Source organism: Lampris incognitus, chromosome 10 (genome assembly GCF_029633865.1).
Source record: "Lampris incognitus isolate fLamInc1 chromosome 10, fLamInc1.hap2, whole genome shotgun sequence".
Taxonomy (NCBI): domain Eukaryota; kingdom Metazoa; phylum Chordata; class Actinopteri; order Lampriformes; family Lampridae; genus Lampris; species Lampris incognitus.
The window spans coordinates 31,050,992-31,123,080 of NC_079220.1; the positions used below are offsets into that span (position 1 = coordinate 31,050,992).

Consider the following 72,089-nt stretch of genomic DNA (forward strand, 5'->3'; position numbering starts at 1 on the left):
AACATTAACATCCCTGCTTTTTTTTTGCATTCTTGGAATAACCTTTCTCTTTTTATGTCTCATGTTGAACAAAGCTATGGAGAAGTTGCTTAGTGGATAATCATTTGTTCGTGCTTTTTCAAGAATGATCAAAGCTACAATGGAAAACTAATTATAACCATAAATGATTTTTGGAGTAATGTGTACATCTCCGAAGGACTTACGGAGTAGACAACCATAGTCACCACTAAAACATAAATAGTTTTCCTCAATGTCCTCTGCAATAAATATTCATCTCCTTGCTCATCTATGTCTTCGCCTTCATCCATTTATGATGCTTCTTCTTCATCCCTTTCCTTCCAAATTAACTGAGGTTGCAAGTTACATAGCTCCGCACAAATACTTAGTCATCAACATTTTTTATCCCACCAAGGATTACAATTTTAAAACCTTTCAGCATTCTAATTGCACACTCAACATGAATCCTGACATTTGCCAAGCAAAATGTTTCTGTAACTTCATACTCAGAGAGGTCTTCACAGCTGTGAATAAATACTGGAAGAACCAGTCACCCCTGGAGGCAATACATCTGTGATGGTGAAATTCACGATCCGCTAAAATTTGATCACCAGGAATCAGGTGGTTGACAAGACCACTGGTTTTGTGATAGAAGTATCACTGGCTCTTCCACCAAACAATTTTGATACAACCATTGGGGGCTATACAACATAGGACTTTGTAGGCATTATGATGTTTGTTGTAGCTGTATGTTTGTGATCATTTCTTTAGGTCCTTTGGCATTTGTACAAATATTTCAGTACAGTCAATGTTGCTTGGGGGTCATTTTCACTGAAACTCTGAGGCCTTATTCTTTTCAGAGTATCTCTAGGCAACCAAGCAATCACCTTTTCCCTCATAAACTTTGCAAGTATGGCTCTCCAGAGTGTGAAGATCTCACAAGCTGTGCTCCTGCTTATTGCAAACTGTTTACCTAAGTCTGTGAACATCAAACCAAGACGGAGCCTCATTAGAACAAGTAACAGTTGTTTGTGGACTGCCAACTTGATGATCCTTGGCTGCTGGGGAAAAGCCATGATGGTGCCCAAAGTTGCCAAAAACTGTCAATACCTGTGAAAAATTTTACTCTTTGTCATCCACATCCTTGGCTGACACTGATGGTGCAGGATCAGTTTGTGTTGCACTGTCTTGAGTTGACTTGTTAGAGCAGTAGTTGTAGTCTGTAGTATCTTACCACTGGATGCCAACATCACACTTCTGCAGAGGCATGGTATTTCCCATATCATTGACATTCACCTCTATGTTGGATTCCATAACTTCAGGTTCAACACGTGTTAACTATTAAGAGCTCAAGACATCTCAAGTCAGTTTTATTTGTATATCCTAATATCACAAATTACAAATTTGCCTCAAGGGGCTTTACAGCAACACAACATCCTGTTCTTAGACCCTCGCATCGGATAAGGAACAACTCCCTAAGAAAAGTGATGTCCAGATGCCACCGGAACAGTCCAGGACCCAAGCCACATGACCAGTATCACCATGTAGACCACAAAAAAAAAAATGAGTCACACATCTTAGTGAGAGGACATAACATTAAAACAGGTTTAAAACATTAAATACCAGGTGACATTATCCCCTAAGGAAAGACATAAAAACAGAGAGAGAGAGAGAAAAAATACACGTTTTTCAAACGGGATAATACTACATATTTAAACTAACAATAATCATATGAAACTGACAATTTGGAAAGCATTTTCATTGGAATCTCTTGCTAAATTGTAAATGTCATGGAGGTGAATAAAACCTGCGGTAACTCCTGGAAAAATTGAATCAAAACTTACATGATGTTCATATCACATGTGCAATACTGGGTATGGGTGTTCTTTCGTTGGTTTACCACCCTGGAAGTGTATTCCACACACCTTGAGAGTGGTAAAGAATAACATGGATGAGTAGCAAATACCACATAACCCACAATACTACCTAAAAGATTGCCCATTACATTACTGTAAATTGAGTTTCATATCATAGTAATTGTTTTGCACAAATCAATTTAAAACTCATACTTGAGTGTGCTACCCAACTCTTCTTGATATCACATAGCAATATGAAATGGAAACATAACCCTTAATTCCAAATGAGTAAACAAAATATTACGCTTTTGTAAAGGTTGTTGGTTTTCTAAATTAGCTCAGCTAACTGATCAATTTTGGCATAAAATGTAGACATTATCGACTGCCTGCCAAATAACAGTTTTTCCATGGTTAAAAAAAATCACTCCTAACTAAACGCAGGGTCGCCGGACACCATCGTATGTGTTGTGTTTGTGATGCCGACCAAGTGATGTGTAATATGTGGTCATTATGTTGCCCTGGTCACAGCAACTAAAAATATATTTCACAGTGTTGCCATAGTTGGTAGATTGAGTTAATGTATTCTGTGCGGCCACCGCAGCCCATAGACGTCTCATTGGCCCACTTGCGTAGTAAGCTAGCTAAGCAGTGTGAACTTAGCTGACATTGTTTCACCACGTTAGGCTAGGCAACTTGCATGTTAGTCATTGTGAGATAATAGAGATTGACTACTGTTAGCCAAAACCTACTGTGCTGTTATTTGGAGCAAAGTACTTTCTGTCAGTATTGTAACGTCCACGGATGAGTAGACTCGCTAGCCGCTGGTTAGCGGGTCGGACCCTTTGGTCGACTGGTTAGCGCAGTTGCCCGTGGTGCAGGCGACTACCCGTGTTTGCCTCCCGGCTGGCCCCTGAATCCGCTACAGTAGTCTTTATCCACTTCTGGCGAGTCCCTTGGTCCTCTGCACGCCCAGGGAATCTATGTAAAGAGTATGTATGGTCTGGGACAGGGGTACTCTTCATGAAGTAACGGCTTGTGTGTTTCGCATTCAGTTTTTTTTTCTTCCAAAGTTGAAGTTTACCACTACTGTTCGAGCAGCTGAGAATTGCATAGGTTCTTCCCGAACTCCTAGACATCGTTGTCAAAAGAATTAGGTTTTTTTTTCTAACTTTATTTCTGATTTCTCCCAATTTAGTGGCCAGTCGCTCCCTATTTTACTTTAAACGCCACCCTCGTACTGCGTGCGTTTGCCAACTGCATCTCTCCGGCCGGCAGTGTGGAAGGAGACGCCTCCCCACTTTCGTGAGAAGGCGACTCCAGGCCGAACCACTGCTTTTTCCGACACACACAGACGCATTCATGTGACGAACACAAGCCGACTCCGCCGCCCTCCCGAAGACAGCGTTGCCAATTATTACTGCTTCATCGAGTCCGGCCATAGTCGGATCTGACGAGACCGGGGCGCGAACCCCGGCCCCCAGTGGGCAACTGCATCGACACAAAGCCGATGCTTAGACCGCTACACCACCGTGGACCCTCTTACCGGCAAAATTAATGTTACGTAAAAAGTAAATATAAAAGTAGAAAATTTTACACTTCTTATGACAGCTTGCATTAAAATGCGCGAATATTGTAGGGAGATCCCACCGCAGTAAGGGCAACTTGTTTACTTCTGGTACTTCGCCAGATTTGTGTATAGGTTTATTTGTTATGTAGATTTTCCTCTTGCATGGAGCGCCTCCATAGCTGAATGGTTACAGCGCGTGCCCCATCGCCACATGGTTGTAACTGTTGCCGGTTTAATTCCAGCCAGTGATCTTTGTTGCATGTGATAGCCTCCTCTCTCACACATTTCCTGTCTGCGTCTTCACTATCGCTATCGAATAAAGGTGAAAAAAAAATCTTAGAAGAATTGCGTCGTGCAGTACTGTATTAAATGCAAAATATTTAACAAATTTCCCCTGGTTTATAAACTCAGGTTTTGTGGACGTGGTGCGTGCGTGCCTGTGCGCATATGTCAGTATATTTCTTTCATGAAACATGATAATGTTAATTATACACTTAATAAAAGCTATGTGAGGCGAACAAAGTCCCCCATCAAAGTTGATTTTCTGTCCGTTCCTTATGCTCAAGCACCAACCCTGCGAATTCTTTTTAGGGACCGACTCCTCAGTGTTGTCATCCATGCTGCTACGTTGCCAAATAAAGAGGGGAGGGGAAGACATGCAATGCACTTCCTACTGTTTGCTTTTGGTTTATTGGTGTATCTCTAGGGAAGGCACGATACAGACTAACCAATAGTGTGATTTAAGGTTTGGCTGAGATAATTACCATGGATGTAACTCCACTTTTAGGAGTACATGCATAGCCCTCTAACGGGCTTTGCTATTGGTTTGCCCTTTGAGGCTTCACCTCGGCACCTGAGACAGTGCTTTTCCCTCACCAACCAGTCAAGTGGTAGGAGCCACACAGCACCCCACCACCTATAAAACCCCAGCATCCTCGCAGTTCGTCTTCCTTTGAACTCAGCAACAAAGACTAGGGCCAGCTGGGCTAGAGGTTGCAGGGGTGGGCAATCTTATCCGGAAAGGGTCGGTGTGGGTGCAGGTCTTTGTTCCAACCAAGCAGTTACACACCTGTGTCTCCTAATCAAGATCCTCAGTAAAGACTATCCTGGTTGATTAGTGGGATCAGGTGTGTAACTGCTTGGTTGGAACAAAAACCTGCACGCACACCGGCCCTTTCTGGATAAGATTGCCCACCCCTGGTAGAGGAATATGCACATATTCATAGAACTGGAGTTACATCCAGGGTAACTACTATTTCTATGTCGTACGTGCTCCGCCCTCTGACGGGGTTTGCTATTGGTTTACACCTAAGGCAAAAGGCATTAGGGAAGAATGTACCCCCTGCTGAGCCCGACTGACACTAGTCAGACAACAGTCAACATAACACCCTACACAGCAGCAGTCCAACAGTCGAGTACTACCCCCTCTGAGGGTGTCGTACTGTACTGCATCACAACAGCGGTCGAATGGTCAAGCACTGCCCCACCTGAGGGTCTCGCACTGTACTGCAACAACCTGCCAAGGGCTTGACATATTCGACTTTTCAGTCGACTGATGATGAGGCCCCTTGAGCTTGCACTGAGCACTACATGAGGTACCGAGTCAGCAGTCATATCCCTGTGATATAACTGCATTAAGGTCGAAGTGGATTACCAGGAAGCCACCAAGCAGATTTCTTCCGCTGGCACTCCCCTGAAAAGTGCCATCGAGGATGCAGTGTGCTCAGTAGAGTGTGCCCTGAGGCCCATAGGGGCAGGACAGCCCATGGCATCGCAACTCTTATGGATTGCATCACAAATCTAGTGGGTGAGCTGTTGTGCTGACAAAGGAGCCCCCTGAGCCTGACCACCATGGGAGATGAACAGTCGGTCAGATTTCCTGATCATCGCCATACACTCCAAATAGCAACAATGTGCCCTAACTGGACACAGGGTGTGGAGGAGCTCCTCCTCCTTGTCAGTGTGAGGAGGAGCAAAGAACGATCTCAGATCTCAGACGGTGACCCTCAACCTGAATGAGGAGGTGATGACCTTCAGCAGGAAGGACGGGTTGGAGTGTAATTCCACCGATCCTGTTTCTTCACTGACAGACATGCAGGAGAATGTACTGACAAGGTACACAAATCCTTTGCCCTCTTGGCCAAATAATCAAGAGAATAGCCATCTTGATTGATTACAACTCCAAGTCCACCTGGCTAAGCAGCTCAAACAGCGGACAAGCCAACCTGTCCAGAACCATCTGCAGGTCCCACTGAGGAACAAGGCATCGAGTAAGGGGCCTCAGCCTATGGACCCCCATCAGGAAGCGTGTGACCAAAGGGTGGCTACTGAGTGTGAAATGACCAAACCCTGCTCTCATTGCTGCTACAAACACCCCCAAGGTGGAAGCAGCATTGCCACCGTCAAACAGGTCCTGTAAGAAATATAGAACATCCTACAAAGGGCAGGAACTTGGATTGAGGTCCCTGGCCTTGCACCAGACCGCAAAATGCCCCCAGTGTGTAGAATATGCTCTGGAGGTGGAAGTGGTATGTGCATTCTGAACAGTTGTGACCGCTGCCTCAGGGAGACAGACCCATATTACTCAACATCATCCTCTCAACTTCCAAACTCTGAAGCACTATCCCAGAACTGGACATGAGAGACTCGCACCCCTCTACCTGTTGAAGGGCCATGGGCAGTTCTGGGATCGGCTACAGACCCACCACCATAACAGGTCCAGAAACCACCTGGTGCCCGGGCTGTCTGGCACCACAACTATCACTGATAGATGTTGCATCCGAATCCTGTGAAGCAACCGTATCATCAGCTGCAGGGGCGGAAATGCATACAGCACTCCGGGAGGCCATGCTTGGTAAGCTAATGAATCAATCCTCAATGGGGGGGGGGGGCATCGGATTGCTCTCAGAGAAAACCACAGGAGGCACTTGGCGTTCTCCCAGCTTGCAAACAGGTCAGCCACTGGTTGCCCAAACTGGTGCCAGATATAGTTGGCTATGCCCAGAGAGAGGCTCAATTCCTCCTGGAGTGGGCCCCCTCCGGACATCCTGTCTGCCCCCACATTGAGATACCCCAGAACATGGCAGGCTTTCAAGGACCAGAAATGGCAATCTGCCCACATCAAGATGGAGACTGTCATCCTCTGCAGGGCCCGGGGATCTGACGCCCCCTTCTCTGTTTAAGTAAGCCACCGCCGTGGTGGAGTCTGAACTCACCATGATGTGCTTTCCTCTCAGGTGAGCAGCGAAGTGGTGAAGCATCTTCTGAACTGCTGTGAGCTCCAGAAGGTTTATGTGGCAAAGAGTGCCAGGCCACATTCCCACCACGCTGGTCTGGCCAAAGGTCCCTCCCCAGCTGACCAAGGAGGCATCTGAGAAGACTTAAACATAGTGTGGGATGCACCCCAGTCAAACTCCCTCGTGAAGGGAATCAAAATCTCACATATCTCATGCTACTGAGGGGACATGGAACTCGCACTGTTGGTCTCGGATTGGGTTCAGCCATATCCACGCGAACCAATGTCGCAGCGTCCTCATGTGTAGCAGCCCCAGGCACACCACTGGGTGAGCTGCTGACATCATCCTGAGGAGAGACATGACACTCCTTGCCGGCACCGAGACCGATGGTAAAACATGTCGAGTCAGCCACAACAATGCTATCATATGCACCTCTGAAAGGCGCGCCATCGTAGCGTGGGAGTCCAAAAGCAGACTGACGTAGAGCCTCTGGTGGCTAAGCTCAAGGGCACTCTTGGTGGGATTGATAATGAAGCCCAGCTGCATGACTTGATGGATGACCAGGGCTATGTAGACTTCCGCTTCTTGCCGTGACGTGGCAAGAATCAGCCAGTCATCGATACAAGTCAACATTCTCACCCCTTTGGCCCTGAGTGGCTCCAGCACCATCTCCACACATTTGGAGAACGAGCACAGGGAGTAACCAAACAGGAGAGAGACAGGTGTATTGATAGATCTGTCCTCCCACTGCGAAATGTATGAACTTGCTGAGATACGGCAGAATGGGGATGTGGAAATATGCATTGGTCAGATCTATGGATGTCATCCAGTCGCCTGTCCAGATGCACTCCAATAGCAGCTTGACTGTCAGCCCACGAAAGGGGCTCCGAGTAATGTAACTGTTCAGGACGGGTAGATCGTAAATCGGTCTCATGCCCCCGATTTCTTGGAAACCAGGAAATAAGGGGAAAAGAAAACCTTCTGCACCTCTGACTGGGGAACAGTCGTTATGGCTGCCTTGCGAAGAAGTGTGGTTATTTCTTCCAATGCTGTGCACTCGGCAAGAGTGGAGAGGGAGGTCTGCAGAATGCCACTTAAAGAAGGAGGTTGCTGGACGAGTACCGCATAGCCCTTCCTCAGAGTTCTGTCTAGCCAAGGGGGGAGAGGGCCACACAGCTTCACCCATGTGGCGTGGTGAATTGTAAGCAGCAGCATAATCAGTTCAGCAGGGAGAGTTAGAACGGGCCCACCCACACTAATGACGCCAACAAGCCGCAGTTAGCCACATTAGCGCCTCCAATAGCTAATGGCGCAGACAGACCACAGTTAGCCATGTTAGCTTCAAGAGAAAGAGGAGTGGAAGCTGGGGAAGAGCGGGCAACGTGCGCTGCCTGTCCCTCATTCACCTTACCTGGGGAGGAAGGGGAACCACAGGGAACCACCCCCTCCCCCCAAGAGGTGCACCTCTCAAGGCTAACAATGCTAGCTTTAGGGACAATCAGGGTGTGGTTAGCCACGTGATCATCATTAGCTAACGGTGCGAACTGGCCAGAATAAACCACCTTTCCTTCTGGAGAATGGGGAGGAGAGGCCAGGGAAGAACGGGCGATGAGCACTGTCTGCCCCTTAATAGCGTCAATCATGCAAGGAGGGGAAACATCCCCTCTTGCCCGGGTAGGGTGCCTCAGAAAGCTGTTAGCGCTAACACGTGAAACTACCTAAGTGACAATGTGATTAGTGCAGGAAACAGCTCTTTTAAGGAGGGTGTAAGGGTTTGGGCAACACCCTTTATTGAAACTGTGAAAAACATTCTGCCTTCAGCCAGAAAAGGCATAGTGAATGGTGCCAGCGTCCCCGCCACCAGGCAGAGCTGGACGGGGGACCGGGGGAGGCTTGAGAGGCCGCAGGTAGATGCGCTGGCAGTGGAAGAGTCACAGGGCCTGTCCTCAGAGAAGCGACAATGGTGGGGCCTTGGTGGAGAACAAAGCTTCTGCTGCTGCCGTGGAGGGGGGTGCTGGGGATGAAGATGGGAAGCCCAGCTGCTCTGATGCCTTCCAGGCTGTTTCAAGCCCGTGGACAAAGGCCTGGATGTCTGGACCAAAAAGGCAGTCACGAGAGAGGGGTGCATGGAGAAGGAGGTGCTGCTCACGCTAATTCAGTGAAGACAGGCCCAGTGATGACAGTCAAAGATGTCTGTACCCCACATGCGTAGCACACACCATACAGCCACCATTGATACAGAAGGTCTGGGACATCTGGAGAATGGTGGCGGCAGTCACCTGGACATCGGCAATCTCTGTAACAGACAGCTCGGACCGCTCGTGGGTGAGCTTGTCAAGAGATCCAGCCAGAAAAGCTAAGTTGCTAGCCAGTGCCACCACCTGGGAGACACTGACATAGCCACGGTCAAGAAAGGTGGCTGTCAAGTCAAGTCAATTTTATTTGTATAGCCCAGTATTAGAAATTACAAATTTGCCTCAGTGGGCTTTACAGCAACACAACATCCTGTCCTTAGACTCTCTCATCAGATAAATAACAACTCCCTAAAAAAAAACCTTTAACAAGGAGAAAAATAGGAAGAAACCTCAGGGAGAGCAACAGAGGAGAGAGCTCTTCTCCCAAGACAGACAACGTGCAGTGGATGTTGTGTTTACACAATTTGCAAATTACAACATTGAAAGAGGATAACAGAATTATAATGGAATTATAAAATTTTTGAAGAATATGATGCGCAGGATACCAAGCAGTGTCCAGATGCCACTGGAACAGCCCAGGACCCAAACCAGTCATGCTTGTTCGGGAGTGACGGCTTACCACCTGGCCAGAGGGAGGCTGAAAGGAGGAGGCAAATCCTGACTGCATCCTCGACAACAGGCACTCCCTTGTCCTACTCCCAGCCCTACATGGAGCAGTAGGGACCATAAGTCACAGCTGGGGTCTTGGCACCAAGAGGGGATGCCAACTTAAGCTGTGTATAGTGGAACATGGGCACCATCTTTGGACATAGCACACGAGGGCAAGGGCTACCGTGTGGCTGGGCACAAAGGCCAATTGTTAAGTCATCCCAGGGAGCAGCAGAGGGAGGAGATGGCGGAAGCGGGATACCCATCCTCTGAGCGGCCAAAGAAAACAGGCTGGGCAGATCATCGAAAGGGTACCGGTGAACAGCCGGCGGCTCCACGTCAAAGAAGTGAAAGGCTGGGTCCTCTTCCTCGAACACACAATGGTCATCCTCCTCATCATACTCCTTCCTCTAAGGGTTTAGGGCGAGTCGCTGCCTTCTCACTTGCCGGCGCCTGGCTGCCGTGGGAGAGGTGGAAGAAGTCTGTGTTCTTTGGCCTGTTCCCATGCTCTACCCGGGGAGAGTGAGGCAGGCAGGTCAGGTCTCGGCTTCCTCCTGGTGATGCCAACTGAGGCAAAAGAATCAGGCCTGGTGGCTGTCCAGAGAAGACATTTCAGAGGAGGAGGAGCGAGTCCTGGTAGGAGAAGACATAACTGTGATACCGGAAGGTGACAGAGAAAAAAATCACAGATCCATACTCAAGGTGGCTGAGTGAAAACGGGGGACAAGCTGCGGAGATGCTGGGGTTTTATAGGTGGGGAGGCGCTGTGTGGCTCCTACAACTTGTTTGGTTGGTGAGGGAAAAGATCTGTCTGAGGTGCTGAGGTGGAGTCTTGAAGGGTGCACCAATAGTGAAGCCCGTTAGAGGGCAAAGCATGTACGACATAGAAACAACTGGATGTGTGTATGAGCCATACAATTGCAAGTGACAGAATGTGCACTGTGGCATGATACTAACAGTCTCTGTAGAGGCAGATCATAGAGATGTTATCGTTCATGATCTGATATCGTCATATTGCACTGCCCCACTTTAGGACCTTTTTATTTTCAACAGTCTGCACCTGTTTTAATTTTCATGTTTCAAAATTTAGACTTCTGTCCATTCTAGTTGGTATTAAATGTCAAATTGTAGAGAAAGGCATTTGCAACTATGATTTGAATAACAGTTTTTTGGTTCATCTATCAACATCAATAGTTCATGGGTTTGTGGTAATTGTGGACTTTTTTTGAGTTCAATTATTTAATGGGTTTAGATAAGTAGCTTTAAAGCACTTTTCTAAAGTTCACTAAGTGCTTCACAATCTCGACAAGACAGAGAAACAAGTTTACACTGTAAAAGGATACTGGCAAGATATGATCACACGAATGATTTTAGGAATAAAAAGATGAAAATAAAATGGTGTGAGTATTTGAAACGTGAATTTGAATGATGCATTTAGCGCTTAATGGTCAATAAAGCACCTCCGCATTAGAGTAGATGAAAATGTGGTGATCCCAGCTGAAGTATTTCAATAGCAAATAATATGATAACAGTCAAAATGGGAAATTTTGTATAAATTCAAACATGCAACCTGTCTGAAATCGAATCCCCTTAACAATGATTTTTATTACTCTAGTGCCACCACAGCAACGAAAAGTCTTTAAGATGATTAGCCAGGTTCACAATATCTTAATTTAGTAACCAATATTTTCTGTGGTGCCGTATTACATTTAGTGTTATATATATAATTTAGTACGTTTGATTCTTATTCCACTCATATTCATTTGTGAAGCCTAAGGTTTCGATGCAAACAGTGCTGACACGTTTGCGGTGTGGTGTAGTGCAAAGTTTTGGTTTACAACACCGGTTGTAGTTTCAGTTTAGAAATACTCTGATACAGAGAAAAACCACCTTTTCAAATCTGTTTTTTTCATCTTCCTTTTCTTTTTCTGCTTGCCTTCACAGGTGGCAGATTCTAAATGGCTCTTCAGACAAGATGGCCAAGTTTTTACTTCAGTTCCATGTTTGGCATTAAATTGGCCTTTACCTGCTCTTTGGTTTAAAGAGACCAGCGTCCTACAGGGAAGTAGCCTGGAGAGACACCAAATCTTGGTGCATTCAACATAGACAGTAATAGAAGTCAAGATCTAGCTGTAAATGTGAGACCCCAAAACTTTGATCTTGTTGTCTACTTATTAAGCACATGGAACACAACTCGGAGCAGATTTTATGTATCTGTGACTGTCTTTCCTACCTTGGAAAAAATGGATGCCCTCTTTGAATCAGGCTGAATATTTCTCATCTCATCCTCTCCTCTCTATCTCTTCAGTTACAGGAGGGGTGGGGGATTGCGGTTGTTCCCCCTACCCCTCCTTGTAGAAAAGGATAGTCTTACTTAGGCAATTAAGCACCAAGTCTTTGCCATTGCCCAGTACTTCCACCCCCTGGTGCCCCTCCTTCTTCATGAAATCCTGCCAGAGCCTCAAAGAAGAGGTGTCCGTCCCTAGCCTAGGCGGGATGTCCCAGGAAGAAGGACGCAGGGTACAGGTATCCCAGTCCTATTTTCACTCTCCTAACCCAGATCTGGACCTGACGGGCAAGTTGTATAAGCGGGAGTTCAGTGGCAAGCCTTACTCTGTGCTGGTTGACAACAAGATGGGGGCCAAGACAACTGTGGGAGACCAGACCCTTGGTCAGCTACCCACACAGCATGTGACTCCTCAGCAGCAACAGCAGCAGCAGTACTACAGAGAGGGAAGAACAGGGCAGGAGGTGGGGGTGCAGGGGACCCAGGCTGGCAATGGAGGTACCTCAGAGGACACTGATGATGATGAGGAAGAAGAGGGTGAGGATGAGGATGATGAAGAGGAGGAGGGTTTTAAGCGTGAGCAGATCATCGTTGAGGTCAACTTAAACAATCAAACACTTCATGTGTCTAAGGGTGACAACAAGACTGGACCACCAGCTGATAGCTCTGAGCGACCTGGAAGTGATGAGGAGGAGGAGGAGGAAGATGGGGATGAAGAGGATGACGAGGATGACGAAAGTCAAGAGGAAGATGAGGATGATGACGATGAAGAGGAAGAAGAGGAGATTGAAAGTCGGAGAACAAGATCTAAGAGGGCCCGAAGGGGGACCAGCAGTACAGCGATTCCCAGTCAGCCACGGAGGAAGAGCATGCGAACAGCCTTGACCACTGCCACAGCAGGCATGACCACCAGGGGGAGGCGGAAGCGCATGGAGCCCCCCAAAAGGAAGCACAGGTCAACTAGAGCTTCTCCCTCCTCTGCTGGCTCCACCACAGCTGTAGGAGGGAAAGGAGAGGGAGAGGAGAAGGAGATGCTTGCATGCGAGAAGTGCCCTCGTGTGTTTAATACACGCTGGTACTTAGAAAAACACATGAATGTGACACACAGACGCATGCAGATCTGTGACAAGTGTGGCAAAAAGTTTGTGCTGGAGAGTGAGCTGGCCTTACACCAGCAGACCGACTGTGAGAAGAACATCCAGGTAAGCACACCATACAATGGGACAGTTGTGTCTGTAAATACGGGTGGATTGGTTACAGCTGTTGATCTACACCAATTGCAAAACAATGTCTGTGCCAGGTGCTAAGAATTATGGCTTTCGAAACCTGAATTCTGACCCTGAATCTTTATTTTTGTAAACGCACCACTAGAGGGCTCTCCGCCTTCAGAATCCAATGTCCTTCCACAAAACTACAGGTCACCACACATTCATCCCACTGCCTGTTTCAACATTCCAACAAGCTTCATCATCTGGCAAAAAAAAAAAAAATTGCATGATAAATGCCATTCCAAAAGTAGAATAAATATAGGTATTGTTTTTGAGAGGGGGCAAAAATGTCACTACTATAAAACAAAAACTGATGCTGAGCTGGCCATGCTGCTTTAGTACAGGAAAGCAGCATCGCCATACATACCCATGTCTGATGAGGTATAAATGTTGTACAGTATTTGACATAATTTTTCTCTTAACATTTCTGTGGGATGTCAGCATTAGGTGCAGCTTGTGAAGTTGTGAGAGGTTATTAGCGATGTTTAATTTGCGGGCCACTGCCATAAGGGGACAGGACAGAAACTTGTTGATGTTGCTGTTGGTGGTCACTAGAGGAAAAAAAATACTTTTTCTTTTTTAATTCTCCCCCCCCCCTTTCTCCCCAATTGTATCCGGCCAATTACCCCACTCTTTCGACCTGTCCCAGTCACTGCTCCACCCCCTCTGCCGATCTGGGGAGGGCTGCAGACTACCACATGTCTCCTCCGATACATGTGGAGTCACCAGCCGCTTCTTTTCACCTGACAGTAAAACGTTTCAATAGGGGGACGTAGCGCATGGGAGGATCACGCTATACCCCCCAGTTCCCTCTCCCCCCCCCCCAAACAGGTGCCCCGACCGACCAGAGGAGGCTCCATTGCAGCGACCAGGACATGTACCCACATCCGGCTTCCCACCCCAAAGACACGGCCAACTGCGTCTGCAGGGACGCCCGACCAAGAGAAAAAAAAATACTGAATGTACCCTTTTAATGTAGCTTTCCAGTTAAACTTTTACATTTGCTTGTCAAATGGCTGTTTTGATCAGCAACTGGCCTCAACTTGCTTTGATGGGCTTGAATCGCATCACAAATTCCATTGTGTAGGTTGGGATGTAGCCTGCCTACCAGTTACATCATTATTGAGCCCATTCTCACTCCCAGCTCGTCACATGTGGACGGACGCTTGTTGAGGACGACCTCTTCATCACTGTTCAACGCTCTAGGTACCCCTTTAACCTCAACGTTCAATGTGGAGGGACTGACATCACTCATAGGCACAAAAACAAAACAAACAACCCTAACCTCATTACATCAAAATGAGTGATATCACACACAAATCAGTGTTTTTAGAGAACAAAAAAAATCGTCCCTGGTGCCGGCACGTAATTTTAACACAACACATTACGTGCTACAACTACATAATGCGAGTGTTAAGAGGTCGTGGTCATTTCACGTATTTCTGTGAAATGATGTTGATGAAGGCACACAGATAAAAGATAGATTTAGACTCTGTACTTCTATAAAAAACTAGTTGGGATAATCTCGAATTTGTGTGTGTGTGTGTGTGTGTGTGTGTGTGCGCCTACAACTACCCTCCACGTTGAAAGCTGCCGTTAAAGGGGTATCTAGAGCGTTGAACGGTGACGAAGAGGTCGTCCTCAACAAGCGTCCATATGTGACGAGTTGGGAGTGAGAATGTGTAGCATTATCAGAACAGAACGGAAGCTTGGAAAAAGAAAGAAAGAAAAAGGGATGAACATTGTTAAATTACATACCTATTAAAGAAATATTCCTGTGCACGAAGCAACTAAAACAAAATGGAACACATCTTTCAGCATGGCTTATGTGAGATGCAGGATCCAAGTCTCAACAACATGAAGATTATACGGAAAAGGAGTTTTATTGGCTGCTTTTCAACTAAAAGCAAAAGTTGTACAAAGACAGTTTTACTCAGTGTGTGTAGCTCACAGCTCTTAAAAGATTACTGATTCAGAATACTACACTTATTCTTTATATGTCTGATGTAATGAGAACTGTATAGTCTGTGTTTTTATCTCAGTAAGTCGATGCAGAGATCATTATCTTCCCTTCACTGTTTGTGTTACGAAAATGATGAGAATAGTTAGTAATACCCAAAAAGCAATTATGCCACAAACACTTTTTCGTCAGAACTGTATAATTCATTTCAATTTCAAGCCAAGCTGTTTTTATCGGTCAAAATTTCATTTTATTTCAATTTTACTGAATGCAAAACAGAGGCATCTCGGGGGGCCCGGGTAGTGTAGCGGTCTATTCCGCAGCCACCAACACAGGGATCATCGGTTCGAATCCCCGTGTTACCTCCAGCTTGGTCGGGCGTCCCTACAGACACAACTGGCCGAGTGGGAGACCGGATGTGGGTATGTGTCCTGGTCGCTGCACTAGCGCCTCCTCTGGTCGGTCTGGGCGCCTGTTCGGGGGGGATAGCGTGATCCTTCCACTGGCGAAACTCCGCACTGTCAGGTGAAAAGAAGCGGCTGTTGACTCCACATGTATCAGAGGAGACGTGGTAGTCTGCAGCCCTCCCCGGCTCGGCAGAGGGGGTGGAGCAGTGACTGGGACGGCTCGGAAGAGTGGGGCAATTGGCCGGATACCATTGGGGAAAATTTTCAAAAACAAAAAACAAAAACAAAACAGGCATCTCAGCCGTGAGATCGATTAGATATTGAGATTGAGCTTGTTGGCCAGCAGAGGGAGCTGGAGCACTAGACAGCTGTGGTGAATCTGAATTGTCCAATGGCCAAAAATCAAAACCTTTTGACCTGTCATAATGGCAGTTTTCCTGGAATGAATGCATCATTGCTAGTCAGAATGCTAATAAACTAAGATGACCTGTTTTTTAATACATGGTGTGTTGTTTTCCAGTGTGTCTCCTGCAACAAGTCTTTCAAAAAGCTGTGGTCACTGCATGAGCACATTAAGATTGTGCACGGCTACGCCGAGAAGAAGTTCTCTTGTGAGATCTGTGAAAAGAAGTTCTATACCATGGCTCACGTGCGTAAGCACATGGTTGGTAAGTGAAGGCCACTTTTACGCTGCACTTCCCAAACTGTATTACCCTCAACTGCTATACTACTATTGGGCGTTTATATTTTATACTATTATACTACTATTACTATACTACTATTGCTACACTATACTATTGGGTGGCACGGTGTCTAGTTAGTCTAAAATATTTTGTGCACAGCTATATGACTGTATGATGAAGAACCTCTCATAGCTTTGGTGATTAAAAACTTTTTGAAAAAGGTTTGTTCTCACTATCGCCACTCCCTCTTTATTCACTCGACCAATGCTGCTCTGTCGCTGCCCGATCTAAGTCAACGGTTCGCATGCGTGCTCACACGCAACTCATTTCCAGTTGACTCGGATCAGGCAGTGACATAATTAAAAGCATGGTGGCCCAGTGGTTAGTGCTGTTGCCTCACAGCAAGAAGGTCCTGGGTTCGAACACCAGGCCGTCCTTTCTGTGTGGAGTTTGAATGTTCTCCATGTGTCTGTGTGGGGGGTTTCCTCCCACCATCAAAAAGACAAGCCTGTGCCCCTGAGCAAGGCAGTGGAAAGAAGAACTGGAGTTGGTCCCCGAGTGCTGCAGCTGCCCACTGCTTCTATACAATAGGATGGGTTTAAACGCAGAGAACAAATTTCATTGTCAATTAAAGTGGCTTTCATTCATTCATTCATTTCACTTTGATAAGCCAAAAGAAAAGGGAAGGTTATAAAGGATCAACTTCATCTAGGTTGCAGTCAAAACATACAGGGGTGCAAATACTCATTGCTGCCTGATGTGAGTCACGCACACGCAACCATAAACAGTTTACCCAGTTTATCTATCCGCTGCTAATCTCGCATACCACTGGGCCTTTCGGCGTAATAATTTTTTTTTTCTCCCCTCTTTTTCTCCCCAATTGTACTTGGCCAATTACCCCACTCTTCCAAGCCATCCCGGTTTCTCCTCCACCCCCTCCGCCAATCCAGGGAGGGTTGCAGACTACCACATGTCTCCTCCGATACATGTGGAGTCGCCAGCCGCTTCTTTTCACCTGACAGTGAGGAGTTTTGCCAGGGGGTGTAGCGTGTGGGAGGATAACGCTATTCCCCCCAGTTCTCCCTCCCCCCAAACAGGCGCCCCGACCGACCAGAGGAGGTGCTAGTGCAGTGACCAGGACACATACCTACATCTAGCTTCCTACCCACAGACACGGCCAATTGTGTCTGTAGGGGTGCCCAACCAAGCCAGAGGTAACAGGGATTCGGACCGCAGATCCCCGTGTTGGTAGGCAACGGAATAGACTGCTACGCTACCCGGATGCACAGCCTAATAATTTTTGTGCAAAGTTGACTATGATCATGGATCTCTTGTAGTTTTGGTGATTCGAAACCTTAATGAAATAGACGGCTGACTCCTCAGCTGGTTTTTCGCCCAAGTCTGAGCACCGGAGAAGGGGAGATATGCAGGCAGTGCCTCCGTATTTTCTTCTCACGTTAGGCGAAAAAAAAGGGTGGTTTGTTGCCACGTCCGAACATCGAGGAAAGGGCGATACGCCTTGCAGGGATCTGCATTTACTGAATGCACTTTTAGTTACAGTATTTAAATGCTGGTTTAGATTTTCCCCCCATCTTACATGTCACTTTAACCCAAACCTGCACAGTTGTCTCAGTATTTTTGTTACCTTTTCTCTGCCATCCCCGCAACCCACCTTTTTTTGCAGCTCACACCAAGGACATGCCATTTACCTGTGAGACATGTGGGAAGTCATTTAAACGCAGCATGTCTTTAAAGGTCCACTCACTCCAGCACTCTGGAGAAAAGCCCTTCCGTTGTGAGGTGAGACATGATGTTTTATGCTTTGTCTCTCTCTTACACTCTCTCTTTACACTCTCTATCATACTCAGCCGCTATCAAAATATCTCAGCTAATAAATAAACATATTACAAGCAGCCTACATTCCGATGTTGGATGTTCATGCTTTGTTTAGTATCCCATTAGTGAATTTTTATTGCTGGTATACACACGAAAACCCCATTCACATATACCGCCTAACCCGTAAATCTCCCCACAGTTGTACATGTTGAGCTCGTGTCAGCGTAAGCCAGAGACAATAAAAGTTGTATCAGCAATTTGTGGAATCTTGGCCTTGTAACGTTTATGGAAAATTACCAAAGACAATAGTGTGAACAAAAGTCATCATATTGCCGTATTATGACACTTTCGCAGGCGTGAGTGAACCAATCACAAGGAACGAATCTGTGACTTGTTAACAGCAGTCGTTTATCTGAAGTAAGAGATTTATTTATAAACCAGAGAAAGTGGGAGGATATTTGAAAATGTCTGGAAAATGGACCAACAGAAATGAAGTGACTTCATCAGTCTCAGCTGACTGCAGGTATCCTCAACCTTGTAAACAATACAATATAACGACCAAAACCAATGACCAGTTTCATATGCAAATTACCGTGACCCTTAACTAGAGTTACAATGGCCATGTGTACTATTCAAAGGATTTCGGAATAGTTGCAATCACAGCATTGTAAGATAGTGACAAATGTACTCTTAGCCCCCCCCCCCGTCGGTTCAGGGATGGTCATTCCCTCTTCAGATAGATGGCCTCTTTCACACCCCATTCAAACCAGCATTCCTCCCTAACAAGGATGTGCACATCCTCATCCTTGAAAGAGTGGCTACTGGCCTATAGATGGGTGTAGACTGCAGAGTCCTGGCCTGACGTGTTAGCTCTTATGTGTTGTGTCATCCTCATGGCCAGCGTCTGTTTGGTTTCCCCAATGTACAAGTCACGGCAATCCTTCTGGCACTATTAACGACGTACACTATGTTGCTCTGTTAGTGCCGGGGGACCCGATCCTTTGAGTGGACCATTTTCTGGTGCAGTGTGTTTTGGGGTTTAACAGCAACTGAGATGCAGTGTATGGAATATACGCATCTCAACTGTTCCGACACTCCCACCACATACAGAATCACCCTGGTTTATGCTTAGGCAACTGTTGTCCTTCTCTCTTCAATTGGCTGGTGCACTGTTTGGGTGTCTTCCTGGCTTTGACAAATGCCCAGTTAGGATAACCACACTTAACCAGGACCTGTTTAATGTGGGATTTCTCCCCTCCCCCGGCCACTGTGTCAGTGGGGACATTGTCAGCTCGGTGGTACAGCATCCTGATGACTCCTAGTTTGTGCTCCAGCGGAGGATGAGAGTCAAACCTTAAGTACTGATCAGTATGTGTTAGTGGCGCCCCCAGAAATTTTTCATAGGGGTGGCCAAATGGGGCCACTGAAAATCTTGGGGGTGGCACACCAAAACCAAAAGCCATGGCTGAATTTCAAGAATTCTATTATGCTGTTGCAGTATACTGTATAGGCTAGTTGAAAACTGTCAATATGAGAATTAAGGAATCGTATACTGAAATACTTTGGTTTCTTATTTTTTTTTACAGTTAATGTTACTTAATATCTGATGTGCATAGACTAATACCGGTACAGTAAACATTTTGAGTTCCACAACAATTCTGTTTTAAAGTGTTACGTATCTGTATTTATTGTAACGTGTTAGGCGATTCATTGTTATATTGTATATGTGTGACGCAGTGACGGACGATCAAAAGCAGCTGGCTGCCTGGCTATGCATTTGTTATTTTCTTTGACATGAATTATTATGAAAAAATATACATTATTGATTTAAATGAACAGCACCTAATGTAAAATATCAGATAGAAGCATATTATGCATAATCAGAAGCATATTCTGCATATGCGACTCGTGGCTGGGGGGGCCAGCGGGGGGGCCAGGGATAGCATGATCAGGGTGGCCGTGGCCACCCCTTGGGGATGCCACTGGTATGTGTTGGTTTACAGTAAACATCAACAATCAAAGGTCCCCCATCATGGCAATTTGCATATGAAACCAATCGTTGGTTTCAGTTGTTATGCATCTGGGCTGTTTATAAGGGTAGGGATACCTGCAGTCAGCTGAGCGTGATGAAGTCACTTCTATGAGCAATTAAATGTTTCTCCCAATAAACATTGTGTCCAGATGAACTGATTCAACTTTCTGGGCTATCCTACCTGGATTATTGAGCATGCATCAAGACATGCCATAGTTTACAAAAAGGCATCCTACATGAGCAGGGAATGAGACAGTAGACTCAGACTGTCACGTCATGTGTTGAAAAAAAAGCTATCCATGTATCTTAAAAAGTAACTGTAAACCCTAGACCATTTTAGTGAGTTTGCTGAAATCTACAGGTCAAAAACCATGTAAAAGTTAAAACATGGCAGGCTGGTCTTGGGACTGTGTGATGTTAGCATAGCAGGATAAACACAGCTGCAGACGATAAGATTAGTAATGGCTCTGTTGGATGTAGGTCTGCCAAAGAACCACAATAGTGATTATTGACAATTATTAGTGCTGGCTCTGTCTGTCCATCTATCACTGCTGATAAATCCAACAGAGCCATTATTAATGTTATTATCTGCTGCTTTGTTTATCCTGCTATGCTAACATCACATAGTACCAAGACCAGTCTGCCATGTTTTAACCTTTACATTGTTTTAACCTGTAGATGTCAGCACACACACACTATACAATGGTCTAGGATTTAGTTACTCCTTAAGGATAAAAGCTGTATGTGTGAATGGGGAAAAACACCAATCATTCTGACAGTGTTACAGAATATATTGTAACGAACATGAATAAGTAGACTCTCTAGCCCTTGGCTAACGGGTCGGACCCTTTAGTCGACTGGTTAACGTAGTCGCCCGTGGTGTGGGAGACTTGTGTTTGCGTCCTGGCTGCGGCGGTTCCTGGGCTGCCTCCCGAATTCGCTACGTTGGTGTCAGAAGTAGGATGGTGAATTTGCTACAATATGTTTGAAAGCAGCTTTGTAGAGGTGCTGTCATAGCCTAACACCAACAAATAGGTCAGATTCTTACTAAAAGTGATGGTATGTACTAAATACTCTGTCATGCTCTTGTGTGTGGAATCCCACCTAGATGATTTTGCAGGCCTTTATACAGTATTTAAGTAGTGACAAAAAATGGTTGTATTTTCAAATGAATTTACTTAATTTATGGTTTAATGTCGCAAAATGAGATTCTGACTAAAATCAGTCACTGCTTGTATGAGTACTGGAACACTTGCACCATGTGGTTTGTAACTGCCCCAAAAGTCAGCTATTTAAAACCAGCAACTTTCGTGAGTTCACTGCTCCCATAGTTTTGTGAACATTCATTTGACTGTTGTGTAGTCAGACCGAGTCTGCTGCTAAGATATTTTCCTTGTCAAATATTAGTGGAGTGTGAATACACATGGTTTACAGGTTGACTGTAATTTGGTCTGAATGTTAAAATAAAGTCTGGCGTTGTCTGGACTTTAACCAGGCCAGCCCATTGATTCGTTTTACCATGTTCTGATCTAGATTTTCAAGCTTATATCTGTCCCAGCATTGGTTTCAATTACTGATTAGGAAAAACTCTCTCAGACTCAAATTTAGAAAAAGCCCTTAACCAGTTAAGGCTCCCACCCAAGCCTTTCTTGTGGTCAACTACAAGTAAGAGGGGACAGTGAGCAAGTTGTGTGGGTGGTTGGGTGGGGCTGCTCCCTCATAATTCAAGAGTGCCTGTACTGTAATATATGTTTTACATGCTTAACTAAGGAGTACCCAAATAGGTCTCTCATCTAAAGTAGTGTAAGCTGTTTCTCCTTTTCAGTGCTTTATAGCAACTGTATTTTTCTTTCTTACCTGGGTTGTTTGTATCTAATATTTATCTCTTCTGGTGGTTCCCTGGAAATACCTGGCCAAGAAAACAGTGCTATTGTTGATTAATTTGCAGACATGCAAACAACAGTAAAATGTGTACAATATGTAGCTGATACAAAGAAAAAAAGAAGTACACTCAAAGAGAAACTACACTCTACGATTGCTTCAAAGGTTGGAGTCCATGGACAATATAATATAATGAAGAGCTAAAAAGTAGATTCAGTACCCCAGTTTCAGATTATTCACCATCGCTTCAGATGCGACAAGGGAGATAGTTTCAGTTTTTAATTTTGCAATGATTCCATGTATAGAAAGCAGAATTGATATAAGACCATGCCTAAATGTTGGTTTGTGTGTGTGTGTTTGTGTGTAGTTTATGCGTCTAGGTGTGCAGGCGTGCACACTTGAATGCCTGCCTTAATAAATCTGTTGCCTCTGCTGCAGAACTGTGACGAGCGATTCCAATACAAATATCAGCTGCGTTCCCACATGAGCATTCACATTGGACACAAGCAGTTCATGTGCCAGTGGTGTGGCAAAGACTTCAACATGAAACAGTACTTCGATGAACACATGAAAACACACACAGGTAAGAAACGAGAGCCTGTTTTCCCCCCTAGCCCTTGTGTTGTCCATACATTCTGCATACTGCCCTTGTCTTAAGGGTCATTTATGACCCACCTCCATTAAACCTCTAAATTAAAGCAACTTAATTCAATTTTAAACCTCAAATCTATTTTGCACGAAGAAACAACCTGTCATTCATCATACACTTTGTGACTATCCGGGTTTTCCCTCTTCACAGTGCAGAAAGACTGCATTTAATCAATGGACACCACTCGTTTTTATTACAACACACTTGTCACACTTGTTTTCTTTACTAAAGTAGCGGTTTCTTAATTATTATTATTATTATTATTGCGTAAGGTACTGCATAGGTGTAAAAATTAATTTCTTAGCAAGAGATAGCACTTGTATAGCCTAAGAAAGTAGCAGAAATGTGCAGGAAGTAGTTTTTGTCTTAGGGTCAAACATGACCCTAAGACAATCTTAGTACCCTAGTGATATACAGCTTTCGTGGAAATATGACCAAAAACAATGTTTCTCTTTTTCTAATGTTGGGTTCACTCTAGGAAAAGTCATAAAATTTCAGGTTGAAAAAAATTTTTTTTAGTCTTTTCTCTGCTGTTAAACACTGTTATGGGTCACTTTTTGACCCATACAACAGAAGGGCTAGCTCACCCTCTCTTGAAACTCACATTACGCTTCACAGTATGGTGATTTCAGGTTGGGAAAAAAAACCAATTCAATGTCAGATAAAATGTGTGGAATATTTCACTCACAAACCAAAATTCAACAAATGTATGTACTCAAAATATTTGAGTATTTTGGGGCTAAAGCTTTGCCGGAAAAAAAAAATCATGTTCCCTCAGTCAGACAATCCGTTGATCCTAAAAAAGGGAAGAAACAAGGCGTCTCCAAGATAAACAGCAGCAGGAGCAAATAGACTTCGCCCAGTCTATATAATAAGAGGGATGTAGAGCATCAAAGAGAAGCCTCACATATATTGTGGCTTGTAATGACTACCCAGACACATGCTATATTAAATCCCTCTGATTTTTCTTCCCCCACTGCTTTGTTATTTCCAAGACTAAACTGAGCAGTGCAGTCTGCAACATCCTTCAGTGCATTTCCCCAGCCATGCCTGCTGTGGGTGGACTCTCCATCGGCCCTGACTGTTCTATTTGTGTGGTGTAATTACTGTACCCTTTCCTTTCTGCCGCTACCAAGCAATTTGCCTTCCAACAGTGGGTGACACACCCAGTAGTGCCCTGTAATAGACAGCTTGGCTACCTCCCCCTCATACGCACACTTCCAAGTGCTAGCACTTGGAAGCATTTTGAATTCCACGGCACTTGTAATATGCACAAGCCTCTTTGGCTCTGTTCATACCTGGCATAAACTGATTCTAGGGTGATTGGGTCACAACTGGACAGCTAAATTTACAAGCGTGAACACAGTCAAAATGGAATGAAAATCTTGATCACCAAAACTATATACAGAGTTGGTCAGGTGCACATGACCACATTAATAATGTAGTGTGAACACATATCCCTTTTCAAACTGCTTAGGACTGCATTTTTCATGTGCATAAGCAGCATTACATGTACTTAAATAAGGCACAATATGGAGAAATTGATGTTAAAAAAATGTCTATATTCCATGAAGTCATTAGTGTTCAGTAAAGAGCAAACAACCATCTACCAACTACAACAAGGTGTTCAAATAACTGATGTAGCACCTCTGTTCCCAACTGACTAGAGATACTACACTTCAAACCCAGGTTCGGAAGTAGTAAGGTTAGAAAGGCTCACGAGAAGACTTTGTATGAGACTGAACACTTGGCAACTTTATTATACAATTGCTGTATGATTACCACTGTGATGCATTAATAGTATGAAATAATGACATTTCTTTCACAAACACTAAGCTCACCTAATAAAGAAAGGGCAAAGTATCAAACAAAAGTGTAAAGTGTCCCTCTGCTTAAAGTAGCAAAATAAACAAATGCACATATATCCTTTTGTCCCTTGGTTCTGTACTTTAATGGTCCTGCTTCCTCAGTGTTTAAAGAGTATTAGTTCTTTTGCTGGAAAAAAAATAGTTTCAACGTTCCTTTTACTGATATTGTGATCACTTATCTACCCAGGTAGAAAACTAAAGTGTACATGTGTTATCTTATCTGAAATCCTGACAAGGATCAGATCAGTCGCTCTGAAGAAAGGAATCTAAACCAGTTGGCCACACTGGTTCCAATTGTTCCCTGCTTGGAGTTGCTCACTGGTCAGGCTCGCCATCAAGCTGAGGCATGGCATGAAACCACATAATTCCAGGTTCAACAAAAAAAACAATCTGCACATATAGTACTGAAAATATTAGTTAAGATGTTCACTTTCTTATATCTTAAGATGAGACCTCATTGTCTGTGAATGTTCTCATTCATCCAGGTCATAGTTATCCAAAGGAATTGAATCAAGTGCAACTGGACTTGGTTATATATCCGTGAAGACGTTTCGCCTCTCATCCAAGAGGCTTCATCAGTTCATGCCTTTCTGACTAGACCAAGCTAGTCTGACTGGCTGGTGATGAAACTCAGATATTTAGCCTCTTTGGAGTCGTTATCAGAGCTATTGATGTCTATGGCTCTTTTGTGTTCCGATGTTTAGCAACGACAGTCTTTATCAGAGCTGTTGATGTCAATGGCTCTTTTGTGTTCCGATGTTTAGCAACGACAGTCATTGGAGGTGTTAGTCTCGACTTCGTTAGTGCTCCATTCAGTGGTCATGAGTCGTTGGAGCCGTTAGTGACCGACTGTTGTTCTTGGAGGCTAAGCTTTTGAGTCTCCTGGGTAGAGAGAAAAGGACGGCATTGTAAGTGAGAGATAGGTGGTGTCGCAGACCTCCTCCTCTGTTGAGGGATGGTTTTTCCAGTTTCACATAGATGGCTTCCTTCACCCCTCTTTCAAACCATCTATCTTCCCTGTCCAAAATGTGTACGTTGCTGTCCTCGAAGGAGTGTGTCTTCTCCCTTAGGTGTAGATAGACTGCTGAGTCTTGTCCTGAGGAGTTTGGCCTTCTGTGTTGGGCCATCCGTTTGTGCAGGGGTTGTTTGGTTTCTCCTATGTATAGGTCAGTGCAATCCTCATTGCATTGTACAGCATACACCAGATTGCTTTTCTGGGTGTGTGGTACACGGTCTTTGGGATGAACCAGTTTTTGTCGGAGTGTGTTGCTGGGTTTGAAGTATACAGGGATGCGATGTTTGTTAAAAATTCTCCTGAGTTTCTCGGAGACCCCAGAAACATACGGGATGACTATGTTATTCCTTCTGTTCCTCTTCTCCTTATCGCTCACCCTGTTGGTCTTTCTGGAACGTGGACCTTTGTGAAAACTGCAACACGTTCCAGTCAGATTAGCTTGGTCTAGTTAGAAAGGCACACACTGATGAAGCCTCTTGGATGAGAGGCGAAACGTCTTCACGGATATATTCCTTTGGATGAGACCTCATTAATTTCTATTTCTTATTTAACACAGTAGCATAAAACCACGAATTATGGAAATAACGATATTGTAGAGGAGCTCAAGCAGGAGTCGTGACAACTTTCTCTTTCAGCTACACAACGTGCACCATTTATTCCTTCCACCATTACAACAACAACAAAAAACCCGCGCAGCGGAAGTGTGTCACTGTCTACCCGAACCAAGGAAACAGCAGCTGTAAACTAACGTTCCTACTAGCTCAATAAGGGGAATTATGTAGCCCCATAGCCACTACACACGTCCCCCCAGAATTTGCCTTAATACGAAAAGTCAGTGTGGCGAGGGGGGCGGATCTCTCTGCCCCGACGGCTCTGCTGAACAGGAGCTGGGGCCTGGTTAACCGCAGGCAAAGCAGCAGAGTCCTCACAGCTGGACCGGGGAAAGGGAGGGGCTGGGGAAGCAGGGGGCGGCTCGCCGGGGGAGGGGGGGCAGAGCCGGGGGGCGTGACCAACAGGGCGGTCTAAGTCCAGGTGAGCAGGCTTGAGGCGGTCCACAGAAACCCGCTCCAGCCTGCTGCCAACCTCCACCACAAAGTGCTTATCTCCAGTGTCCCGTACCTGAAATGGGCCGTCGTAGGGTGGCTGCAGGGGACCACGGTGCGCGTCGTGACGGATGAAAACATACTCCGCCGACCGCAGCTCCGTGGGGACATAGCACTGAGAGCCGCCATGCTGAGAAGTGGGGACCGGTGCAAAAGCCCTGGCTTCCTCCTGCAGCGCAGTCCGTTGGCAGCTGGCGGACCAGGGAGCTGTGGCTGTTGGAAGGAAATCCCCCGGGACCCGAAGTGGCTGTCCGTAGACCAGTTCGGCGGATGAGGACTGGAGGTCCTCCTTGGGAGCCGTCCTGAGCCCAAGCATGACCCAAGGCAGTTTGTCGACCCAGCGGTCGTCCTTGAGGGTAGCCCGCAATGTGGCCTTCATCGAGCGATGGAACCTCTCGACCAATCCATTCGCCTGAGGGTGATATGCTGTGGTGCGATGGAGCCTCACCCCTAAACCCGCGGCGATCTCCTCCCAGAGCGCTGACGTGAATTGCGGCCCTCTGTCCGAGGAGAGGTCAGATGGGGTGCCAAAGAGGGCGACCCAGGTTCCGATGAACACTCGGGCAACCTCAGGTGCTGTCGTGGACGAAAGCGGGACGGCCTCTGGCCATCGCGTGGTCCTGTCAACCATGGTGAGCAGGTATGTGAAACCACGGGAGGGGGGTAGGGGGCCTACCAGGTCCACATTCACGTGGTCGAACCTCCTCTCAGGTACCGTGAAAGGTATCAGGGGCGCTTTGACGTGCCGGAGCACTTTGGAGCGTTGGCACTCCACACAGGTGTCAGCCCAGTCCCTCACATCCTTTTAGAGTCCATGCCAGACAAACTTTGCCGCCACCAACCTCTGTGAAGGCTTTCTGCCAGGGTGAGACAGCCCATGGACTGTGTCGAAGACCCGTCGCCTCCAAGCAGTCAGAACGACTGGTCGGGGCTGACCCGTAGAGACGTCGCACAGGAGTGTGGCGCCGGCGTCGTCAAAAGCCACATCCTCCAACTGCAGCCCTGTGTCAGTGGTCCTGTATGCCTGCACTCCTGGGTCAGCGGCCTGGTCAGCCGCCATCTGGCTGTAGTCGAGTCCCAAATGGGCGGCACCAGCGATGGCCCGGGGGGGACAGTCAGCGACCGGGTTGGACTTCCAAGCGACATGCCTCACGTTGGTGGTAAACTCTGAGATGTAGGCCAACTGCCGCTGCTGGCGGGCTGACCACGGCTCTGCCACCTTGGCCATCGCGAACACCAGCGGTTTGTGATCGACGAAAGCCGTGAACTGACGGCCCTCCAGTAGGAAACGAAAGTGCCTGACAGCGAGGAAAAGGCCAAGCAGCTCACGATCAAAGGTGCTGTATTTGCGCTCTCTCAGGTTCAACTGCCGGCTGAAGAAGGCAAGCGGCTGCCATGCACCGCTCACCCACTGCTCGTAAACCGCGCCGACAGCGTAGTCTGAAGCATCCGTCGTGATGGCAATGGGCGCTCCAGACACAGGGTGTGCCAGCATCGCCGCGTCAGCCAGGGCGGCCTTCACATCCTTAAAAGCCGTGTCCCTCTCTGCAGACCAGTCCACAGCATGTTTGGGGGCTGTGCCCTTCAGAGCCTCATATAGGGGGCGGAGGAGATCAGCAGCCCGGGGGATAAACCGGTGGTAGAAGGACACCATGCCAATTAACTCCCGGAGGGACTGGGCCGTGTGTGGGCGTGGAAAGTCTGAGACGGCCTCCACCTTAGATGGAAGGGGGGCGGCCCCGTCCTTGGTGACCCGGTGGCCCAGGAAGTCGATGGTGCTCAGACCAAACTGGCATTTGGCCGGGTTAACTATCAACCCGTGCAGACTGAGTCTCTCGAAAAGGGCTCTGAGGTGGGACACGTGCTCGGACATGGAGGTGCTAGCGACCAGGATGTCATCCAGGTACACAAAGAGGAAAGGCAGGTCCCGCAACACTGAGTCCATGAGGCGTTGGAAGGACTGCATGGCGTTCTTAAGCCCAAACGGCATGCGCAGGAACTCGAACAGTCCGAACGGAGTTGTCACAGCCGTTTTGGGGACATCAGCAGGATGGACGGGCACCTGGTGGTATCCACGGACGAGGTCCACCTTGGAAAAGATCACTTTCCCAGCCAGGTGGGCGGAGAAATCTTGGATGTGAGGGACCGGGTAGCAGTCCGGTGTTGTTGCGCCATTGAGCTGACGGTAGTCACCACATGGACGCCACCCACCGCCAGGCTTAGGCACTATGTGGAGGGGTGAAGCCCACGGGCTGCTGGAGCGACGGATAATGCCGAGGCGCTCCATGTTCTCAAACTCCGCCTTGGCGACAGAGAGCTTGGTCGGGTCGAGGCGCCGAGCTCGGGCGTGCACCGGCGGGCCGGTGGTGACGATGTGATGCTCAACCCCATGTTTGGTCATAGATGACGAGAATGTGGGCTGAGTGAGGTCAGGGAACTCGGAGAGAAGATGGAGAAACACGTCCTCATTGGAGAGCATGCTGGACAGCCTGACACGCGTGTGAAGCGAAGGTGACGGCGTCAATTAGGCGTCGATTCCTGACGTCCACCAGCAGCCCATGAGCACAAAGAAAATCTGCACCGAGGAGGGGAAATGCCACGTCGGCGGTGACAAAATCCCAGCTGAACCGCTGTCCGTTAAAACACATGTCAATGTGCCTCGTGCCATACGTACGGATAGAGCTGCCGTTAGCAGCTTCCATGGGAGGGCCGTGAGCGCCCGACAGGGCGTCCACACTCGATGCAGGTACGACACTCCTCTGCGCCCCAGTGTCGCATAGGAAACGCCGCCCCGAGATGGAGTCTCGCAGGAAAAGTAGCCTGTTGTCCTCCACGCCGACACCCATGGCCACTAGTGAGCGCCGGCCGACGAGCTGAAATTGCACGGGGAGGTGCACTTTTTCGCCTTGGCCCCGAACTTTGCATGGTAAAAGCACAGGCCGGGCTCCTGTCGCCGACCGGGGGTTGCCGCGGCGACCACCATGGAGTCACCAGGTGGTGGCGTCTGGGGGTGGGCAGGGGTGAGCGCGGACGCGCAGTGCTGCTGTTGGCTGGCCAAGAAGAACTTGTCAGCTTCTTCAGCTAGCTTGCGGCAATCGGTAATGCTGGTGTTAGCCAAAGCGGTCCGCACCTGAGCAGGCAGTTGTCGCAGAAACAGTTGTACAAAGAGGAAATCAGGTGTGTGCGCCGGTCCCAGCAGATTCAGCATTTTGTCCATGAGCTCGGATGGCTTGCTGTCACCCAAGCCTTGCAGAGAAAAGAGCCGGTGGGCCCTCTCGGCGTTGGAAAGTTCAAAAATCTTCAAGAGGTGGTCTTTGAGCCCCTTGTATTTGTCTGTCGCCGGAGGATTTGTAAGGAGACTCACCACTCTAGTTGCAGTCGAACATCCGAGCGCCGATACCACGTAGTAGTATTTCGTAGCATCATCCGTTATTTTGCGGATAGCAAACTGCGCTTCCGCCTGGGCGAACCGTGTCGTTGCCGATGACTCCCAGAACTCTGGCAATTTGAGAGAAACCGCGTTGATTTCGTCAACCATGTTCGTTCGAAAGATTGTCCCTGATAACTACCAAGAGACAAACATCGGGGTCACCAGTGTAGAGGAGCTCAAGCAGGAGTCATGACAACTTTCTCTTTCAGCTACACAACGTGCTCCATTTATTCCTTCCACCATTACAACAACAAAAAACCCGCGCAGCGGAAGTGTGTCACTGTAAACCCGAACCGAGGAAACAGCAGCCAGCAGCTGTAAACTAACGTTCCTACTAGCTCAATAAGGGGAATTATGTATCCCCATAACCCCTACAATATAATTTTACAGCATGTATTACTAATAGCTTGTTTTTACAAGACTATGTTTTACCATAACAGAATGAAATATTCCACCTTTAAACATTTTTCAAATTTTCTTATTTCTTTTAGAAACACATTTTATTTTTTCCATACTTATGAACTGGATATTAATATTGTGAATAAATTTAATATTTACCCTTAACTGTAACGTTAAATGTAATTCTAGCATATGATACAATGTATTTAACTTGTAATTGCTTTGGTACAAACCATCATGGATTTAGCTAAATGCTCCGTTTACCAGAGAATTCCATGAATTTAGTGCAACTACCCAAGGGGCAAACCCCCCCCCCACACCCCCTTTTTTCTGGAAATCAGACATGGGATGTTGTAAAAGGTTGGTAACTAGAAATGATATTTAGGACCTTCAAGGATCACAACCTGGGTGGACAACTTGGTCAACTAGCTTCTGGAAAGCTACAGGGTGGGTCCACACAATGCAACCCCTATTGTGAAATACAGTAATTACGCTGGCGTGATCAGATTCCATCGTTCTCTTTTTGATTAAATATGTCTGTGATAGTTCATACTAGAAACAAACTGAGCCCACCTATTGAAATAGCAGAATATAAGCTTTCAGATGATGAATCAGGTGTACCCCTCGGTGATGCCCTAGCCTAGAGAAGCTGAGGCGACTAGAAGCAGAGAAATAACATGCACTGCGGCAAACTGCAAAGATTCTTCGAGCAGATTGTGTGAATTCAAGAGGCAAACTCGTGAGAAGCATTCAACTGAGATATGCTTCACATCTGCTAATGACATGGTTCCTGACTCACTCTTCAACTCACAGCCATGCTGCTTAATGACAAGATACCAGAACTCAGTGAAGTTGGAAGAGTCATTGTTGATCAGCCAACAGCAGAGAAAGCTATCATTATGTCACAGCATGTCCTACAGCATGTCTCTGGGGTACCAACACCTTTGGGTATAGCCACTGCCTACTACATATTCAATCAGACACATAGTAAATCACTAATTATGCTGAACAACAGGCTGGGGCTTGGGAGCAGTTATGATCGTCTACAGCGTCAGCTGACAGCACAGAGTGAGAAGGTCATGCAGCAGGTTGAAACTGATGGTGTTAACATCCCAGAGATCATGACGAAAAACTGCAAGATTCCCCATGTGTTTGCCATGGACAATTTGGACTGGCAGAAGAAGACACTAGAGGGTGGGAGTTTCAATAACACCACTGCAATCATAATTGAAAACCAAGAGATCGAGAGAGTGCAGGAGAGTGCCAGACTCCCCACTTCCACTTCTGACAGAAGAAAGACTTTCTCTGATGTTGCTGACCCACCTGCTCCCATGTGTCACATCTCAGCTAAAGACAGGCAGAGGTCGAGGTCACTTGAGCACATTGAGAAGCTAGAGAGTCTGGTGACTCCTTCAGATGGTACGGCTGAAGACCTGTTGCTTGTGTGGCACCTAGCGAGAATGGTTACAACTTCACAGTTGTTGGATGCTCCTTCAGATGCAAAAGCAGGACTATCTGGCTTTTCTGCCTTCTGTAGAGACCTCCTCTCACATAGACAGGCCAGCATCATTGGCAAGCTTCCTCTCATCCCAGCATCTCCAACTGATCCTGCTGTCCTGAAAGAAGAGATGAAACGGCTGGTCAAGACATTGCGTGCACTGGGAGACAAATATACCGTTATGACTGGAGATCAGGGTACATATGAACTCGCAGTTGCCATCAGAGACGAGTTCTGCATTGTAGTCTTGCTGCTTGGGTACTTTCACCAAGCTCAAAACTACACGAAGGCTGTTTGCAAGTTCTTTGGGGGTGCAGGTGCAGAGGATCTTCTTGTTGCAGCTGGTCTGTGTCAGGAAGGGACCGCCAAGAAGATGTTTGGTGAGAGGGTTGACTACTACCAAACCATACGTGCCCTCAGGATCCTCAGTGAGGCCTTGTGGTGCCTGTACTAGGAAGCATTTGAGGCATGGGCAGCAGACAGAGAAACAGAACACTGGCAGTCACAGGTAGAAAATGTCTTGAAGATGTTGTTTGAGAAAGACACCATTGCCACTCAGAAGTCAGAGATCGTCCAGATGACACATCCACAGTTATTAGTCCTACAAAAGCAGATGTTGCTTTTTCCAGGAATCACTAAATGAGCAACCAACAGCAGTTTTCTGGTCAGTCTTCCTGGAGATGTCAGACATTCTCCGCAGGTTTATCTACTACCAGGAGGAAGGTGACTGGGTAGGACATCTCTGTGAATTGGCACGAATGCTACTTGACCTCACTGCAGCAGGCCACTACAAATATGGGCAGCAGTCTTTGCCTCTGTAATTGGCTGAGATGAAGAAACTGCCAGAAACAGCCCCAGAGGTACATGAAGTACTGATGGCGGGTGCATTTGTTGGGGGGAGAGCAAATGGCAATCACAGTGGTGTCTCCCCTGACATGCTTCTAGAGCAGACTTATAATGCAGATGCCAAGGAGGCAAGTGGTCTGGATGGCATAACACTCAACCCTGCTGCCCGGATGAAGTGGGTCTACACAAAACCACTCACTGCAGCTATCTCTGCAGAGCTCAAGTTTATGCTGCACCTCCATTCCTCCAACACACACCATGAATCTGGTTGGAGTCGTGTCACCAGGGATGCAGGGATGGTAGTCAAGGTCATGGCAGCAGTCGAAGCCAACCTGTTCACAGCAGCCACACCGTCCCTGATCAACATATCAACTGGACAATGTGCAGATTCCACAGTCAAGGACAACCTGACAAGCGTGAAAGTACTGGGTCTGAATGTACTGTCACTGTCCAGTGATCAGAAGAAGACAAGTATTGTGAAGCTTAACACCTTCCACACACAAAACTCAAAACCAAAGAAGTCCAGGGGGAAAACTTCTGCACCTGGCAAGAGCAATGAAGTTACTGCCCTTCTGCGCATGACACAGATCATTGCCAGTGGTGGAGAACTCAACATTGTTGACTTCATATGCAACCACGAGTGCAGTGACTTTCCCCCACCCCTCTTCCAGGAAGATGGCAGTAACTGGTACCAAGGCAAGCCTAGTGAAGATCCTGAAAAAGGAGACCAACGTGACCAGTATCCCTGATCTGCTTCAAGATGACAAAAAGACAGCAGTAGTCATTGATGCTATGTGCGCCATATGACACTGGTCTTTTCACAAAAGTGAAAGAGTTGGAACCATCACTAAGTGATACAAAAACCTGCTGCTGAATGATGTGCCTGCCGGCACTGAGATCATACACTTCTGTTGTGACAGATACAATGGACCCAGCCTTAAGTCAGCTGAGCAGGAACAGATATATGCCCAATCAACACCAGCCAAAGTATGTATATGAAGTCAGTGAGCAGTACACAGCTCCTGATCCAAAGGAGTTTTTTTGCAGTGTCAGCTAATAAAGCAAACCTTCTGAGCGTCCTCTGTGAGAAATGGTGTGAGAATGAACAACTGGAACTTGCTCTTGGCCCAACTCATCTCTACCTGGATGGTGGATTCAAAGAAGAGACGAAGAGCGCAGTGCTCACAGAAGGGTCTGTTATGGATGTTCCTGCTCTGGAATCCACACAGCAGGAGGCTGATACTAGGATAATACTCCACACCCTCTACAGTGTCTAGAATGAAGGACTTGCCAGAGTTGTCATCCATGCCAATGACACCAACATCATTACCATGTGCCTGTACAACGTGCCTGTACAACAGTGCAACGAACCTCAGCAATCTACCAGAGCTGTGGGAGAGAACAGCCCAGAATGCATACCTGCCTATACATGAAATGGTTGTGGCACTGGGACCTTCACAATGTTGTGCCATGCCCTTCGTCCACAGTCTGAGTGGTAGATATACCACTAGTTATCCATATTTCACTGGAAAGAAGGCATGGTTCAAGAGCAGCATGAGTCTGGACACACCTGCACTTGAAGTGTTTGGTGAGAACCCTGCCGATGCCATAAAAGATGACCTCCTTAACCAGGCATGAGACCTTACCATAGCTGTGTACACAACCACAGCTGATCACTTTTAAGGATTCTGATTTGGGCAAACTGAGAGCATGCAAGTTCCTAAACAACAGATGAATGCTCTTAAAGCTACTACCCCGAACAGAGAACGCATTTCTCCTGCACCTGAAAAGGGCTGCTCTGGCAACCATCATTGACAAGAATGCACACGTCGCCAAGCCGGAAATTTCCTCATGCACAGAATTGGGATTGTCTCTGGATAATGGAAATGCAGTTCCGGTTCCATCTACACAGCAAGCCTGGCATGTGTCGATGAACAAGACAATCTCATATGGATGTGTCAAAGGCTACCAGAAGAATTGTTCCTGTGCAAAGAAGGCAGTTCCATGCTACATAGGGTGCCATTGCCAGGGACTGGCAACCAAATGCAGCAGGATACACACTGCAACAATTGAGAGCAGTGACAGCAGCGGTGACTCAGAAAATGACTAGAAGGCAAAAACTTACTCAAAATAGCTGCTATGAAACTACCATGGATACCAAAATTTGTTGTAACGTTGGACATTTATATTCAGTGTTTAAAATGGCAATCCCGTTTTTTAGTTTTGGCCAAGTGAAGGATTATTTTGTATTCAACGTCTGTTATTCTGTCATATCTGCTGATGGACAATGCCAATCTGTAGTTAATAACCAAGAAGGGAGTGTTAAAGTGAAATAAATGTTTTGCCGCCAGGAAATTTGTTTCTTTCATTATCAAAATAGGATTTTTTCCATGAAAACAGAGACATTGATTTGCACAAATAATAGCAGGATATTATTTTGGCAGTAACAGCTTAACATTTCAATTCCCAGATAAGTTTAACTCAGTTTGGTTTGACCTACAACACAAAATACCTTCAATTAAAGGGTGGCGCGGAAACCGTGGCGGTGATTTGCAATTTTCGCTGTCTGTAGCTTTCCAGTAGCTAGTTGACCAGGTTGTCCACCCAGGTTATGATCCTAGAAGGTCCTAGATATCATTTCTGGTGCACAACCTTTTACAACATTCTATCTCTGTAAAACCCCTGTGCCCCCCGGGTAAACGCACATTTAACGTCCGTCCTTCCATCCATCCATCCATTATCTTAACCGCTTATCCTGCTCTCAACACCAAACAAGTTGAGTTAACACCATACATACTTGTACGAGGATACAAGATACGCATGTAACAAAAATAAAGCAACCTAGCTGCCTCGCTAAATATAGCATAACAAAACATAACAATGATAGAGAATGCACCAATGTAACACTCAAAACATTTCACAATACTTCCTTATTACCCCGGTTGATTTTTTGTTTTTATAGTATTGTAGCGAATTCGGGGGGCAGCTCGGGAGCCGCCGCAGCCGGGACGCGAACCCGCGTCTCCCGCACCAACGTTAACCAGTCGACTGAAGGGTCCATCCCGTTAGCCAAGGGCTAAGCGAGTCTGTTTATCCGTGCACGTTACACTACCTCCCCCCCTCCTTCGGGAAGGGCGTCCCCGGCCGGACCGTCACAGCCGGGGCGCGAACTCGTTTATTCAACAAGTTCGCGCCCCAGCTGTGAACTCGTGGAATACACGAGTGCGTGCCCCGGCTGTGACGGTCCGGCCGAGGACGCCCTTCCCCGAAGGAAGGGGGCAATGTAACGATCACGAATTGGTGAGATCGTGAAGGACCGTGAGGCCATCGGAAGCGTTTAGTGTAACTTACACGAATAAGTAGACACGTTAGCCCTTGGCTAACAGGTCGGACCCTTTAGTCGACTGGTTAACGTTGTCGCCCGCTGTGCAGGACATCCGGGTTCGTGTGGCAGTTCCCGAGCTGCCCCCCGAATTCGCTACAGTATGTAATTCCAACAACAGAGTTTACTGTAAAACGCTATCGTTTTTCAAGCTGGCAATCACTATAGGCTGTAGCTAGCAACCCTGTTGCTTTAGCTGGCGAACGTGCTTCATGTTGATTTACCGGAGTTCCCGGTAGAAAAATTGAAAAACTAAGAAATAAACCTGGCTCCTCTCTTCAACAGTACATTACCAAGTACATCAAGAGTACATTATTAGCAATGATTGATATACATTAACAGAATATTTTCATGTTTTGTAAATACTTTTTAAACATTTCTCGCCAAGCTTTTCCACAGATAATTTGCATGGCAAGAAGCCTTTGTCTCTCACTTCATTACAGCAGGCATGCGCTCTCTACTGGACGTCTTTCTTTGGTTTTTTAAACTGACATCCATCCATTATCCAAACCGCTTATCCTGTAGTCGAGCAGGAGAAATGGGTTCCCATTTACCCACTGGCTTCTTTTTTTTCTTTTTTTTTTTTTTCTTTTTTTTGGTAACCTGATTTTTTTTTAGGATCCTAATTGTGTCTAGGTAAGAATTTGTCATGGTGCCAAGGTCAGTTAATGGCCCATGGGATTCGTTTGGCGGCCATCTTGAATTGATGTCCACGCGAATGGCAAAAAAAAAGCGTTGATTTTCACAACTCCTGAACCAGACGACAAACAAAGACAAATGAACCCACTTTTTCATATAATTTTGACACCAGGGATCAAATGGAAAGGTCACTGAGATGGTACAACCACTGTTTATTGGTGAAAAACAAGCAAATTAGAAATTCAAGGCTCATAACAATATAACTTTTTCTATTTTGTTTCGCAGTAGTTTCCTGCAATAGCCAAATTAAACTACTTTATTCTCTTATATCAACTGCAAGGTTATTACATGGATGGCAATCACTCTAACTGACATAGACAGCAATCTGATAATACTAGCTAACTGGATGCAAAAGTCATCAAAACCCAATTTCACTGATCACCATCATCATCCATCTCATCATCAATCTCCACCTCATCCTCTTCCCCCTCATCATCATCACTGACTACCCCAGCAGCCAACAGGTCAATGACAGATGGGGGCAGAATTGGTCCACAAGACCAGACAGGCTCCAAAATCCCCCCCTTCTTTCTTCTCCCACCCCTGACCCTCGTCATATGGTTTAGGCCTTCAGAAGATCGGCTCAGCTGCGTGCTTGTGACAGGCCACTCTATAGTTCACTTGCTGGATGTGGAGAATGAGTGAGTCTTGGCAGGGGGCAGGCGAGCAAAATTGACTCTCAACTTGCTGCTGAGTGTCTTGTCTTCTCCCACAATCTTCTTGAGCATCTTGCTCCTGACCAGGTTGACTGATGTCTCATGTGCTTGACTGTACATCATGCATGTGAAGCCCTCCAGCTGCTCCTGCACTTCTGGGTTCAACTCATTGCCCAGCTGACTGTGAAAAGATTGTGCTTTCTGTAGAACGTTTGCTCTTTCCAAATCTTGCATTCTATTCAATATACATAACATGCCAAACTATCTAAAAATTAATTCACCAACCTGAAAGCCTTTTGAAATTTGGGGTTCTTCTGGAGCTTTTTGAGCGGTGCCACCTTGCCCTTACCCTTGCCCTTGAAGGCGCTGGTACAGTCCTCACCACTGAATACATAGTAGCTGAGCAGGGTGCTGCAGTACGGCTGCCCAGAGAGGTGGCTGGCTCCGTGACATTGACCAGCTGACGGTGCCTGCTTGTGCCAGTGTCAAGACAGATGACAAGGTTGATGGTGTCAGCGTGATGCAGGAGGATGAAGAAGATGTCGGTGTCCAGGGTCCTTACTACTGTCGACTTGAAGCCCAGCTTGATGGCATGATGCAGGTAGAGCACAACCTTGCTGTCTGTCTCCTCCTGGTCTGACTGGAGGGCATGGCTCTCAGTGACCTCAACCTGAAATGGAACAAACCACCCTATTGCATGGTAGCTTATATTCTTGGCAAACAATCTGCTAACACAAGACCCCATTGAAGTTTCCTAGGTATGGATCAATCAACGTACTTCTCCATGTGATGACATTAGCTGATTAGCTGTTCCCTCCATGATGAGAACAGCTGTCTCTCACTTCGCCAGCTGGGATGCTGCCTCCTTACTCCCTCAGACCTTGAGCGTCAACTGGCAGAGCTGCCACTTGTTCTCCTCATTGCCCAGAAAGAGCTTAAAGTCCTGGGGTTTCCTAGTAGCTGTGCCCTGCACTGTGAACTTGTCAGAGAAGCCATGCCTCAGCCTCTCCTGCACCTTGATGGAGTCAGGCTGATAGGAGTCAGTGGAGAAGATAAAGTGCTTCTCTGCCACCATCTGGTCCAGTACCTGCAGGCAGATTTCTCCAAATGTATGAGGCAGGTTTGTGAGAGCATGAAAGAGGGCGTTCCCAGTTTGGATGAAGATGGCATCCTTGGGGTAGGGTACTCCATCTGTCTCGTCATCCAAGAGGAAGTGCAGCATGATGGCTTTGTTGGTCTTGGCAAAAAACCCATCAGGAGTGCCCAGGGAGTGAGAGACAGGTGAGAGGCAGTAGTACATCAGCTCATCAAGATCAAGCGATCCCTCCTTGACCTGTGACTTGACAAGCAGCTGGAAGGCCTGGTTGCTCTGCTGCTGGTACTGTATGAGCTGCAACACAATGACAAGCATATAGTACAACCAATGCACCAGAACATTAAGCTAAATGGGATTCTGGGGCTGATGATGTGCAAATTAATATATCAAAGCATAGAACATGTAAATTGCTTTACCTTTCCCTCTGAGGATGTGAGCTTGACCATCTTGTTGCAGGCCTCCATCATCAACAGCTTCTGCTTCTTGATGAGGTTGAAGAAGCTTGTCTCATACCCACCCTGAAGATGGTCTCGGATGAACGCCTGCTTGGCAGCCTTGCCAACAGCCTCCGCATGGAGGACATCAACCTTGACCTCAAGGGAGACAGTAGCACCGGAGGTGAGAGAGTAGAGGCGCTCTTTGTCCATCATTTGGAAGGGGTTGGTGAAACTCGTTATTCTTGATTTCAGATCCCCATTAATCACTGCCTCAGCAGCAACTGTTCTTCCTGGGGCCTAACTCTTGATGGCAGTGATGGTGCACTGGAATGCCTCCTCACTTTTCTTGATCTGGGCCAGGTCCAGCTCACGATGTTTCCCAGCCTTGGGGAACTCAGGGTCATCAATAAGACCACCCATCTCCAGCAACATCTGAAAGTACTGGGCTTGTGCAGGTGTGGTTCGGCACCAGTGCTGATAGGCTGGGAAGTTGGTGAAGATGCCAAGCAGACCTGCAAATGGAACCAATTCCAATTTAACATTCAACAGAAACCAAGCTGCCACTATAACCTACTATTCTATAATTTGACCCTCGGTGCATACCTGAGGACTTGGCAAACTTCATGAAGGTCTCTTTCATGGTCTTGTCTACAGCACTCAGGGCACCAAGGATGAGGGAGAGACCCACGGTGATGGCCCCTTTCTTGATGAGGTCTGTGGCACCCGGATGAGTCAGTTCCAGGTTGGTGAGGAAGACCTCAAATCAGACCAGGTACCTGATGAAGCAAGCGGGAATAATGCTGTTGAGTGTTGAATGTGACTATGTTATATAAGCTGTAAAGTTTCACAGTCTTAATCACATACAATATTACAACTTTGTTAGATATAATTACCTGGAGTAGTTCTGACCATCAAAAGGGAAGAACAAGTCCACCATGTCCCCATTGCACTTATGGAAGAGCGCCAGGTTGTTGGTTTTCACAGAGAAGAGGAGCATGAAAAAAAGCCGCCCATCGTCCATGACAGACAGCCAGAACACCGCTGTCTTGCCGAGGTGACCCTTGCGGACCTTGTCTTGGTACTCCAGATAATGCCTGATGATGTTGAGGGTGGAGTCATCTTGAAGAGCAAGGTTGAGGTTCTGTCGGTCACACGACTTGATAAGGTTGAGCAGAGCCTCAGCTGGACATCCTCCTCCTCGATAAAGGGCTACAGCAACAGCTGCTCCAGTGCTTCACAGACGGTCTTGAGACAGAAGAAGGCCTTGGAGTATGCCTTTCCACTTAACACATTCTTTAGGCAGCCAATTGTGACCAGCTGAACTTCAAGGGGGATCTCAGCATAGCCTGAACCATGGCACTTATTGTTAGTGATCCTACCAAGGTAGTTCATGGCAGAGTGGAACTGCCCCAGGAGGACTAGGTGGTGCTTGTACCTCTCCGGGAACTTCCAGACAAGTGGTAGGGCCTTCATGCACACACCCAGATCAAAGGTGTGGATGGTGTACTTCTGACTGACCTCAGCTGCAGCTTCCTCAGACTGCCTCAGGAGCTCCTGCACCACCTCATACTGTGTGATGGGCTGGTTGATAGGCATGTAATAGTTGATGGTAGACTTTTTTTAGGAGTAGCACCAGTGCATGAGATGAAGCCGCCCTGACCTGGCACCTTCTGCATGCCGTTACTTGAGATCATCCTAGAACCGTTATTTCACCACAATTAAAATAATGCTTAAAACCAATTGCACCCAGTTAGACCAAAAAGTCAAATATATGCATAGTTATGATAAGGAACACCCATACCTGCTCAACATCCAGACGTAGTACACTTGAAGACAGGCCTTGAACACTTGGTCATTCTCAGCAGGAGGGATGAAGGACGCATTTGCAGTGAACTTGGGGCCCACTCTGATGCCAATGTTTAGCAGAGAGAGGGTCTCGGGTGTGTCCAGCTTCAGACGATGGTCCATGGTCTGGTCATATCTAGGAAGTGTCCGCTCTTGACTGCTTGTGGCACCAGGCTTTGTCTCCTGGACCATGATGCTGCCAACAATATTGACTTATGTTTGAGCCATGGACATTTGTTATGATTTTGTTGAGGTTGTCCCACTCATTGAGGAACACCTCATTCCCGTCCCCTGTGATGATGGAGAGTGTGAGGAAGGTTGACACTTCATCGATGGCCTTGGCCATGGTGGTCTGCAGCTCCAACCCAAAATCATACGACTCAGAGGGGCCCAGTCTCTGCAGAATGGTGGTCAGCTACTTGCTGTGGTACAAGTGACAGACTGTGGCACATAGAAGTATGTGCTTGGGAAGTTTCCACTTGTCATTTGTCACTGATCTGCAGACGTCCTGTCCTATAGAAAGCACAAGTCGGCGGGTGTTCTCACACATTTTAGAATCACTAGCACCAGCAAGACAAGGGTGAGGAACCTGTCAAGCTCCTCGGGTAACGGCTTATCTGCTCCCTTGTGTAGTTCATCTGCAGTGGGTGGCCAGGGCAGCACACTGGACTCCAGGAAGGCCTTCTTGATGATGTTATGCAGGGAGAGGGCTGCGTCTTTCATTTGATGGGCTGTTCCAAGCTGATAAGCAAATGCCATGGCGTCCTCCAAAGTGATACAAGAACTGTAGACCAAGTAAAACAAAAAGGATCTTTTGTTTTTCAATGAAACCCTGGAAAAGGCCAAGCATTTCCCAAGCTCCTCGTCATTCTGTAGATAGCTCATAAGTTTCTCAGCTCGGTATTCAGAGCTTGGTGCATTGTGCTCCTCAAGCTCAAGGACATATAAGCAACGCAGGCAGCTGAGCTGTAGGACATGATTGCCGTCTACAATTTGTTCCTTGACATACTTGCTCACCACATTGTAGGCTGCACTGTGTGCTGCAGTCTTCTTAGCTTGGCCTGTGTCTTCCTTCTCCATCTTGCGGGTATGGTGGAAGTACTCGAGGTTGAAGTTGTTGCGACATGTCTCATAGTATTGAGCCTCTCTTGCAAAGAAATCTTCACCATTGACTTTACGAGGCAGCCTGCTTTTTTCCGAGAGCTTCAGCCATAGGCTCAATACGCTTCTATGCTGGCTCTTTGTTCTTCCATGTTGGAAACTTGATAGGCCTCTTGGTTTTCCCATGCACTTTTCGTTGAAACTTGTCACAGAAAATGCATTTTTTGGGAAAGACAGAGCATGCTGCAGCTTGTGCAGTTTTTGACTTTTGATGAGAATAGTTCTGTGTTGCAGAGGGCTAGTCTGAAGTAGCACTTCAGTAGCTGAGCTTTTCAATCGATCCAGCTTTGATGTGAAGTTCAGGTAATAGTTCCTATGGTACCCAGTTGTCTCCAAGGCGACACCATCTAGTGTTTCCGGCAGCAGATCACAAACAGTCTTCATACGATAAGGCAAATCTACTCGCCCAGCTAGTCTTCTATCACGGATAATGAATAAATGTGACAATTGCTCTTTGGATGACCTTTTATAGAATTGAAGAAAGTAAAATGGTCATCAGATGCACTTGGGGTGTGTAATACACAAGTGGGAGTAGGGCTTTTGAGAGGGGGTTCAGACACGTCAGAACTCTGATCACATTTGCTCTTTCCCCTTTTCCTCATGGTTTGTTGTTTTTATATAGTCTACCACTACAGAGGAAAGAGTAATATCAACATAAATTTAGCTTCATGGAACTGTTTGCCAGCTGTTTTGAAAAGTACTATACTGTGGCGGACACTAGGGGCTATGCCTCTCACCCAGCAGGACTGTGAGCTGGGGGCGTGGTTTACGTTCCCGGGCTCGCCGGGGCAGGGTTGTTCCTGCCTCAGTTGGGTTTTTGGAGTTGAGGAATAAACATCAAACTCGCCTTGGTCTCATGTGTTTTTCCTCATTCCTGCCACATTGGTGACCCCGAATTGAACATGTTTGGAGCGGAAGATGTGTGTGAATCCACTTCGGCCACGCCGCCCCAACTCTCACAGCCGGCCGTTCTCGCCGCGGCTGTGAAACTCCCAGAGTTCTGGCGGAGCGACCCGGCCTCGTGGTTCCAGCATGTCGAGGCGCTGTTCCAACTGCGTGGAATCTCCGCGGACGACTCCAGATACTATTTGGTCGTCGCTGCGCTGGACCAGCAGTCCACACGCCGGGCCATGCAGCTGTTGCGCGCCCCTCCGCAACACGATAAATACGTCGCCCTCAAACATCTTCTGCTCCGGAGGTACAGTCTATCTACCGCAGAGAGGGCAGATAGAATCCTTTCCCTATCCGGTTTGGGCGACGGGACGGCTGTGGATCTCATGGACAATATGCTGTCGCTGCTAGGCTCAGACGAAGGTGGGTTCCTTTTTCCGCACGTTTTCCTGTACCAGCTCCCGTCTCCTGTGCGCACGGCTTTGGCTAACTCCCCGTGTCTGGCCGCTGGTGACTGCCGAGGTTTGGCTGAGGAGGCCGATCGGGTCCTGCTGGCTACCAGACGGTTCATTGTGCAGAGTGTGGCATCGGAGCCTCTGCAGCCGACGTCGGAGGACACGGACCCGGCAGTGGTGGCTGGAGTGACTGCCCGGAGACGGCGCGGGAGAGGCCTCTGTTTCTTCCGCCAGCGGTTCGGCGGCAAAGTGAGGCGCTGCGTCCCTCCGTGCATGTTTGAGGCGGCGGGAAACTCCAGGGCCAGCGCTCAGTAGCAGCTGTGGGCGCTGGCGGTCGTAGTGAGCTGCTCTTCATTAAGGACACGATGTCAGGAAGACGGTTTCTGGTGGACTCAGGCTCGCAAAAGAGCCTTATCCCTCCTGCTAAGACAGACAGGTCGACCGAAGGTGGCGGCCCACAGTTAAGTGCAGCTAACGGTTCGTCCATTGCGACGTTTGGCACAAGGTTGGTGACTGTTTGCTTCCACGGGCGCCATTTTGAGTGGGACTTTGTAGTGGCCGCCATTACGGTTCCTATTATCGGCGCGGATTTTCTGTGTGCTAATGGTCTGCTGGTTGATGTTGCAAACCGCCGTTTAATTGATGCTGTGTCTTTCGCCACTGTTCCGTGCGAGACAGGGGGAGCCGGGCCGTCAACACACGCTAACTTTTTAGCATTAGGTGATGTTTTTCAGCGCTTGCTGGCGGATTTTCCATCGGTGACTACGCCTGCCTTTTCCACTGCGATTACTAAACACGGTGTAGAACATTTCATTCCCACTCTGGGACCGCCAGTTTTTGCGCGCGCGCGGCGCCTCGACGCAGTAAAATTGGCTATTGCTTAGGAGGAGTTCGCCATCATGGAGCGTCTGGGTATAGTGAGGCGTTCCAACAGCCCGTGGGCCTCGCCGCTTCACATGGTAACCCAAGGCGGATGGGTCGTGGCGGCCTTGCGGCGGTTTTCGCCGCCTGAACAACGTCACCGCCAATGACCGCTATCCCATCCCACACATACAGGACTTTTCCATACGCCTGGCAGGTACCACTATTTTCTCTAAGGTGGACCTAGTGCGCGGCTATCATCAGGTTCCCGTGCGCGCAGAGGACGTGCCCAAGACCGCAGTGATCACCCCGTTTGGGCTTTTTGAGTTCATGCGCATGCCTTTTGGCTTGAAGGGGGCAGCGCAAACCTTTCAGAGGCTGATGGACTAGGTGTTGCGTGACCTTGATTTCGTGTTCGTTTATCTCGACGACATATTAGTGGCCAGTCCGTCAGCTGAAGAGCACCTGGCGCACCTGAAACAGGTTTTCCGTCGTCTGGACGAACACGGCCTGATAGTCAACCCGGCCAAGTGTCAGTTTGGACTGCCGGTGATTGACTTCTTGGGTAACCGCATTTCGCCGCAAGGCGCGGTCCCGTTGCCTTCTAAGGTGCAAGCGGTGGCGGAATTTCCCCGCCCAGTCTCTGTTAAGGCATTGCAGGAATTCTTGGGAATGGTGAATTTCTATAACCGTTTCCTCCCTCGCGCTGCCCACCTCCTTCAGCCACTTTACGAAGCCCTGCGGCTTAAGAAGGCTAACGACCCTGTCGACTGGACTCCCGAACAGGTCCAGGCCTTTGACGGAGCTAAGTGCGCCCTGGCTAACGCTGCCCTCCTCGCCCATCCCACATCCACGGCGTCCATAGCTTTAACAACCGATGCGTCTGACATAGCCGTGGGGGCTGTGGTTGAACAGCGTGTGGCGAATGCGTGGCAGCCACTCGCATTTTTTAGCCGCAAACTGCGAGATAGCGAGCGCAAGTGTTAAAGTGTGTTGTTACCTTCTACTAATGAGACGTTACAACTCGTTTCAACCCCACGGGGCTATAAACTTTAATAATAACTTCGGCACGTAAGGTTATGCATCATGCTCGGTCCGTTATTCCAGGTGCAACAACCTAAACGACCCCTGTGTAAACAAGGAACTAAACAATGGTTCCTAACAATAGTTCCTATTGTTACATCCTTTCTCTTTTCAGTTTCTTCTCTTTTTTTTTAGAACCTTTAATACATTTGCACAACATTTGTGATTCACTTTTTTTTCTTTTTCATTCATGCCGGGTTCCAGGCCCCGTTAACCACTGTTTTCCGCGGTCGTTCGTGCCTGCAGAGCTCATGTCAGCTCATTTTGTTTTTGTACGGCATGATGCTCACCGCTCGCCCCTCCAATCCCCATACGATGGCCCATTTCGGGTTCTTGAGACGGGTCCTCAGGGTTTTGTGCTAGATATGGGTGGGCGTAGGGAGCGTGTCACGCTTGATAGGCTTAAACCGGCGCACAGAGTGGCAGGTGAAGTTGTGTTTCCGGCCCAGGTTCCCCGTCGGGGTCGTCCTCCTTCCAGGACCCCGGCAGTGTCTTCACGGGTTCAGCATTCTGCTTCTCAGCCGGCTTTGGACTGTGTTTCACCTACTGTTTCGGCTGAGGGACGGCGCAGCCGTTATGGCAGGCTGCTTAAGCCTCCAGTGAGACACTAAGTTTCTTTCCAGGAGTCCCTTCTGGGTGTTCGGGGGGGGGGGCTGTGTGGCGGACACTAGGGGCTATGCCTCTCACCCAGCAGGACTGTGAGCTGGGTGCGTGGTTTACGTTCCCGGGCTCGCCGGGGCAGGGTTTTTCCTGCTGCAGTTGGTTTTTTGGAGTTGAGGAATAAACATCTAACTCGCCTTGGTCTCATGTGTTTTTCCTCATTCCTGCCACAATACAAATAAAGTCATACTTACTTCCAGCCTACTTACTAACTAGCTACGTTAGCTAGCTAACGTTATCTAGTGTTAGCTAGCTATCTAGGAAGTAAGCTAATTTACAAATAGTCTTACTTACGTCTAGCCTACTTACTAACTATCTAAGTTTGCTAGCTAACGTTACCTAGTGTTAGCTACTTATGTAGCAAGAAAGCTACTCTGATGATAATATACTCCTTTCATATATTATTTATATATCCATATTATCACTGTAGTGACATGAAATATTTACAGTTGTAAAACATGTAGATAATACTTACATATCAGATGTAAAATCTTCTTGTTGTATCTTGCTGAGTGATGACGATTGATATTTGAAATGTGTAAGTAGCAGTTACCAGTACACAATAAGTAGTTACCATGGCAACCGCGTGGCATTAGTAAGTAGCAGCATTGCGCTGCTGTTCATGCCAATTTGTAAATATTTATGATTTATGTAGATTTTTATGTGTGTTATATTTTAGATTTTTCAACTTTCTGGCTTGTTTTGATTGCACTTTCATTGCAAAGGTATTGCAAAAAAAAAAAAAAACAAACCGGGGGATTCACTTTTGATGAGCTGTAGATTGACGGTGAGATGGACAATGATGATGATCAGTTAAATGGGGTTTTGATTACTTTTTCATTCAGTTAGCTAGTATTGTCAGATTGCCATCTATGTCAGTTAGAGTGATTGTCATCCATTTAATAACCAATTGATATAAGAGAATAAAATAGTTTAAATTGGCTATTGCAAGAAACTACTGTGAAACAAAAGACCAAAAGTTATATTGTTACGAGCCTTATATTAATAAGGCTCATAACATAACACCATAACTCAAAAGTTATTATGTTATGAAAACTGTTGTGTGGAGTTCAGGCAGGAGTTAAGACAGGCACTGGGTGGTGGTGAAGAGTTGCCAGATGGCTGGGCAAGCACTGCAGAAATAGTTAGGGAGACAGCTAGGAAGGTACTTGGTGTGTCATCAGGACAGAGGACTTGGTGGTGGAATGAGGAAGTACAGAAAAGTATACAGAGGAAGAAGTTGGCAAAGAAGAAGTGGGATAGTCAGAGAGATGAAGAAAGTAGACAGGAGTACAAGGAGATGCAGCGTAAAGCGAAGAGAGGGGTGGCAAAGGCAAAGGAAAGGCGTATGGTGAATTGTATGAGAGGTTAGACCCTAAGGAAGGAGAAAAGGACTTGTACCAATTGGCTAGACAGAGGGACCGAATTGGGAAGGATGTGCAGCAGGTTAGGGCGATCAAGGATAGAGATGGAAATGTGCCGACAAGCGAGGAGAGTGTCCTGAGAAGGTGGAAGGAGCACTTTGAGGGGCTGATGAATGAAAAAAATGAGAAAGAGAAAAGGTTGGATGATTTAGGGATAGTGAATCAGGAAGTGCGGTGGATTAGCAAGGAGGAAGTGAGGGCAGCTATGAAGAGGATGAAGAGTAGAAAGGCAGTTGGTCCTGATGTGGAGGCATGGAGATGCTTAGGAGAGATGGCAGTGGAGTTTTTAACTAGATTGTTTAACACAATCTTGAAAAGTGAGAGGATGCCTGAGGAGTGGAGAAGAAGCATACTGGTACTGATTTTCAAGAACAAGGGCGATGTGCAGAACTGTAGCAACTACTGAGGTATAAAGTTGATCAGCCACAGCATGAAGATATGGGAAAGAGTAATAGAAGCTAGGTTAAGAGGAGAGGGGACAATTAGTGAGCAGCAGTATGGTTTCATGCCACGAAAGAGCAATACAGATGTGATGTTTGCTTTAAGAATGTTGATTGAGAAGTATAGAGAAGGTCAGAAGGAGTTACATTGTGTCTGTGGATTTAGAGAAAGCATATGACAGGGTGCCGAGAGAGGAGGTGTGAGGAAGTCGGGAGTTGCAGAGAAGTATGTAGGAGTGGTGCAGGATATGTATGAGGGAAGTGTGACAATGGTGAGGTGTGCGGTTGGAATGACAGATGGGTTCAAGGTGGAGGTGGGATTACATCAAGGATCGGCTCTGAGCCCTTTTTTGTTTGCAATGGTGATGGCCAGGTTGACGGACGAGATCAGGCAAGAGTCTCCATGGACTATGATGTTTGCAGATGACATTGTGATCTGTAACGAGAGTAGGGTGCAGGTTGAGGAGAGCCTGGAGAGGTGGAGGTATGCACTGGAGAGAAGAATAATGAAAGTCAGTAGGAGCAAGACGGAATACCTGTGTGTGAATGAGAAGGAGGACAGTGGAATGGTGGGGATGCAAGGAGTAGAGGTGACGAAGGCATCTGAGTTTAAATACGTGGGGTCAACTGTCCAAAGTAACAGGGAGTGCAGAAGAGAGGTGAAGAAGAGAGTGCAGGCAGGGTGGAGAGGGTGGAGAAGAGTGTCAGGAGTGATTTGCGCCAGAAGGGTACCAACAAGAGTTAAAGGGAAGGTTTACAAGATGGTTGTGAGACCAGCTATGTTATATGGTCTGTAGACAGTGGCACTGACGAAAAGACAGGAGGCAGAGCTGGAGGTGGCAGAGTTTAAGATGCTAAGATTGTCATTGGGAGTGATGAAGAAGGACAGGATTAGGAACGATTATATTAGAGGGACCGCTCAGGTTGGATGGTTTGGAGACAAAGCAAGAGAGGCAGGTATGAGATGGCTTGGATGTGTGGAGGAGAGATGCTGGGTATATTGGGAGAAGGATGCTGAATATGGGGCTGCCAGGGAAGCGGAAAAGAGGAAGGCCAAAGAGAAGGTTTATGGATGTGGTGAGGGAGGACATGCAGGTGGCTGGTGTGACAGAGGAAGATGCAGAGAACAGGAAGAAATGGAAATGGATGATCTGCTGTGGCGACCCCTAACAGGAACAGCCGAAAGTAGTAGTAGTAGTAGTAGTAGTAGTATATTGTTATGAGCCTAAAATTTCTTATTTGCCCGTTTTTCACAATAAACAGTAGTTGTACCATGTCAATAACCTTTCCATTTGATTCCTGGTGTCAAAATTATATGAAAAAGTGGGTTCATTTGTTTTTGTGTGTTGTCTGGTTCAGGAGTTGTGAAAATCCATGTTTTTTTGCCACTCGTGTGGACATCAATTCAAGATGGCTGCCAAACGAACCCCATGGGCCATTAGTTGACCTTGGCAACATGAAAAATTCTTAACAAGACACAATTAGGATCCTAAAAATACATGTTACAAAAAAATGCCACGTGGGTACATGGGAACCTATTTCTCCTGCTTGACTACTGCTCTCAGGGTCGCGTGGATGCTGGAGCCTATCCCAGCAGTCATTGGGCGGCAGGCGGGGAGACACCCTTGACAGGCCGCCAGGCCATCACAGGGCAATTTTGCTGAATTCTCCCTATGTTATAACACAGCTAATTGCTAAGCATTCACGAAAGTAAGTACTTCTAAATTCACAAAAGTAACACCCCAAATTACCCAAATGGGATCAGATGGTTGAACAGTGGCAGTGGATGTGGTTGGAAAAAGACTCATCAAAAACAGGGACTGCAGGCAAAGTGGAAACCGGAAAGAGACCGTTTGAAACCAGAGGGAAGGAGGAAGACAATTGACTATGACAGCAAAAGGAGGAAAGGAAGACAGAATGTAGGGAGAACTTGAACTCATAACTGGTTGTACAGGGTGTTACACTGACACTGTCAGTAATTTGTCAGTTGTAGGTAGGCTCAGGAAAATCGCTATATATAGATGCCAAAGACATTTGAGGCTTAGCCTGCAAATAGAGGGTTTCTCCACACAGGAAATCCACTAATAAATAAATATAAAACTTGAGCTCCAGCCCCTGTGCAATCCTGAAAAGTGGATTGGAAAGTGGAATGGGTAAATAATTATTTAAACATTAATAGTTGCTTTAATAAAAAAATCGGATGCACAAAGTTGAAAAATACAAGTCCAGCGCATACGTACCACATTTATAAATGTAATACAAAACATGAAGGTAGTCTCTCATAGGCTGTCATGTCGTTGCATAATCTTCCATCAGCTGATTTAACTGGGTATTCAACTTATAAATGGCAACACTGTGGAGGCATATTAAGTGTTTTCAGCATTACTTTCTTAACTTCATTTTGATTCACGCCAACTAGTCTATCCACTCTCCATGCTATTGTCAGGACCTTAGACCGTAGCTGACTATAGCTCAAGTCAAGATAATTGAAAGAGTTGGGAGAAATTATGTGGGGCTTCATTTTTCAAGACTGCATAGAGTTAGTCCAATGTGTGAAAGTAATGTACACAGTTATTTGTATATGGAGTGGAAAAGCAAAATCCTGTTGGTTTTGTGGATTTTGGATTTCTTTTGCAGTGGAGACACGTGTTAATACAAGTGTGAACAGAATCTGTCTCAGAAACAATGTGGCTGTATCTGGATAGAAGAAGCCAGGTCTAAACACGCCATAAATCAATTCTATTTTTTCCTGGAAAAAAAAAACCTTTCCACAAACTCAGCAAATTCCTGCATTTTGGTGATATCAGGCGCCGTCTGGTCCTATGGTCACCTCCGTCTCTTCAAATATATTTTGAGTTTGAAAAATGCTATGCAGAAGATCCTTCTAATGTGTTGCTATTTATTGTATATTTCTTGTATTTGTACATCATTGAAGTTGCTTTTTGCCACACTGTATTTGCAAATATATCTGGAACGCAAATATGCATTTTCATTGATTGTATGTGTAACCCATCATCAAACATGCAAATGCTATAGTTCTGTGGGATCCTTGCACACTGACGCAATACCAGAAAACATGCTCTTCATATGCCAAGGAATATTGTTATACCATATCCAGAACTGATTTCCTAGAATTTTGAACTGTGGCCCCTTTTCCAGCTAGGGCTATCTCAGCCAAAACCCAAGCTTTTTCAGTGTGAAAGGGGTATTATGGGGAGCTGTCATATTAACCGTTATCTTTTGATGTTCACTTTCAGTTTACATGAGTATGACAGATAACGTGCAGCCAAGACTAGGGCAATTGGAGAGCCCTCAAATGTGTTAATAGATGGCTGTGTGGGTGGCAGCAGGCAGGTGCAGTGACTCCTTAGGGGGAGGTTAATAAGAGTTACATTCCAATGAAGCGCCCCTGTTCACATTCACATCTCCCTTTCTATAAGTGTGACTTGTAATAGCTTCCTGCAGACTGGGTGGTTTGATGCAAATGCCGTCAATTCAAAATGGCAACTTATTAGCATTTTGAAGAGAAGTTTTGTAAAAGTGAACTTCTTTGCATACCATAGGAGAGTTTTATTCTGCAGGTTGTCCTGCCAGGTAGCACGCACTTTTGAAAATGTTTAATTTGACTACTAATTAGCTGATTGTGATCCATTCTTTTGTTTCCACAATAAGTAGAATCTGTGTATTGATGGTGCCTATTGCTTTTGCTCAATTGTCAACTTCTCCTGGAACCATTCAGGAGAGAAGCCGTTCATTTGTGAGATCTGTGGGAAGAGCTTCACCAGCCGGCCCAACATGAAGCGCCACCGCCGGACCCACACAGGAGAGAAGCCCTATCCCTGCGAGGTCTGCGGCCAGCGCTTCCGCTTCTCCAACATGCTCAAGGCACACAAAGAGAAGTGCTTCCGGGTCACCAGCCCCGTGGTTCTGCAGACCAGTGGCCAGCCTGTGCCTCTCTGCATCTTTGCCAACACCATCTCTTCCTCTACCGGCCCTGGCCCCGGCTCCTCAGCAGCCACCCCAGCCACCTCCTCTCCCCAGCTCGGCCTAAGCCCATCAGGGGGTCCTGTGCCCGTGGGACACACTTTCGCCCATCTGCAGCTCCACTCAACGCCTTCTCACCATCACCCTCACCCCCCCACAGCCCAGCAGCATCTCCCCGGCACACCCCAGCATGCCCCCTCTCACCCTCACCACCACCTAGCAGTGCCCCCCGTCACGCACCTTCCCCCTCCCCCTGCCCTATTCAAGAGTGAGCCTCTCAACCACTGTGGCCATGAAGACAGCAGTTACCTGCACCACATGCCCCCACCTGACAAGGGCCCTGGAACCTCTCAACACCACTGAACTGTGCCCCAGACCCTCCAGGCCCACCGCACCTCAACCCTCCTCTTCTCATAACTGGTTCTGCCTCAGTCTCTTACCTGCAAGGCTTATAATGTAGGTTGGCTCCTCAAAAATAGAACAGGACAAGTCATGATCAGCATTTATACCTGTGTGCTTGAGAAAGATTCAGACTGATACCCTCAGTACACACCTTCAGAGAGACCTGCTCAGAAACTCAACTGACATAGATTGAAAACCTCCTGATGAAATGTTTTGGTTTTTTTTCCCCTTAAGAACATATTTGTAGGAACTCTTCAGAAATTCATTTGAGGAATTCCTATTGTAATATGGGGGGAAGTTTGTGAGTTCTCCTTCCAGCGTGTTTTGTGTAAAGTATAAACTCCTCATCAAAAGCTTCTGGTTAAGGTCTGTATGTATTACCTGGTTTTTGTGGCTCATGAAAGATTCATCTAAACTTTCATATTTACTGTCATGTCAGCTAATGGTTGCACATTGGTCAGGGTGCAGACCCTGTCCATAGCAGTACTCTAGCTACTATATCCTCCCAGCTGTACTGCAGAGCCCTCAGCCTCACCTGGTTATGTATGATGAATGTTCTAACTGATGAGTTACCTCCCCATTTCCCTTCGACCCAGTTCGGGACTTTAGTTCCCACAGGGTTAACAGCAGTAGTGCCAGACAGAGTGCCATAGGCCACAGTAAGAAGGGGGAGCACTATTTTTTCCCCTAAAGGACACCTAAAAGATTAGATGGATGTAGATAGACATGGTCTAAGATTCATTTACTGGATTAATGGTGCTTTCCATTCCAACACCACACCATGATCTTGAGTTTATTTTTTCCATTGGGGTTTCATTTTGCAAAATGTGATACAGATGTGTAACATGTCTTGCTGGTCCGGATTCTTGTCCTAGGATTTGAGGTTATAAGGTTGGATGGACTAGTTTTTGGAACAAAATAAAGTAGGCTGCCTAGGACATGGACTGGGCACACACACTCTCACGCCTACTCAAGCACACACACACACACACACACACACACACACACACACACACACACACACAAACTGTGGTCATTGATCTTTTGAGTCAATCTTAACTTCGGCTTTCAGTACTGTTGGTCAACACATGCTTTTGAATAACAGTTGACTGTCAAATACTGCCACTGTGAGGGGCCCGTCATGTGGCCCCACCTGGCTCGTTCTCTCTCTCTCGCTCTCTCTCTCTCTCTCACTCGCTATCTCTCGGTGTGTCTCTTGCTCTTTATCTCTCTCTCACTATGTCTTGGTGTGTCTCTCATTCTCTCTCGCTGTCTCTCGTTCTCTCAATCTGTCTCACTCCTTCTCATTCACTCTCTCTTGCTCTAGCTCTCTCTCACTCACTAGCTCTCTCACTCATTATCGCTCGGTGCTCTCTCTCTCGCTCTCTCTCGCTCTCACTTGCTCCTTCTCTCTCTCGCTCTCTCGCTCCTTCTCGCGCTCTCTCTCACTCACCCTCGCTCCTTCTCCCTCTCTCTCTCTCGCCCCCCCCCCCCCCAGCTTCCTCTGCTGCTGTCGAAATTATACGGGTTACAATGTTGATCATTTGACATAACTTGATACACAGTACACAGACCTGGGACCTTTCTCATCCGAGTTCCTAACAGATTATTATGCATCTCCCAATCGGCCTGTAACTCCCCAGTTTGATGTGGGGATTCTTTTGTAAACTGTGGGTTCGTTTTTAAATGTTCTCATAACTACACACAGACACACACACACAGACACACACATACACATCAGAACTTGTTGAATGTTGCTTACCGAGACAGATGGCACAGCCTCCATAATGTTTATGAGTGGAACGGTTTAGCTAATGTTTTCTTCAATGATATTCTGTCTCACTTGAAGCAAATGAATGATCCTGAAATGTAGATATACTAAAACTAGCACATCATAGGACATGACAGCGGTTAAAAGTTTTAAATACACTTTACTTTCTTTTGTTGATAAGCATACATGTAATCAAGTCATTTGCAAGAACCTACGTTAATTAATGTAATGAGTGATTGTGTGAAAAAGGGGAAGAGATGTGAGAAAAAGGCTAGTGAGTGTTTGGAATGACTGGGTTGCTCATTGGGGCGGGTGGTTACACCTTCACCCAGTCTCAGACTGTTATTAGAGTACTGTTTAGGAACATCGAGCTTTGCTTCTGCGTGTGTGTGTGTGTGTGTGTGTGTGTGTGTGTGTGTGTGTGCGTGCTTGTGTGTGCGTGCTTGTGTGTCTCTGTGTCTGGTTGCCCCTGGTGCTCCTGTACCAAAAGCTGCTTTTTACAGTCTGCCCTACTTTTGTCTGGGGATGCCAGAGATGGACGATAGCAGTAAATTGTATACGTGACTTTCTGTCTCACACTTTGATGGTATTTGGTCCCTGAGTGGTTCTGCTCAGTAGCCTGGAGGTCCCTCCTTGTTCAAGACCTGCACAACTATCCTGCCATTTCTGTGGGTCTTCATACCCCTAAGTTTGCTTATTAGCATGTCCCCTCTGATTCTTTACTGTGCTTCAACTTTTTATAGTATGGATCTGTTTATTTTTTGTTTTATATATATATATATATATATATATTTAAATACGTATGTGTGTGTGTGTATACACATATATTTAAATATATACATACGTATGTATGTGTGTGTGTGTGTGTATATATATATATATATATATAAGTATAGCCAACTGGGCAGCTGATGAGTGCGTGACACACGAAATAGGCTTGTACTGCTATCAATTAGTATTTTTTTTCCCCTACATCTATCTTAATACACACACACACACACACACACACACACACACACACACAAACACACACACACATATATATATATATATATATATATTCCAAGCTTCCAAGCCTTTTCATGTTTGTGTATCCTCTGCACTTTACTTCTGTGTGGGTGAGGCGCAGGCACAGGAGGGACGGCTGATGCATTGTGGGGCGGAGGTGTTTGGGCTGCAGGGGGAGAGTTTGGTGCGTGGATGTTTTCAGGCAAGGAAAAGGAGGAGAATCCATGTGGAGGTGGGTAGTGTGAAAGGGACCATAGCAAATTAAAGACATTATTACTGAGTTATTTGCATTAATTTTATTTCCTCTTTTTGTTTTAAACATTTTTTTTTGTGTGTGTTTTGTTTTGCTCCAGCATTGCCCCTTTCTTAAGAAAAGGTGTGAAAGCGATGCTCCAGCGGCTTTGGCAGTTTTACACTAGCCCCTCCAAGCTTCAGTTGTAATACCGTTATTTTACCAGGTTATTTTGCCAGGTGCTCTTATGGAGTCTCCTCTCTGTCATGTACTGTTCTTTCTTTCATTTCGCTGTACGATTCTCCTCCTCTTTTCTTTGTTGTATAGAATGCACTTTCTACTAAAATCCTTGGCTAGTTAAGAAAAAATAACATTGTATTTGAAGATGTTTTAAAAAAAAAAGAATCAATATACTTTTCCCCTTTGTATTTTTAACCACTTAATGTAGCATTGCGTATTTTATTTGTATCTGGTACAAAATGTGCAGCTTTATAATGTCCCGGGTGGTCTTTTTCTATGTATGTCCTTTCTGGAGGTTAAGAAGTGGAAATGTTGGGCCTTTTTTGATAATGTTCATTAACTGACTCTGCTAACTTTGAGAAGTAAAAACAAGTAGCCATGATTATCACATACCTGTGTGCTTTTTCATCTGGAAATGTGTGACTACGCAGCTACATTGGTGTTCATCTTTAACAGACCCGCAACTCCGGGTAAAGATGAGGCAAATAATTGCAGTCCGGAATAGAAGAAAAACTAAATTGTGCATAATGTTGTTGTGAATCCAGGTCATAGGTGATCCACGCAACAGCAAAAAACAGCTGACGGCAACAACGGCAACAACTTGGTTTTGTATAGCACCTTTCAAGGACCCCAAGAACACTTTACATGAGCTTAAAAAAGATTAAAACAAAGATCAAAAGACTACAGACCATATGACTATAGACCATATGACTACAGGCCACAGTAAAAATGTAAGTTTTAATAATAATAATAAGATAGTAAGATAACCTTTATTCATCTCAAGAGGGGCAATTCAGGTGTAGATAGCCGCAAAGAGGGTAAAAAAAAGACATCAACAATTTTCAGTAGTCTTTTAAAATTGTCCAAAGAAGCAGCGTTGTGGATCTCTGCTGGAGTAGACTTCCAAAGGGTGGGGGGCTGCCACACTAAAGGCTCTATCCCCAGAGGGCTGGTGGGGGATGGAAAGCAGGTCCATGTCTGCAGGCTGCAGATTGCCGGATGGAATATGGGGGTTGAGGAGGTGCGATAGGTATTGAGGGGTATGGGCATGGAGGGATTTATAGGTGAGGAGGAGGATTTTATAGGAAATGTGGGATTTGACCAGGAGCCAGTGAATCAGGAACACTGTCATTTCGTTTCATGTACTTCCATACATGAAATGAAAGGAAATATCGTTTCCCCCAGCCCACAGCAGTGCAACACAAAGACAAAAACACATATCCAAAAACTACAAGAACACATATATCCAAACTAACACACTTATCCAAACTAAACCACAAAAAAAAAATCACTGTCCAAGGGAACGAACGCCAGCCAGGATGAGTGTCAGAACTGCCGGTCTGCATAGGCTAGCAGTTAGCTTACTCTGCCTTGCTTTCATGTCCTGTCAGACCGCCCTCGGTGTTACCTCCTCAGTCGCAGCTCCAGGCAGGGCCGTGGTCCCTGGGCCCACAGGATGCAGCGGAGCAAGCTCTCCCAGCCGATCCAGTGCCAGCTCTCCCAGTCATCAAATAAAGACAAAACTTAAATGCAGACGTGGGCAAAGATACTGCATGGATGGTACTGGGTGAGGCTACCGCAAACATGAATTCGCGCCACCATCTTCCCACACCGGGAGCAGGAAGGAGGGCAAGGATGGGAATGATTTGTTGCCAGGACTTGTTGCGGGTGAGCACCCTGGCAGCTGAATTCTGCACATACTGAAGCCTGTCTAGGGCTTTGCTAGGTACCCCAGACAGGACTCCATTGCTATAATCCAGACGGGAGGTGATGAAGGCATGGATGAGGGTCCCTGCTACAGAGTCTGAGAGTAATAGCCAGGGTCTGGAGATGTTTTTGAGGTGGAAGAAAGCAAATTTGGTGACAGATTTGATGTCTGAATGTTCTCATTCATCCAGGCCATGGTTATCCAAAGGAGTTGAATCAAGTGCAACTGGACTTGGTATATATCCGTGAAGACGTTTCGCTTCTCATCCAAGAGGCTTCCTCAGTTCGTGCCTTTCTGACTAGACCAAGCTAGACTAGCTTGGTCTAGTCAGAACGGCACGGATATATACCAAGTCCAGTTGCACTTGATTCAACTCCTTTGGATGACAGATTTGATGTGTAACTGGAATGAGAGGGTGGAGTCCAGAAGGTTGGCGGTTATTTTTTGTTGTTGTTGGAGTAAGCTATGCAAAGAGACTGCTGCTCAGACGTCATCAAATCATTTTATTTGGTTTCGAGCCATGCGGTGTGCTGTTTAGCTTGACGAGCCTCTGACTGAGCTGCAAGCTGCTGCATGCTCCCACAACAAGCACCTGCACTGGTGACTGCAGCCACTCAGCTGCTATGACCTGTTTGTCAGCCTTCATCAGCTGCAGCATATTTCAGAGTTTGAACTTCTCTTTCTCAACCCTGAGTGTTTTTATCAGCTATCTCCCACCACTTTGTGTTTATATTTGTCTGACGCAATGGAGGTCAAATTCAGGGATTTTTCAATTAGGTCAAATACACCTCTAGTCCTTTTTATCTTCATCTACACCTCACTTTCTTTTTTTTTTATTTTAACTTCTGATATATTAACATTCCTCACATGCTACAGAAGGGTGGCACGATGGTGCAGTGGTTAGTGTAGTCGCCTCACACCTAGAAGGTCCGGGGTTCAAGCCCCGGGGTAATCCAAACTTGGAGGTCATCCTGGGTTGTCCTCTGTGTGGAGTTCTTCCCGTGTCTGCGTGGGTTTCCTCCAGGTGTTCCGGTTTCCTCCCATAGTCCAAAGACATGAAGGTCAGGTGAATCGGCCGTACTAAATTGTCCCTAGGTGGGAATGTGTGTGTCGGCCCTGTGATGGACTGGCGGCCTGTCCAGGGTGTCTCCCCGCCTGCCGCCCAATGACTGCTGGGATAGGCTCCAGCATCCCTGCAACCCTGAGCAGGATAAGCGGTTTGGATAATGGATGGATTGATGGACATGCTACAGATGAGTAGATGGCATAATTAATCAATGAAGAAATGTGAAAGCCTGAAAGCTCTTTGTGAGCATTTGTCTGTTTAAATAGAAGTACAACTTGTGCACACAAGCTTGAACAGACAATTATCATCACATTTAAGGACAAAAACTATGTGATGTTGTGTCCTTTTACATTACACCTGTGGTTCCAGCACTTTGGAATGCACCTCTTATTGTTTCACATGAAAACATCACCGTTGCACAGATGTGTGATGAGAACGTTGGCTGTTTCATGTCACTGTAGGTCGGGAACAGTTTTGAGTGCTGCTCACATGGAGTCACGTAACTGTTCGTGGCGGTGCGTTTCCAGCAGCAAAGACTGAGTGACTCACCGCTGGTGAGTGGGTGGGCAGGTACACAGGCTATCTTCTAGAGAGTAGGAGAGGAGATAATAGCACCATGTCTGCACATCTACATTCCCATTTGGGTTCGAAAATAGTCAGCCACCCCAGCTGGTAGTCATTACACTTGGCGGCGGAGAAGCCGAAGGGAGGAGGCCTCCCCTGTCAAGCCGGCAGATAAGAGGAGGAGTGGGCCATGCAGTCGAGGTACGTTTCCAGTGGAAAAGCTGCTGAGCAGGTTACTAAGCACGACATGCACTTTACTTGTCCTTAGGCTGGTGAAGAAACCAACTGCCCACCATGAGTCACGCTTCCTTGTAGTTTCATGTTAGAAATTTGTTATCTCTGTATCTATGTCACGGCTGTGAGCATCCGTGAGTCAAGTAGAATTCTTAAATGAATCTTAAAACTCAAATTCTATGTAAAATATAGAATATAAAATATTTATATATAAAATGTAAAATATATAAAATGCCATATAACTATATACATAACTTTGTTAAAAGAAACACTCAATGGTAGAAAAAGTGCCCAACAAATTAAGGAGCAAAATAATCCAGCGATTCAAGTAAATTCTTTATGAGACAGTACAAGCCTGTTTCGTGCCATAAGCGATCATCGCTTATGGCACGAAACACAGTTTCTTTTAACAAAGTGCTCATCTTGTTGAGCACTTTTGAAACCGACAAGGAACCTGTCTCATGAAGAATTTATCTGAATCATTGGATTATTTTGTTCCTTACTTGTTGAGGCCTTTTCCTACCATTGAGTGTTTCCTTTAAAAAAGTTATAACTACATGTGTGTTTGTGTGTTATATATATATATATATATATATATATATATATATATATATATATATATATAACCTGTGTATGTGTTATATATAACATATATACATGTATATACGTGTGTGTATATCTACATTATGTATTATATCCTATGTTATGTATCTATGTTTTATACATATAATGCTATATAAAATTATAGATTTTATATATATAAAACGCTATATAAAAAGCAACTTGATTGATTGATTGATTGATTGATTGATTGATTGATTGATTGATTGATTGATTGATTGATTGATTGATTGATATTTTCCAGGGTGGTTACAGTTAGTCTCAACCAATCATTGACAGTGTCAGTAATACTTTAATGTACAGAACATCTTTGCGCCATTGTACATTTCAGCTTCTCCTTAAATCCAGCAAAGCGGATGAATAGCTTTGATGCATAGGTGACTTGTATAATATACATATTTGAATTTATCTCCCTTATGCATGTTTTGCATTGGAATGTTTATTCAAAACTGTACCCAAAGCACGTGATAAGCTCCAATTACACTATTCTCTCATACTGTTGACAATCAGCAAGTCAAACAAGCATAAACGTTTTGACTTGCACTTTTGAAGATGGTGTGTGATTGTTTTTGGTGGCAGATCTTAATTTGGTCTTTATTTTTATTTTTTTTTAATCTGTGATGGTGTGTGTTTACCTCAGCCGCATAAGCACAAAGAGAGACGGTGACCTTTGTCTCCGTGATGGGGGTTGTAGCGTGTACGAATAAGTACACACGTTGGCCCTTGGCTAATGGGTCGGTCCCTTTAGTCGACTGGCTAACGTAGTCGCTTGCGGTGTGAGAGCCACGAGTTCGCGTCCCGGCTGTGGCTTTTCCCGACTGCCCCCTGAGGCGTGAGGGAGCTGGTATGCGCACTTCTCGAGGAGAGGGACACGTTGGCTAACGGGTCGGACCCTTTAGTCGACTTGTTAACGTTGTCGCCAGCGGGGCAGGATGATACGGGTTCGCGTCCCGGCTGTGGCGATGGTTCCCCAGCTGCCCCCTTGTGTTCGCTGCATTGGTGTCAGATTCCCGAAGGAGGGGGGGGTAGTGTAGCGTGCACGAATAAGTAGACACGTTGGCCCTTGGCTAACGGGTCGGACCCTTAGTCGACTTGTTAACGTTGTCTTTAACGTTACAGGAGATACGGGTTCGCGTCCCGGCTGTGGAGACGGTTCCCGGCTGCCCCCTTGAGATGCATCTGCCAGATCAGATGAACTTGGCAAGGGAATATGAACTTGTTCGCTTTCAATTTGAGTCTCTTAGCCCTTGATCATCAGCTGTTACTTCAGTATCAGCCTGTTCTTGAGAAGACCTGTGTGAAGTTTTTAACTGTTCCTGTCCTTTTCCAGTTAGTTGTTTATCTGTTTCCATCCTGGATAAGGCTGTATCAGGTAGGTTTGGCGCGGTTTCTGTTTGCTGAGATTCAGTTGTTTGGTTTTGCATTTCCATTTGATCATTGTCATCATTTGTTTTCTCTGTGCTGTTTTCAGGTTCGTGAACACCAGGTTAGTGTCCTTCTGTTTCCAGCTCAACAGGATCTTTTTCCACAGGTTCTCTTTCCACAGGTTCCAGTTCAGGTGAGTTGTCGATTCCGGTAGGTGTGCCAATTTCAGGGGATGTCTTCCTCTGTGTCTCAGGTATGTTTGAGGCTCCAGGGAGTCCTGTCTCTACAGTAACTTCCATTGGATGAAACCATGGCTTGTCATCTTCCTCATCCTCTGAGGTCAAAGGCCGCTAATCCGCTTGGTTGGATGCCTGTCTTGTTCTGGGCCTACGAGGTGGTTTCAGCCTCACTATTTCCTCTTCTGGTTCAGAGAGAAACCCACACGGTAATAGTAGGTCATGATGTAATGTGCGTAGGGGACCGTCTTGACCTTCAGGGCATACTGTGTAGACAGGTAAGTCTCCAGCCCTCTTCTGCACAATATACACTGTTGGCCCCCATCGATCAGAGCTCGTTGCGAAGGCGGAGATTTCGCACAAGGACTCCTGATCTGAACCAGGTAAACTGACCGAGTACATTTGAATACGAAAAGAGCAGCCTGTGTAGATTGAAATGTTCACAGCAGCACTCTGGAACCGTGTTGACATATGTGGGCTAAAGTAAGTACTGTTGTGTGAGATGGCCTTGATCTGAAGGAGCTCAAAACACACCCTGCACACTGAACCGCGTCTCATTACAACAGAACCTTTATCACTCGCTGCTAGAACAGTTTATTCTAACTTATTGATATAATAAACAACTGACTCATATGATAAACTGTATGTGATGCCACGTCAAATATAGAAGATAACATGAATGACTGATCAATGTAAATGTTCAGGGAAACGACTATGATGTAACATCTTGTGCTTGTGTCGTCGTGCTTGCGTCTTTTGCATCCAAATGATTATGTATCCCATATAATCATTGGCGTCGCGGGAACGCGCCTGCGTTCGCCAAAAGTTGCAACAAGCAACTTGTTCACCTTAAAATAACAGCTTCAAAATCATTTTGATGGTACACTGACTCGTAATAGGGAGAATGGTGCCTCTCTCATTCCCACTCCGCGCTCTGGACGCCTGTTCTTACACTATGCAACTTGGGCTGAGCGGGACGAGCGCCTTCCCGCGAGCGATATTTTTTTTCCTAGGACGGCGAAGTCATGACCCGCCGTACTCTGCATCTGATTGGCTAAAATCGTACCCGCTCAACTCAAGTGACATAGTGTAAGAACGAACAGGCGTTCGGGGCGCGGAGTGGGAACGAGAGAGGCACCATTCTCCCTATTGCGAGTCAGTGTACCATCAAAATAAGTTTGAAGCTATTATTTTAGAGTGAACAAAGTTTGACAAAATTTGACTTGACAACCTTCCCCCCCTTTGCCCCCCGCCCTCCCCTCCCGGGGCTGCGCGCTCCGTGGGATCAGATGGGCGGGGCCCAGATCCGCACATCCAACGACAGTGGCGTCCACGTCACAAGTTTACCGGTGGCATTTGCTTTGACGGACCATAAAGTAAGACGACAGCATCCTTTCTCCGGAGAACACAGCGGAGACCGAGGCAAGGCAGGCACCGGACCAGGACCGAGAGGGAAAACGGTGCGTCGGACACGTCTTTTGGATACAGTACTGGTGATTCTTCAAGACAGACAAGAAACTAATTCATGCTCTATGCCTGTTAAATATAGGCACAATCCATATTCGTTGTATTTCTGGGCTTTAACATTTAGTAGGCTAAAAATGTTTGCAGGTAGCCTGATCTCTATTATATATGGGTTATACTATAGGCTACTGGACACCGGAGGAGTAACCCAATGCTTGTTTTTAAGGTGGTCCGTAGCACAGTAAACTGCATTTCGGGGCTGTTAACCTACAGCTTTTTTTCTTCTTTTTTTTTGCAGTTAAACTTTATTTTACTCAATTTTTAATTTTCATTCAACAGTATTGTCACCTGTTATCTTGGTCAGATCTGCGGTGTAAACCGGGTTTGTCTCCTTCCAGATCCCGTTGCACTATATTAGGCGACAGGCCCGGGCTCCTTTTCCGTCCCGGACATATAAATACAGGTGTTGTAACAGGGTGATGTGCTGCTTGGTTTCGGCCACGATCCACTGCTGACGCCACGGAAACAGACACGCTTGCGGTAGGTCGGCAGGGTTGCAGTAGAGTGCATTCATCTTCTCATGAGCTATTATTCCTGTTTTTCTGTGACTATAACGTAATTTGACCGATGTTGAACTTGTTTGCATGCTTGTCCGTCTATAGAAAATTATCTTTATTAGGTTTAGATGTACTATAATATGTCGCCGTAATTTTTTGTTTTGTTAGGATAATCTGTCACAGCTCCCAAAACTCGATTCCCCACAAGTGATTCGAGCTTTTCGTATTATTTTCAAAGATAGTTCCTGATGGTTACCTTATTTAGTAGCTATTGTTATTCACGTCATTGTAAATCATGCTCATGAATATCTCCTGTCAATATCAAAACTATTAGGACAGTTTTATCCACATTTGCATTTTAAATATTTGTCGAGAATGTGTTCCTATCAATTCTCCTCCCTATCTAATTATACACTGATGTTTCCCAGATAGCCAGCCTTGGTAAGCCTCCGCCTTACCGAGCCCTGCCTTGCGTGGGATGTTGGAGAGTGGGCGAGTGGTTCACAAGTGTTTTGGTGCCACTTGGCAACATTGAGTGGTGTGGCATAGTCAGTCATGGGGGACGCTTTCTTCAACTGCTGTTATGTCCCACCCCCTCCCCCAGGCGAGGAGGAACCCCAAAGATCCAGACGTACATCTAACATGGCCTCACATTCAGCACAGATCTCCTCTGACAAGCGCTTCCTCATCTTCTTTGACTTTGATGAGACCATCGTGGACGAGACCAGCGATGACATGGTGGTGCAAGCCTCTCCGGGGCAGCACCTCCCAGTCTGGCTCAAAGACACCTACCAGCCGGGCCGGTACAACGAGTACATGCAGCGGGTGTTGGCTTACCTAGCGGAGCAAGGAGTGACCGAGAGCGACATCCGTACGATCATGGAGAAGCTCCCTCCCACCCCTGGCATGCTAGCCCTCTTCCAGTTCCTCCGCACACGGCCTCCGCAGGACTTTGAGATAGTGCTGGTGTCTGACGCCAACATTTTCTTCATCGAGTCCTGGCTCCGCCGGGTGGGAGCCCGCCAGCTCTTCCACAGGATCTTCACCAACCCGGCCACCTTCAACAGGGACGGCCGACTGGTGCTGCGCCCCTTCCACTCCCACGACTGCCAGCGATGCCCCGAGAACATGTGCAAGCAGGTTATCGTCAGAGATTATGTGACCCGCAGGACACAGGAGCGTGGGCGACCATACCAGAGGGTGTTCTACGTGGGTGATGGCGCCAACGACTTCTGCCCGGCACTCATCCTGGGGCCGAGGGATGTGGCGTTCCCACGACGAGACTTCCCCATGCACCGCCTCATCACCGAGACCCACGAGGCGACGCCAGGCGAGCTGAAGGCCGTCACTGTACCGTGGGTCAGTGCGGAGGATGTGGTGCAGCGACTTAGAAAGCTGGTGGCAGAGTAGAAATTAAACTATATGGTGGATCCTCACCTATAGTTTTGTGGATACACACAACTCCCCCCTACATGTGCAGACACACACACACACACACACACACACACACACACACACACACACACACACACACACACACACACACACACACACACACACACACACTCAAAACAGAGAACAAATATAAAAGAGACGAGGTGTTAATTAGAAAGACACACACAGACAAATGGGTGTACAAGTTATATTCTCAGGTAAATAAACCCCCAAAACGGATGATGATCCCTCATTTTACAGGTGTTGAACGTGTACGATGGTGGAGGTCAAATCAGTCATGTGAGCACTGTGAACAAACACTGTTCACATTGCCTTGTCTCTGCTGCCCAGACTGGATTCAAGACCAACTTCTCACGTTTTGGTCCAGAGGTCACTTTAGAGACACCAATAAAAACATCACTCGGTTAATTATTATGGGAAACCCCACCGCCACAGCAGTGGCCTCTCGGCGTACCGTGTAAGAGAAGGGAGGAGGAGATTATAGATGAACTCAATAAGTAATAATGAGCTCTTCTTATTGGTTTCCATTTGTAAATAGTCTCTCATTAGCCTTCTTGTTTTGTTTTAAGTGTAAAACTGGGTAAGACAAGTATTGACCGTAGGTTACGCAAGAACCCTGCTATACTGTTATCAATAACATAATGTCAACCAGTTGAAAGGTGATAACAAATTGATTGAAAGTGTTTTTTTTTCTTTTAACGGCACTTTTTCTGTATAGTGGTAAATTATTAAATCCAATGAATTTCGAGTAGCAGGCCATCTAGTGGTGGCCTCAATGGTGACAATAATGACATTAATTGAAATTAATGGGTTTAATTAATCAACATTAATTGACATTAATTGAAAGGTGATAACAAATTGATTGAAAGTGCCCCCCCCCCTTAACGGCACTTTTTCTGTATAACGGTAAATCATTAAATTAAATGAATTTAGAGTAGCAGTGCCATCCAGTGGTAAAGTCTTAGACTCCATGGTGCTCCTGTAGGGGTTTCAGTCCACACGTGTATGTTTGTCAACTGTTTTGTGTATTTTGTGTGTAGGTTAAACCTACTAAAAATTGAACACCAGCAGGAATAAAGCCATACAGCGAAACACTGCCTATGTCTGCAGTTATTATCAAACCTTCATAGAAATCACAAGAGACATATTATCTTGTGTTTGACATGAAAATTGCTATACAAATTAAGTCTGATAGCTTAATTGACACATGTTCAGTGATCCAGGTAAGGAAATCACAGAAAGTTGAGTCAGTTCATCTGGAGACACCATTTATTGGGAGAAACGTTTCATCACTCATGCAAGCGACTGCGCCATGTCAATTGCATATGAAACTGATCGTTGGTTTTTATGCCACTGTGTTGTTTATAAGGGGTGGGTGGGGATCCCTGCAGCCAGTTGAGACTGAGGAGGTCACATTTAAACGTTTCCCTCTCAATAAACGTTTTGTCTGGATGAACTGATTCACCTGATTTTCTCACCTGGATTATTGATTGTGCATCAAGACTTGTTATCTTATGTTTACATTACACTGCCTTGCAGGTCACAGCATCTCACAGCAAAATGAGATAATATTGATAGTTTAATGTTATAGCTTAAACAACTTTTATGCCTTCTATCAACGCTATTATCTAGTAAGGATATGCATTTCAACTTGCCAGGCATCAAAAAGTAGTCTCTTGGCTAAGCCATCTGTTTTTCTCTGATCGATTATCAGGATCAGAATCAGCTTTATTGGCCAGGTAAATTCACACATACTACGAGGAATTTGACCCAACGGGTTGCTCACATGAAACCCACAAGACATTACTGACATTATTAAGGCAATATATACACCCCCCCCCACACACACACACACACATTTATATATATATATATATATATATATATATATATATATATATATATATATATATATATATATATATATATATCTTTGTTAAAATAAACACTTAACGGTAGGGATGGTGCTCAACAAATAAGGAGCAAAATAATCCAGTTAGTCAGGTAAATTCTCTATGAGACAGTACAAGCCTGTTTCATGCTATAAGCAATCATCAGTTGGACTTGACTTGACTTGATGATTGCTTATAGTTGCTTATAGACATTACTGAAATTATTAAGGTAATATTTATATATATATAAAATCCAGTTATTCAAGTAAATTTTCTACGAGACAGTACAAGCCTGTTTCAATTGATTGCTTATGGCATGAAACAGGCTTGTATCCTCATGAACGGTTCATGTGATATCGTAGGAAAAGTTATGCACAACTTTTCGTGGAGCGAGTCACAGCGCCTGCGCAATCCTCGGGGCGGCGGCGCAACAGCCCGCGCCAGGCGGGGCGGCGGTGGAATCCTCTGCGGGGCGGATGTTGCGTCGCGGGGCCACCCCCCCCCCCCCCAACCCTAGGGTTAGGGTTAGGTGCCGGACGTGCGTTACATACGAATTTTTATGTATTACTTTTCGTACGTTTACTACAACCAGGGAATGAGAACAGCCTGCACAGCTACACAGAGAGTGGGTGTATTGTAGCCTGAGCTAACGTCGTTTTGTTTTTTAATTTTAAGTTTTAAAGTGTCGCACAGCGTTCCTGGATTGTAGTGAATACTCCAGCAGTAGTCTGCATCGAGTCCTCCGTGAAGGAAGGATTCTGCCATGATACGAGTGCTGCTAGCTGCTCGTAGCCGAACTATTCGCTACCGCTGTTGGAGACGAGAGGACCTGGGTCTTCCCATCTGTACGAGGACGCCCCAGACGTCAGTCAGACGTGACCGCTTCCATTAGGGCCGCTCCCGGGTTCTGTATTCTGTTCACCGGGACTACAAAGGTAACCGGTCGTTTAATTCGACGAGGATTCACATGAGCTCCAGCAAGCGCGCCAACGTTGATCCGGATCATATTGGGAGTATTTTATTTCTCTTGCGTTGACAATACACATCCAGTTGTATTCAAAATCACTTACTGTGGAACTTTGCCTTTTCTTTAATGCATATTCTGTTCTCATTGTATGTTTGTATAAATATATATAGGTGCAGTGTTCTAGCTCTAGTGCCTTGTTTGTTTGTTTGTTTTTTTCCACTAAGAATTTATGCTTAGTTTTCCTGGGAGATAATCACACACAATAGGGGGTGTTTTGTTATTCCAGGTAGGGGCATTTAGCCAGTATAAGGTCATGTAAAATAACCCTAGTGGACTACATCGTCTGCCACACTTAAGAATTTAAGCTCCTAGAGACACAATATTTATACACTACATATAGTGTGTAATGTCCGTAGACGCCTTGTCTTACTGACATAAGAATAATTCAAGAACGAGCCGACTTCGTAGGTTCTTAACTGCGTAGCTTTTACTAGCGTTCATCCGACATACAACCTTCATAACATGCGCTTCCAGCTTCCTGTATACGTCACACGCACTGCACGTACACCCGTGAGTAGGTCAAGTTAAACACGTGACCTTTCATTCATTACATCTCCCCCTCTAAGATGATTTTCTAACCTGTATATAACCCCCCCTTTTCACAAAAAAATAAAAAATCCCCCACAGTACACAAGTCCATACGCCTCACAAATCCAGCCGGATTGCAGGCTTGCTCACCCTGCCAGAGCGAGTAACATATGGTGTGGAAGTTGGCATTTCTGCTGCTCGGGACTCATCCGTGTTTCCACTCTCCCCTGGAGTGACATGGTCAGGATCCCTGCTGACAAAGGTGAGTGTTTTAGGTGTGGCCAACAGGTGGCGCCTGTTCCTTCTGTAATGTTCACCTTGAGCTGTCTCCACTATGTAGGATCTGGGAGTGGAGCTCTGACTGTGAACAACTGCTGGCATTGTCCATGTTTTCTGTCCATCAGGTTTGGTGAGTACTGCGTCAGTGGGCGCAGTGTCCGCACGCCGTTCCTGCGGTTGTAGTAGAAAGCCTGCCTCGATTTGGCTACGGCGTCAGCGGTTTTGATCAGTTCCTCTTTAGGCCAGGCCGGTTTCAGGTTATGCTGCAATGTGGGTAAGGTGGTTCTGAGTCTCCTACCCATGAGCAATTCCGCTGGACTGGCTCCAGTGGAAGAAGAGGGTGTAGCTCTGTATGTCAACAGGGCGAGGAGAGGGTCTTCCTGCCTTAATATGCTTTTGGCTATCTGAACAGCCCTCTCTGCCTGTCCATTACTCTGGGGGTAGTGTGGGCTTGAAGTCACATGGATGAAATCATAATCCTCACTGAACCTCCTCATCTCTTCTGAAACTAGCTGTGGCCCATTATCACTAACTACAATTTCAGGGATACCAAAACGTGCAAATGTAGCCTTCAGCCTAGCTACAACCTGACTGCTAGTAGTTGTTGGTAGATTTAGGATCTCCAAAAACCTGGAATAATAGTCAGACACTATCAAGTAGTTTTGCTTTTTGTACTCACACAGGTCTATGCCAACTTTCTGCCATGGTCTGGATGGGAGCTCACTTGACATTAAAGGCTCTTTTCTCTGTGTGTTCTTGTGTTCTCTGCAGAATTGACATTGCTGTATCTTTGTTGTAATGTGCTCTGTCATTTTGGGCCACCACACTGACTGGCTAGCTCTCTCTCTGCACTTAACTATCCCCTGGTGCCCGTCGTGTATTCTGTCTAAGATCACCTCCCTCATCTCTGTGGGAATGACGATACGACTGCCTCTGATGACTAAACCATCTACCGCAGATAACTCCCCTCTCACCTGATAAAAGTCTCTGACTGTCTCCGGCACTTTATCGACATACTCAGGCCAGCCGTGTCTGATGAAGCCCAACACTGTCTGGAGCTGCAGATCCCCATCCGTGCTCTGTTTTATCTCCTGCATCCTTTGAGGTGTGGCAGGCACCTGGCACACGATGGCATCAATGTGCGCTGCAACATCATCATGAGAAGCACCATCTCCGTAGCACTGCTCTGGGCCTCTGGAGAGTGCATCAGCCACAGCTAAAGTTTTGCCTGGTGCGTATTCAGCCACTGCATTGAAATGCATCAGCCTCATTAACAGTCTCTGGCACCTAATGGGCACATTATCCAAGTCTTTGCTGTTCATGAGAGGCACTAGTGGTTTATGATCGGTGACAAGTCTGAAATTGTCAAGCCCAAACAAGTACTTCTCGAACCTTTCACATGCCCAGACGCTGGCTAAGCACTCTTTCTCGATCTGTGCGTACCTTGTCTCTGCGTCACTCAGCCGTCGGGAGCAGTAGGCCACGGGCTTCCAGTGTTCCCCGTGCTGCTGGAGCAGAACGCCTCCCAGCCCGTAGCTGCTGGCATCTGCTGACACCACCGTAGCCTTAGTGACGTCATAAAAGGTGAGTACCGGGACGGTGGCGAGTGCTGCTTTAAGGTCTTGGAATGCTGTGTTCTGTGCAGGTCCCCACAGCCACTCTGTCGTTGCTTTAAGCAGTCCATAAAGCGGCTGACCTACAGTGGACAGCTCTGGGACGTATTTTGCCAAATAGTTCACCATCCCGAGGAACCTCTTGAGTTCCGTCACGTTCTGGGGCTGAGGAAAGTTCTCTATTCCGGCCACTTTGTCCGGGTCAGGTCTGATGCCTGCCTCGTTGATGATATGACCAAGGAAGCGGACTTGTTTCTGTTTGAACTTGCATTTCGCTTGGTTCAGTTTGAGACCTGCTGTTTCAATGACCCCCAGCGCCTCTGCTAGGCGCCGGTCATGGATTTCCTCAGTCTCTCCATGTATAAGGATGTCATCCATGTACACCTCTGTGCCCTCTAGCCCGGTCAGAGTTTCCGCCATCTTTCTCTGGAAAATCTCTGGAGCACTCGTTATACCAAATGGAAGGCGGCAGAAAGCATACCTCCCAAATGGGGTGATGAAAGTGGTGAGCCCCCTGCTGTCTTCATGCAAGGGGATCTGGTAAAACCCACTTGCTGCATCCAACGTTGTGAAGAACTTTGACCCTGCGAGCCTTGGCATTATTTCCTCCATAGTGGGCAGCACGTATTTCTCACGTTTCACCGCTCGATTCAGCCTCCTGAGGTCAGCACAGCAGCGAACCTCTTTCTTGTTCGGTTTCAGCACCGGCACCATAGCGGCGCACCATTCTGTGGGCTGAGTCGCTTTTTCAATAATGCCCTCATTTTCCATGCGCTGCAGTTCTTTCTTAACCAGTGGTACAAGTGGCAGCGGTATCCGTCTGGCTGTATGCACCGCGTATGGCTGGGCACCCTCCACCAGAGCTATTTTCATTGGGTCTGTTTTCAGCAGTCCACTTGAACCGAAAACTCCACTGACCTCATTCATCCGCTTCACTAGACCCATCTCCACTGCCTCTGGACGACTCAGCAGACAGCTGCCTCTCCCCTTGATCACATACACTGGAAAGGAGTATTGTTTCTCCTTGTAGTTGGTTGTGGCTTGAAACTGTCCTATGCAGCTGATGTTTCCACCTGGGCTTATGAAGCATGTGTCAGGAGGTCCCAGTTTTATGTTTGGCTTCAGCTTTTTAAATGTCCCTTGGTTGATAACAGTAGCGTCAGCCCCCGTGTCAATTTTAAAGGTTATTGGTACATCACTTATTGTTAAACTAACAGTCCAATCTTCCTGACTGCTCTCTTTGCCAACTTCTCCCAGAAAGTACAGCTGTTTAACCTCTTCAGTGACTTCTCTCACCGCTTTAGAGTGACATACACGCTCCCAATGTCCCTTTTTATGACACTTGTTGCACTTACTGTTCGTTGCAGGACACTTCCGCTCATCGGTGTGCTGCGTCTTGCCGCACCTCCCGCATTCATCTACTTTGTTGGTTGCAGGTCTGCTGCCACCATGACGCTGTCCGCCCTTTTTGTTTTGGCGTCCGTCCCGCCGTCGGACAACATTGACGTTAGCCAGCTGGGCCTCTGGTTGGTTAGCTTGGAGGCTGAGCTGCTTTGTTATTGCCTCCGCCTGGCGCACTTGTTCAATGACTTTCACCAGAGTAAGGTCCGCTGTGAGCTGGAACTGACGGGAGAGCACCTTATCTTTTATGCCCACTACCAGACGATCTCTGATATGTTCATCCCTCTTGTCCCCAAACTCACAGTGTTCAGACAGCTCATACAATGTCCGGATGTACATCTCCGCTGTCTCTCCTGGCTGCTGGCTACGTTGATAGAAGCACGCCCTCTCATGTATGATGTTACGGCGGGGAATAAAGTAGCCGTCGAACTTTTTCAGTACGATATCATAGTCCACTTTATCACCCTCCGCCGCGAAGTCAAACGAGCTGAATATCTTTTCAGCCTCGCTGCCCATTGCATAAATCAGCGAACTCACTTGAATCTCCCCGTCGTCTTTATCCAGCTTTGTCGCGAGCCTGAAGCGCGAAAAACCTTTGTTTCCACTCCGGCCATTCAACGGGGCAGTCAAACTTGAATTCACTCGGCGGATTAAACTTCGGCATGACCGCTCGTGTTCAGATACACAGACT

The 72,089-nt window shown here is 46.4% G+C and overlaps 2 protein-coding genes across 4 annotated transcripts; both read left to right on the top strand.

Moving 5' to 3' along the window:
* The first annotated feature begins 11,948 nt into the window (after positions 1–11,948).
* Positions 11,949–52,232, top strand: znf652 (zinc finger protein 652). Its single transcript, XM_056288612.1, has 9 exons — positions 11,949–12,139; positions 12,176–12,256; positions 12,296–12,635; positions 12,684–12,988; positions 15,942–16,089; positions 17,789–17,904; positions 22,292–22,436; positions 51,491–51,913; positions 51,959–52,232. Exons 1-9 carry the CDS (start codon positions 11,996–11,998, stop codon positions 52,096–52,098), a joined length of 1,842 nt encoding a protein of 613 aa, XP_056144587.1. The 5' UTR covers positions 11,949–11,995; the 3' UTR covers positions 52,099–52,232.
* A 10,089-nt stretch (positions 52,233–62,321) lies between these two features.
* On the top strand, positions 62,322–65,742 carry phospho1 (phosphoethanolamine/phosphocholine phosphatase 1). 3 transcript variants are annotated; one of them, XM_056288494.1, is made up of 3 exons: positions 62,322–62,642; positions 63,045–63,186; positions 63,632–65,742. In XM_056288494.1, exon 3 carries the CDS (start codon positions 63,759–63,761, stop codon positions 64,611–64,613), a length of 855 nt encoding a protein of 284 aa, XP_056144469.1. In that variant the 5' UTR covers positions 62,322–62,642; positions 63,045–63,186; positions 63,632–63,758; the 3' UTR covers positions 64,614–65,742. The 3 variants fall into 3 exon arrangements, with proteins under 3 accessions (XP_056144469.1, XP_056144468.1, XP_056144470.1); XM_056288493.1 differs by having other exon boundaries at positions 63,636–65,742; XM_056288495.1 differs by having other exon boundaries at positions 63,808–65,742.
* The last annotated feature ends 6,347 nt before the right edge of the window (positions 65,743–72,089 follow it).

Coding starts and splice junctions, on each gene's coding strand:
- phospho1 (XM_056288494.1), top strand. CDS start 63,759: ATGGGGGACGCTTTCTTCAACTGCTGTTATGTCCCACCCCCTCCCCCA.
- znf652 (XM_056288612.1), top strand. CDS start 11,996: ATGTCCCAGGAAGAAGGACGCAGGGTACAGGTATCCCAGTCCTATTTT. Junction 12,140..12,175: donor TGGTTGACAACAAGATGGGG/GCCAAGACAACT, acceptor ACCCTTGGTCAG/CTACCCACACAGCATGTGAC. Junction 17,905..22,291: donor AAAAGCCCTTCCGTTGTGAG/GTGAGACATGAT, acceptor CCTCTGCTGCAG/AACTGTGACGAGCGATTCCA.